General features: G+C 43.1%; 1 protein-coding gene across 1 annotated transcript; it reads right to left on the minus strand.

Moving 5' to 3' along the window:
* Positions 1–28,948: 28,948 nt before the first annotated feature.
* Positions 28,949–56,960, minus strand: LOC138793868 (tetraspanin-18-like). Its single transcript, XM_069972585.1, has 7 exons — positions 56,885–56,960; positions 44,251–44,445; positions 37,229–37,303; positions 35,039–35,137; positions 32,047–32,226; positions 31,720–31,803; positions 28,949–30,469 (listed from the first exon to the last, which is right to left on the minus strand). The coding sequence occupies exons 1-7, from the start codon at positions 56,939–56,941 to the stop codon at positions 30,422–30,424; spliced, it is 738 nt and encodes a 245-aa protein (XP_069828686.1). The 5' UTR covers positions 56,942–56,960; the 3' UTR covers positions 28,949–30,421.
* Between the last annotated feature and the right edge of the window lie 9,510 nt (positions 56,961–66,470).

Below are 66,470 nucleotides of genomic sequence, written 5' to 3' on the forward strand. Positions count from 1 at the left end.
TACTTATTTTTGTAATGCCGCAGTTTCCTTTTTCTTGTGGTCACAAATATATCTGAAGAAGGTTTTATTTCCCTCCCCTGGCTTCCCCCCTTCCCTTCCAGTTTTGTTTTATCTTGGTCAGATCTACATTTTAAGGCAATTTTTGAACTATATATTAAAAATGTAACTAAGGAAAAGAGAGAACTGAAAAATATAAAAGTAAATGAAGTCAGATTTCATACTTTTTTTCATTTTTCAAATATAGATTTATTCTATTTTAGATTTTCAAAAAAAAATTATTAATTTTAAGAATAACATTATCTACACTTACCAATACATCTATATATATCAATGGGCCAAATCCTTTTGTTTTTTAACCCAAAAACAAAACTGGTTGGGCATTCCTGAAACCAAACAGCATAACATATGAATACTGTCCTTTGTGTCACAAAAATTCTGCATACTAATTAGGCTGGGTTCACACTATGTATATTTGAGGCTGTATTTGTGAGGCTGTATAGCAACCAAAACCAGGAGTGGATTGAAAACACAGAAAGGCTATGTTCACATAATGTTGTAATTGAGTGGATGGCCGTCATTTAATGGCAAATTTTTGCTGTTATTTTAAAACAACGGCTGTTATATTGAAATAATGGCAGTTATTTACCGTTATATGACGGCCATCCACTCAATTTCAACATTGTGTGAACAGAGCCTTTCTGTGTTTTCAATCCACTCCTGGTTTTGGTTGCTATGAGGACCTGACTTGAGGACCAAATACTGCCTGAAGTATACAGTGTGTGAACCCAGAACAGTGTAGCTTAACACTTTAAGGCTATGTTCACACGTTCTAAGAGACTGGCCGTTCCGGATGGATGATCTTTTCAGCCGCAGGGTTCTGATCCGTGTGCGCCCACATCAGAACTTTCCACAGCACACTATGAAGTGAGCGGCCGGAGCCACTCGCTCCATAGTGTACACTTACATGGTTTTCTACGACCGCTATTCACTGAATAGCGGCCGCAGAAAACTGACATGTCAGTTGTTTGCGGCGCCGCTATGGATCCTGGCCAGAGTGTATACCTGTATACGCTCCGGCCGGGATCCCATAGACGGAGAGTTAACGTATATTTTTGTAATAATCTCGGTTGTGATTTTACGAAAATATATGTTGTGTGAACATAGCCTAAAGGCTGAAGATAACCTCCTCAAATCGTCGAGATGAGATGTTCCAAATGGAGCTAAATAAAAGAAGAAACACCAAAAGAATAACAATAAGGAAGAAAAACAAGAAATCAGATTAATAAGGAAGAAAGAAAGAAGAAAAAAATAGGGGGGGGGGGGGGGGGCAGAAAACTTTCTAGCAACTCCTCCTGCGGCTGCCACTCCTAACCACTTATGGAGTAGGGGCTAGATATCTACTCCAGGATTGCCAAACCTTCTGAAACCTCTCCTCCTTATCATTTAATATACAATGAACGCTATCGGTAATCATAATCCAATTTAACTAGGTTTTCGCCAAATCTAAAGAAATTTTTGCTTTCTTCCACGAATATGCGATAGCTATTTTAGCAGCTAAAAATAAAAAAAGAGGCGAACTGTTTGGTTTGTATCAGTACCCTTGGAATTGTAACATTTAAAAGAGCATGTGATGGGGTCAGATGAACATTGCGTTGAGTGAGTGAAAACGACCTACAGTATTAAATTAACATGTCCAAAATCTTTTCAACTTTAACCAAGTCCACCATATATGATACATCATTCCACAATGACAAAAACAAAATGGGGAATAATCAGGAACCATTTTTTCTCATCTGTACCATCTCATCAGTACTAGGGATGGTCCGAATGCTCGGCATCAGATTCCCGCTGTCTGCTGGATCCAGCGGGAGGACCGCCTGGAAAACTGGGATATGGCTGCATCCTAGTTTTCCAGGTGGTCCTCCCGCTGGATCCGCCCGTTGCACGGAGCAGACAGCAGGGAATCATTACCGAGAGTTCGGGTTCGTACGAACCCGAACCGAACTCGGTTCGGACCATCCCTAATCAGTACCAAAGCCATATTTATTAATATTTTAGCTGTATTTGTAGCAACATCTTGCCATTCTCAGGTCAACAATGTGACTTCAAAGGTTTCCTGTGATATTTAAGTTGTGATATTTTTCACGTCTTACTTTGAGGATATACAGTAATTTTAATACTAATTGTTGAATATATGTAGAATTATCAAAACAAGGATGATGAAGACAAACTTGAAACGTGATGATGTACCAGGGTAGGCTGGGTTCACACTACGTTTTTTCAATCTGTTTTTTTCATACAATGTTTGGGAGGGGAAAAAACTGATTTAAAAACAGATGCATTTGTGTGCATCTGTTTTGATCTGTTTTTCCATTGACTTCCATAAAAATAAAAAATAAAAAATGGATCAAAATGCATCCTTTTTTTTAACATACACAAAAATGTGGTTGGCTTATGTTTTTGTGTACGTAAAAAAATGGATGCATTTTGATCCTTTGATTATAATAAAGGTCAATGGGAAAATGGATCAAAATGGATGCACACAAATGCATCTGTTTTTTCATCTGTTTTTTGCAAAAATGTACAGGAAAAAAAAAACGGTTCGCAAAAACGTAGTGTGAACCCAGCCTTACCAGAAAGAAAATAAGTTTTTCAATGGTCTAATGAAAGTGGACTATTAGAGGACCCCTTAATACCCACCTGATGGAGTGGAGTTGGGGGCTAATGTTTTTTTTATTGATACCTTTTATATCTTATGCATTTAAAGTAAGAAATGTGTAGATAGGGCAACATTGTGACATGTAAAACAAAACATATATCGTAACAGAATGTAATGACATGATACAATGTCCGACTGATGAATGTACATAGTGCGGTGATGGCGCTGCTGGTGTTGCTATTAGTCATATTATTGCTGCTGTCCCTTTATTATTCTGTTGTTACAATGCAATCCATCTCATCAAAGTTGGTGACAAAGGTAGGAGGAAATGCGGTGCTGAAGTTCAGTCTCTCGCTGATAGCAGAGCAGGGATCATATCTAGCTGCAGTGCCATTTCTATTTATTAGGTTTGGAAGGAAAAGAGAATAATTGAAAACTGCTTGGAATCTGGACGATTTGTCAGAAAGTTCATACTGCCACCTATTGGTTTTCACCGGCTTTTTCTCTACAAACTGAAGAAGGTAGAAGATTTTCTGCTTCTATATCACCTAATATAACACAAAAACTCTGCACTATAATAAATGAACCTTAAAGGAGACTTGTCACCCCCAGTGGTGGGGTGACAGGCTCCCAACCCCCCGTTACAGCACAGTGCACACTACTTATGAGCTTACGACCGGATCGTATACGGCGCCGTGAAAAATGAACAAGACCATTGTTTGAGGACGGAAATGTTCCAACTCACGGCCGTGGATTTCCATGCGGTCCCGTACGGAGTACTTATTTCAGCCAAATTGAACTTGATTTTTCAATCCAAAAGGTTCTGTGAGTTTTATTGGGCTGTGCGAAGATTTCCAAGTAAATGACCTGTTTCAGATCGCTTTGAAACAAGCTAAGGAAGCATAACTGTACTACGGGCGTATGTTCGCGGTCGTACGCATCCGTCCGCATGTCGATTTTTCCTACGCCCGTAGTTTCAGCCGCACATGTACGGCGGCGTACGAAATGCGGCCGCACTCATAAGCAGTGTGAACATAGCCTTATAGCTCTTTTATATTTTGGTCTATGGGGACTGTGTGAGGCATTATTTATTTCGCCATCTTTTCTTTCTATCAGTAGTTTCTATTAGTAGCTTGCTTGCGTGTATTTTTTTTTTTCTTTTTTTTTCTTTTTGGGCTTACAATTTTTACCGTGTGAGATCAGAAATGGGATTATTTAATAGTCTGGGCAATTCTGCGTGTGCCGATAGGAAATATGTTTATTTTTTGATAATTTTTTTTCTATTATTTAAAAATGGGATTATTTTAACTTTTATTATGGAACAGGACTTTTTATTTATAAGAAAAACCTTTTTTTTTTTCTACATTGTAATTTGTTGTCCCTCTAGGGATTATGTACTGCATTATCTCTGCAATCGATTACTAAGAGCTACTGAAGCCCACAGTAATGTCATAGCGTTGCTGAGACCCGGCAAGTATGACGGATCACCTCTTTGCAACCACATTGTGGGAGTGGGCAATCCTGCCACTGGACCACCAGAGATCATGTTTTAACAGCATTTAAATGACGCGGCCCCCAGCTGTAATAGCAGGCTTGAGTGGCACAACACAGATCAGGATCACGTTGGGACCGTCTTAGGAACCCATTGGCACATGAGTACTTCATAGGTAGAGATTCGCAAATTATGGGTCAAATTTTAAAATATTCACAAATAGAATACAAATGAATCTCATTAAAACAGACAAACTATAGTAAATACAATAGTGGGACTATTACAGAGTAGCGTATTTTCAACAGATGTTCTTGTTACAGTGTGAAAAACTGGAAAATGACAATTTAAAGAAAAAAAATCAATCAGCCAGTCAATCATTCAATTTTCACCATGGACAGAAGTGGACCTTGGTAGATCATCGTTGTAATATCAATTTTCTCCCGGGACAGCAGTGGACATTGGAAAATGAGCAGAGTAAAATGACACTTTCTCTGAGGACAGCAGTGGATATTGGTAATTAAGCTGTAAATCTGTTATTAAGGCGGATGCTGTCTTCACTGATCCCAGTGAATTGGTATAACACACTATGGGGGGATTTATCAAGATGCGGGTCTTAAAGTAGGCCCTGTCCCCTTTTTCATGGCCAGATTCACTAAGAAATGCATACCTATTAGTGAGTCCAACCGTCCGGGTGCCTGAACCTGCGCCCGGTGTACCAAATCTACACCTGCTTTCAGCAAGTGTAAATTTGGATCATGATTTACGCCAATGAGCAGGCATAAATCATGATAAATGAGGTGCTGGAGGAGGCCAAGCCTCCTCCCCACCTTGCTGCGCTACCCCTGCCCGCCCATTGTGCGTACGCCAGGAATAAGGGGTAAATCTGCTCCTTCCCCCTGGCATACGCCTCGGGCTGGACTTTCATAAATGTCCCCCTATGAGTTTACAGAGCCCAATAAGTTATTAATTTGGACCCTGTCTTCACTTATCCCAGTGAATTGTTATAACACACTATGGGGGACATTTATGACGTGTATGCAAGGGAAAAGGTGCAGATTCGCCCCTTCTCCCTGGCCTATGCCTGATGTATGCCCCGCTCGCCCAATGGGCGGACTGGGGAAGCTTGGGGGGGGGGATGACAAGGCAGGGAGGAGGCGTGGCCTTATCCCGTGCCTCATTTATCATGATCCAAATCTACACCTGCTGGAAGCAGGTGCAGATTTAGTGCGCCGGGCACAGGTTCGGCCGCCTGGCCGGCCGGATTCACAAAGAGGCGTGCACCTCTTAGTGAATCCTGCCGGGAAAAAGGGGCTAATATAAGACTGGTGTACTTGTATGCCGGTCTTCATAAATCCCCCCCTGTGAGTTTACAGCGCCCAGTGAGTTAATTACATGGACTTTGTCTTCACTGCTCTTTTGCAAACAGCAGGCGTTTTTTATTAGTTGTTCACACACGTTTTTGTTTTTTTTTGTCACTGTTCTTTTTCTGTTTTTACTATTAAATTCAATGGACTTTTCAATTAAGCTGCATCCAAAGGCCAATTAGTAACCCAAACTAGAATAATGTACCATCAGCCGACATTGCACTAAAGGGAGGCCAGACACATAAATGACGTCCATTATTTTAGACTCAAAATGACGGACGTCATTTTTAGAGATGAGCGGACTTTTCGGATTTCTGGTTCGTTAGAACCAGAACGATCGGCGTCGGATTCCCGCTGTCTGCTCGCTCCGTGCAGCGGGTGGATACCTTCTAAGGAACGCCGAAAAGTCCGCTCATCTCTAGTCATTTTAAACGGACCTGAAAAAACATCTTGGCTCAGATTTAACATTCTTTCTGAAGGTAAAAACTGTCTGATTTGCCCATAACAACCAATCACAGCTCAGCATTAATTTTTCAAACTGCTCTGGTAAAATTAAACCTGCACTCTGGTTGGTGGCATCGTGTCACATTATATTTGCACCAAATTCTCAAGGATTTGTATGTTGATTTTTTTTGCACATCTGTGAAATTTTGTGCCATGCATGCAGATACAAGTATATTTTTATGTGTATTCTTGTATGTTAAATTATTTAGCATCTCTTTAAAATGTAAAAACATATATAAAGATATATGCCAGAGTGACTATCAATCACCCGGGGATTTTCATGGGATTTTCATAATTATACGACAAAATGTGTTCGGAAATCTCACTCATTGCTGAATAGAAACGCACAGGTCAGATCCTGAACACTTTCAGCCGGGTAATTTGTAAAGGTCAAACAGGGTAGGCCCAGTGGAGGTGTGGATTTCCGCAATGGAAGCAGAACAATACCATGGCAACCACAAAAGCTTTCAAAGTGGATTATACAACACAATGAGCATTTCATTTCTATCATTTGAATGTTGGAATTAATTTCCCTTTATTGGCAAACAGTATTTGATGTTTCCTTTTACATATACATTGTGCACTTCATCAAAGCCGGCTACTCACATGCTATTCTGAACAGGAGTTTTTTAACATAATAATCTCAGAATTGACATTGCTATATGTAAAACCATAAATAAACTGCTCATGAGTGTCCAGAAATATAGGAAACACATATCCTGCTTGTGCCGTCTGTACAGAACTACATGTAATATGCTGCTGGTGCTGGTGCCATGGCTTTACACTGATTGACATGCATAATCTGGGATTTGTCTACAGTTACCATCCTTATAACGCTTAATTTTTTTAGTCTATGGAGCTGTCTGAGACATTATTTTTTGTCCCAGATCGGTACTCACCATTAGTAGCTTGCTTGCGTATATGCATCATTTTTTATATTTTTTTCTTCCAAATTTGATGTGATGCTTACGCTGTTCCCCATGCACGATCAGGAATGTGATTTTTTAATAGTTTGATAATTTGGGTGATTCCGCACACGGCAATAGAAAATATGTTTACTTTTCTACTATTCTTTTTTTTTTTTTAAATATAGGAAACCCATATCCCGTTTGTGCCGTCTGTACTGAAATACATGTAATATACTGCAGGTGCTGGTGGCATGGCTGTACACTGATTGACATGCATAATCTGGGATTGGTCTAAAGTTAAACAGTTATAAGGCATGTGAGATCAAGAATGTGAGTGTTTAATAGTTTGGCCGATTCCACGTGCGGCAATAGGAAATATGTTTATTTTTCTATAATTTTTTCGCAAATATAGAAAAACACGTATCCCTTTTGTGCCGTCTGTACTGAACTACATGTAATATGCTGCCAGTGCTGGTGCTGTGGCTTTACGCTAATTGACATGCACAATCTGTGATTTGTCTCCAGTAGTTCTTGTAACTAGTAACGGCGCTGGTTGTTGTACCATGGCTTTATTTCTCATCATTCCTGCTTCCAACTGTGCAGTGACTTAGAGGCAGGAATTCAATTATTTAGATAAATAGGTAAATATGCTCTTTTAATGTCTTTCTCTGTTAATAATAAATGAATTTTATTTGAAAGGAAATAATTATCAGAAAATATCATATTGTTTAAGGGTGCCTTCACATGTACCGGATCCGCAGCGGATTTCACGCTGCAGATATGCGACCCGGCCCCTTTAACCCCCGGCCGCCCGCAGCGCCAGCCCAAAGCATACATTACCTGCTCGACGCTGCGGTTGTGTGAAGCTCCCAGCTCCCCTCGCTTCTCATCAGCCAATCAGTGCTGCCATACGCTGATTGGCTGATGAGGAGAGACAGGTGTGGGGAGCTTCACACAGCCGCGGGCGAGGAGCAGGTAATGTATGCTCTGAGCCAGGGTCAGCCCTGGAGCATACATCACCTGCTCCAGGCTCCTGCTTGCCTCCCGGGAGGCCCCAAAGCAAGCAGGAGCCTGGAGCGGGTAATGTATGCTCCAGGCCGGTGCTGCGGGGGTAAAGGGGCCGGGTTACATATCCGCAGTGAAATGAAAATTCCGCTGTGGATATGTAACCCCATAGACCTTGACGTGTGAAGGTACCCTAAATCTAATTTTTCTCTTAAACATATTTTACTTTTTTTTTTTTTTTTTTTTTACTTTTTATGTCAAGATGTATATTAAGAAACATCCATGAAAAGTTACTATATTCACAGTGGCCAGAGAGCCAGGGTTAATTTCTAATTTGGCCAAAAGGGTGAATCTCAAAAGGTTCCCAGTAGATGATTTCCCCCATTAGGAGGATTCTTCCTGTAGCTATTCTTCCCCATTAGGTAGAGTCTAGATCCCTCCAACATCTAGTCTCCCCCACTAGGAAAATTCCTCCAGCAGCTTATATTCCCCATTAGGTAGGTTCCTCCAGCAGCTTATATTCCCCATTAGGTAGGTTCCTCCAGCAGCTAGTCTTCTGATTAAGTAGGTTCTTCCAGCAGCTAGTATCCCGATAAAGTAGGTTCCTCCAGCAGCTAGTCTTTCCCATTTGGTAGATTCTAGATTCCTCCAGTAGCTAGTCTTCTCCATTAAGTTGGTGCCTCCAGCAGCTAGTCTCTCCTATTGGGTAGGTTCCTCCAGCAGCTAGTCTTCCCAATTCGGTTGGTTCCTCCAGCAGCTATTCTCCACATTTAGGTAGATTCCTTTAGCACATATTCTCTCCAATTAGGTAGATTCCTCCAGCAGTTAGTCTTCCCCATTAGGTACAGTATATTCCTCCAGCAGTTAGTCTTCCCCATTAGGTACAGTAGATTCCTCCAGCACCTACTCCTCCCAATTAGGTAGATTCTTCCAGCAGCTATTCTCCCCATTAGGTATATTCCTCCAACAGCTAGCCTTCCCAATTACGTAGATTCCTCCAGCAGCTAGTTTTTTCCATTAGGTAGGCTCCTCCAGCAGCTAGTCTTTTCAATTAGGGAGATTGCTCCAGCAGCTAGTCTTCTCCATTAGATAGGTCCCTCCAGCAGCTAGTCTTCTCCATTAGGTAGATTCCTCCAGTAGCTAATCTTCTCCATGAGGTAGGTGCCACCAGCAGCTAGTCTTCTCCATTAGGTAGGATCATCCAGCAGCTAATCTTCCCCATTAGGTAGGTGCCTCCAGCAGATAGTCTTCCCCTTTTGGTGGGAATGCTCATTTGTGATGTTACATCAGGACAATCTGCGTGCAGGATGTTTCTAAGCTTCCCCCATTAGCTGCTATGGGCAGGTTACATAGCTGTGTGACCATGTAAAGCAAGGATGGGGAACCTTCAGCCATCCAACTGCTGCAAAACTACAATTCTCATGTCGCTTTGCTTTTGCTGTCCAGGCATGGTGGGAATTGTAGTTTTGCAACAGCTGGAGGGCCGAAGGATCCCCATCCCTGGTGTAAAGGGATGTAAAGAGGGTAGTAAATAGCATAGGCATTTACAGAAGCAATTGCTACTTGGATTAAGTGTAATGCTTAGTCATAGTTAGAAAGCTACACTAGAGCCATAGTTAGGCAGCTATACTAGAGCCATATATTAGAACCATAGTTAGGCAGCAATGATGCACCCTGCCAAGAATGTTTTCCCTGCAGCCAGTAAGGATCGTCCTTGATCAAAACAACAATCCTTCAACTAACAGGAAGTTTAGTAACCGATAGTTTGACAAAAGGCTGACAGTCCGATTTTAATGCATCTCTGACATGGGCTAGCCACTTTTATTTTAATTAGTTGTCCTGATCTAAAACTGTGGGGAAGGGGGGCTAGAAAAGTATTACATATAGCATCATGAAAACCAAAGTATTATACAGAACATCATAAAAACCAAAGTATTACATAGAGCATCATGGAAACAAAAGTATTCCATAGAACATCATAAAAACAAAAGTATTCTTTTCCTCCCCTTCGATGTTTTATGACTCCAGCACCCACATTTACCAACACATAAAAAACCTTTCTATCTAGAACAATTGACAGCAGTCATCGCAAACAAATTCTCGTTTTTGTTCCTCTAGATGGAAAATAAAGCCACATGGTCCTAAGCTGAATTGGCAAACATTGCCTGGAGGTGTCTGTCACCTAATTATAGAAAACAAAAGACGCATGCCCCCCCCCCCTTGCATTTTTGATGAATATTGTCTTCCCCCAATAGCTCATTATATAATTAAGTCTGATTGTTGTTAGCATGTTCAATAACTGCTTGTTAGAAGGGGGGGGGGGAGGTGTCCACTGAACCGCTCCTGCCTGCAGCTAGAAGTAAAGAGGGTGTTCATAATTAAGCTTGCAATTAATTTTAGCAAGTCATGTGTACAGATGTCTATATTATAAGTTCACTTTCAAGGTCAAAGGGCACCGAATGGGCTAAAGCCATGTGACCTTGAAGCCCACATAGTTATTGGTTAAATTGGTGAGAATTCCTTAGTTTGTTTGTGCAAATGTAATTTCTTGAAGGTAATAGATACAATGTGTCCTCCGTTACATAGGAAGAATCAAAGTCCAACGATATTTATTTCTGATCTGCTACAGAACAATACAGAACAATTTATTTACATACAAGAAAACAATGACAGGTAAAAATAGAGGAGCGAAAGATTAGAATGCATTTTGTCATTGAAGACTTTTCAGGAACAGAGAGACTAGATCCAGCCCATTGAAAAGATGCCCTAAAGTTAATTACTTCCAGGAAATTCTGGGAATGCAAAGATGGAAATTACATTCATTTCTCACATGCATTTAAAAAAAAAAAAAAACACTTTTTATAAATAACACATTAAAGCGCTACATAATACTGCGCTCGCATCCGTTCTCCCCGGATATGCAGCCGTGTCGAGATTGTTATGTAAAATGGTGACATTAGGAACACAGTATTCTGTAAGTAGAAGGAGAAATCATTTCACACTACTCACTGTGATTGTTGGTTTGCAGCCACAATGTTTTGCTGTCCAGACTATTTTTCATTGAGGAGGAACAGCAGTAAAACCTTCTGCTCTGCTTGCAATTTTTTTTTCCTCTGCATCCTGACAGCAGTGATGGAACTGTCATGGTTTACTGGCCACAGTCTCTTAATCAGACGCATGTTCTCTCTACAGTCTAATCTCGGCCTTTTCATATTGAGATTCTATACAGAGATACCCCGAGTATAACAAATATAATGTCATTAAATGTAATTGATTTTTACCAAACTTGACTCACCTTGTATTTTACACAGTTTGGGGGTATACTGTATTCCAGGCAAATGCTGTACATTTAGCAAGTCTTAAAAATTTTATAATATAGTCTAAGATATGTACTTTTTATATTTTATATATATGTCAGGAATTGTCCAGAGCAGGAGAGATTTTCTATGGGGATTTGCTGCTGCTCTGGACAGTTCCTGACATGGACAGAGGTGGCAGCAGAGAGCACTGTGTCAGACTGGAAAGAATACACCACTTCCTGCAGGTGATGAGTACTGGAAGACTGGAGATTTTTAAATAGAAGTAAATTACAAATCTGTATAACTTTTTGAAGCCAGTTGATTTGAATTTTTATTTTTTGTTAAAGGATCCCTTTAAATAGGGTGTTGATTGAAGGTGCAACTAAGTGAATAATGCAACAGGGAGCTGATTGCTCACTGCTCTAATATTGTATTCAACTGTATCCTGGGGACTCATATATAAATAAATGCAACTCCTGCCTGTTTTTAACAGTATTTAGTGACCTCCTTTACATAAAGACTCCTGGTCAAAGACAAGAACAGGCATAATCTGTCCCCATAAGGTGAATGTTAAACATTACTGAGCGCGCTCTGTGACCTTTATAGAGGCCATTCCACAGGGAGCTGCTATTGTCTCATCTATCTCCCGGTGTCACATGTCACTGCAATGCTGTACAAATCACTTCACAGCAGCCTCCTCTTATCACCACAGACACAACAGGAAGCCTCAGCATAAGTTTAACCCCTGTGGTGAGAATGAAAACTGCAAGATTTTAGGATTATCTTATAATATAGATAGAAAAATGGAAAATTAGGGGGGGGAAAATGCAGTCTCGCAGTCTTACTTAAGTCAGAAAACCCCTTTAACAAAAAATCTGTGTAAATCAACATTAAGTATCACACATAGAAACAATGTTATGTATGTTTCTTAGGCTTTAAACCCATGTAACACACAAGAAGATCTAGTGAAATGTAAAATCTACCCCACACGTTAATGTCTGGGAAGGTTCTGTGGTTAAGATTTGCCTAGCACATTACTGCTACTATAAGCACCGCCTAGAAATTACAGGCAGAAATTCTGCTATACAAATACATTACCAATGCTCTGAGGAAGTTCACATGGTCAAAAAAACACATGTTTTATGACACTGAAATCATGCCAACTTCTGCCTTAAAAAAAAAAAAAACACTGATTCACCTACAAAAAAAACTAAAATCTTCTATTGATTTCAATAGGCAGCAGCATTTGAACTTTGAAGCTCCTTCAAGCGACAAGTTTTTGGCTGTGCACACAGGTCCATTGGTACATATGTTTTCAATGCCATGGCTAATTTAACAAATGCAACTTTTTTTTTTAAATGGTGCAAAAAGGCACAAAAAGTACTCCAGTCCAGACCACACTTACAAATGGTGCAAATTACTCCTTAAAACCCCACTTCTTAATGGGTGAAATGGTTTAGCCACTTGTGGGCTCCAAATTTATGACAGTGCCATTTTGATAAATTGGGTATAAGAAAAAAGTACTTTAAAGAAAAAAGATGCAATGTGGACCACTTTCCATTGGAAGCAGAAACATTTAATTTCCCAAAGAGTTTTTGCAAATTGCAAGATTCTAAGAAGTGAAAGACTTCTTTATACATTGCGTGATACATACAACAAATGCAGAAAACGCTTGATGTAGTATTTGTGTGGAACAGTATATTTTGTTATCATAGCCATGTCACAATTTTTTAAACCCCTAAAAAATATTGTTGTTTATAAAGTTTTCTGACAGTTTTTATAGTCTGAAACAAACAAAAGTCTTTAGGTACTCTATAATGCTCCTTCATTTGCGTTAGCTGTCATACATATATAAACCCTACACATGATGGTATTCAAGGTCAGATGCAATAATGGGAAAGACAATCGAGCTTCCACAAAAGCTGATTATTTTATCACACCTATAGGGTGTTTAAAATTCTAAAAGGCACCATTGGAAACATGAATAGTTGCAATTCTGGACATGGGGGAAAGTACAAAATTTCATCAATAGCCCTGAGCAATTTAGTCAGGACAACTAGAAACCTCTCCCCCCCCCCCCCCCCCCTTCAAGATGCAGTTCACTCTTGTCCACATGGAACACCAAACTTTGACTAGAATATATCAGGAGGAATTTGGATAAGACCCCAGGGTGTTAGGAAACAGTTCTATGGACTGATGAAACCAAACTGGGACCATGTGGACATATGGACCAGCAGTATGTGTTGCGTGCAAAAGGCCTGACTTATAAGCAGAATACCATCCCCACAGTTAAGCATGGAGGTGGGTCATTTTATGTGGCAGGAACGGGCAATGTTGATTGTGCACTTGCTATCATGGATTCCCAGAAATGTCCGGATAGTTTAAACAGGAACTTTTGGATAGTCCCTTTGTTGACAAATTAAATCTTGTTGATCAATGGACTTTCCAGCAAGATAAAGATCTCAAGGACACCTCCAAGTCAACCAAACCCTGGCTGATGTGTAGGAAGCTTGACAGCAATTACCGAAAACCTTTGTAAGAAGTTATAAAAGCTTAAGGATTTTCCACTGAAGTTAGGGGGGTTAATGGTGACGTGTTAAAAGATTTATGTTTTTCATTTGTGAGACAGAAAAGCTAAACACCTGATTGGAAGCTGCACCATTCTGTCAGTGTGAACAGAAGTCAAGCCAAATAACACACTTACACTTTGTGAGTGGTGATTTCTTACCACTTCCTTTCATATACCGCATGGAATAATCAATTACAGAACACACTTCCTTTGACTTAACTGTTAAGGACATGATGATCTAATTCACCTTCTCACATTGAATACACACATGTAGATATTTCTATATGAATAACAATAGGTAAGATCAAATAACATTGCTGATCAACGATAGATGACCTATCCTGAGGACATGCCTTCAAATATTTTTACCTGGAGAAATCCTTTTACAGTAATTACTAGAGATGAGCGAAGCAGATTGCTTTTGCGTTGTACGAGGCAAAACTGATCTGCGACTGTATACTTCAGGCTGCCGAGTATAAGATCTGCAGAGGGAGGATACCGCCCAGGGAATGCCTGGAAAACATAGTTACAACCATAGCTATAGCTATGTTTTCCAGGCAGTCCTCGTATTTTCCAGGCAGTCCTCGCATCCCTCAGGCTGCCTGCATGGAAAACATGGCAGTCCCTGGGTGGTATCCTCCCTCTGCACAGAGTCGGCAGCCTGAGAGATCAGTCTTGCTTCGTACAATGCAAAACCAATCTGCTTCGCTCATCTCTAGTAATAACCCAATCATTTTTTTCCTGATTAAACATATACTATCCATCATTAACAAAATATTGTACTGGTGTGGATCGTAAAAGGGAAAGAAAGTGTGTATATATATATATATATATATATATATATAGCGCTCTGGAATTAAGGGTGCTTTATGAATAAATTAAATAATAATAATAATAATAATAATAATAATAATAATAATAATATATGCTCCTCCACTAGTTTAAGCTTCATAACTGTATTGCAAAAGCAATGGGCATGCGGGAATTTTAAACATGAAGAGGAACTATTCCTCTTTCATTGCTGAATCAGAAAGCAGAACAGTTGTTGGAGTTGGTGTAAACAGATATTTGCATCTATTACATCTTGTAATGTGTCACACTAGACTCTCATGATCAGCTGCAGAAATGAACAGGATATGTTCTTCAACTTTGTGCCAATGAAGAGAATTTACTCAGGCCATATGGCATACTCCTTTCTGAGCTGATTTAGAGATGTTTTGGTCTTGTAGTGTATGTTACAGTCTGTTGGTCTGTGAGAGCATACATGCTGACTGGGGGGCTGATGACATGAAGCTCAGGAATAAATGTGTGTGTAAACGCTTGATGTGTGGTTTGTGTTTTAGTGTGTGGACCCTAGAGGTAGTGGGCATGTTTGTAAATCCTTAAAGGGTTACTCCGGGCTGGGGGGCTTTTTTGTCTATGGCCGGAGAGGAGGTGGATGAGGGCAATGATGTCCCCTTACCTCCCCGGTTCCAGCACCGTGTCCTGGATCGCGCCGCTCTGATCCATGCTGCTCTTTCCTGGTCTCTGACGCGGGCTTGAGACATGACATTTCAAGTCCGCTCAGCCAGTGGACAGCGCAGACCGGAGCGGCGCGATCCGGGACACGGCGCTGGAACCTGGAAGGTAAGGGGACATCATTGCCCTCATCCACCTCCTCCCCAGCCATAGGCAAAAAAGCCCCCCAGCTCGGAGTACCCCTTTAAAGGGAACCTTTCACCCTGGCCCCCAATGACAGAACCCACCTTATGCCTGGATAAAGAATCATATACTTACCCTCTCCTGCCAGTCCCGCCGCAGCAAAATCGCCACCTGCTCCTCTGCGTGCTCAATATGCAAATGGTCAGAGATGAGTCCGATGTCCATAGGAAATGACTGCTCCACTGCACCTTTGAGGTCCGTAAAGGGGACATTCACGGGGTGCTGGCATCACTCTGCAGAGGCCCCAGGTGTGGGGAATGATGCGGGCATCTAAGCTGAGGTCCAGGGATGACTGCAGCAATATCCCTGAGCAGGCATTTCTGAGCTGGAAGATGTGGTACAGGGAAGAGTAAGTAGCGCTTCTTTGTTATGTTCTCCCCACCGCCTGCCCACCTGAGTATTTCCCCGGAGTTTCACTTTAATCAGAGCAGGTGAACAGGAACAAGTGCTTGGACAGCGCAGTTCCTGACACAAATATTGGTGGCAGTAGAGAGGCCTGCTGGTAGCATCTGGAGATTAAACCTTCTTTGTATCCAGGTAGAGGGAATGCCCCCATGTCTTTTGTTTTTAACTTGGGTTTTACCTGGGACATTTGTCACCATATTTTTTGTATGTTACATTTATATAGAGGTTTTCTCCCATTTTTTTTAGCTCAGCCCAGCCACAATGTGCTCTCTCTTAAATAAGTTGATCATGCCCCCCCTTTAAGGGGTTGGCCACTTTATAGTAAAATTGTTTAGTGTACAGTATTAGTAGGTGTACTCACAGCCCTTCCTGACAGCAGCTCCCTATGTACCTCATAAACCTAAAACCAGACTCCCATCCTCTAGGCTGTGCTGCCCTGCTCTGTGATCTGTCCATAAGATGGCGGACATGGAGGAGCATGTGACCATGCCCCGCCCTCCAGTGTCCACTACTGAACCTTTATATGTCTATGGAGGACACTGGGGGCACGGCATGGTCACATGCTCCTCCATGTCCGCCATCTTATGGACAAAAACACCACAGAGCAGGGCAGCACAGCCTTTAGGAGAGGAATCTGATTTTAGCTCTATGAGGTACACAGGGAGCTGTTCTACACTGTACACTAAATAATTTTACTATAAAGTGGCCAACCACTTTAAACACCTCAAGCTCCAACAAATGTTATTTACCATCCTCATAACTGTGACCCTCCATGATCCTTATTAGTTTAGTTGCACAACTTTATAATTTTTCTACATCCAGGAGAAAGTATTTTTAACCTTAGGATGGGCACAAAATGATCCCAAATTTAGATTTCTTATAGTTTATTATGTATAAAAAAAGCATGTGTGTAAATTCAAAGACAAACGCAAATATCAAGTGCAATTATTAAGTACTGCCACCCAATGGTCTCTGCTTGAGCTGATGGCACTTTAACCAGGGTAAAAGGTCAGGTGATTGATGATCTGACAATCTGTATCCCCTTGAAACAATTCAATAAGGTCTAAACTAGTAGTGTGCACAGTTACATTATATGCAGCAGCTGTTCATTAAATTTTCCACAAAAGCTTGTAAAAAGTCTGATTTCTGACATTGGTTGTAATTCTGATCCAGACTCATTGTCAAAGCAATAAAACCTCCTACAAATTTACTGTGGAAGCCAATGTATTGCACATTGTACGTGTTGTCTGGCCATAAGCGAATAAAGTTATTTCTGGTATGTTTTATAATCCTGTGTGTCACCCATGGTACAAACGTCTGCACAATATATAGCTACAACGCTATATACTCTTGTCTTTTTTTGTTTTTGTTTTTTATAACTATAAAGTCTCAGCATTTAAATATTTCAATACCATGAATTTTACTTTTGTTTAGTCTGCTTCCCTCAAGAATAGCATGGTCCGTAGACCTACATCCCTTGAGAGCCCTATACAGATTTGTCTATGCAACAAAGCTGAGGATATCCTTATATTATCTCTTACATCAATCCAAATCCACCCCTCTCCCCAGAAAACAACCAAATATGACCGAACTGAACTTCACGAACCAAGATTGATTATTAATTTAATTACCAAACCAAATTTTTTGCCGAGTTTGAAACCAGTTCGTAAAGATGATGTCCACAAAATTTAATACATATAAAAAAACAGCATGTTTTCATTCCAGTGTTGCTGTTGGAAATGAAAAACAGCAACATTGGAACAAACACATGATAAATATTTTTTTACTGGCTTTGTAATATGTTATAACATAAGGGTAGCGACAAAAAGTACAGCTTGTGCCACAAAAAAACAAGCCATACAGCTTTATCAGTGGAAAAATAAAAATGTGGTAAAAAAAAGGGGTCTGAAAAGGTAAAGAGGTCGAAAACGTAAGCGTAAAATTAAAATTGGAGTCAGGAAGGGGTTAATAAAATGTCTATAACTTTAATGGCCATTAACATAATGTGCATGATCATTATCTGCAGGTGCCAATAGGAAATAATGGCTGAAATAACAAAAAAAAAAGTAAATATACACAATACAAGCTGGCAGTGTAGAAAGCAATAGAGCAATAGCGATCCCCATCTATACCGAATGCTTTCTATCCCACCAGCTTGTTTTGTGTATATTTATCACAGCACATTTTAAGAAAAGTTTTAAGAAAAGTTCAGGATTGACCAAAGCAAACACAAAATTAGCTTCAAAGTTTGGATAATCTGCCAAACCCAAATTTTTACATTTTTTTTTTCATGTCTACAATTCACTATTATTTTAACCCCTTCAGAACCTGAGAAATTTAAATCTTTTCTTTCCCCCCCCCCCACATTCTAAGAGCCATAACTAATGTATGTTTCCATCTTTCCATCTACAGAGCCATATTGCGGCACAATCTGTACTTTGTAATGTCGCTCTACATCTTCCTATAAAGTATGCTGCAAAGACAGGGTTCAATGCCATTCACTGTGTAGTAAATAACAGCATGTATTCAGTATTTCTCAAGTCATCATGATTACTGTGATACAGTATTTGTAGCTTCAGTTATTTTTTACTACATTTTTTTTAAATCAGATAATTTTTATTAAAGATTTTCTTTGGAAAACCGAGGTTTCCCCTCTTTTTTTTGTGTTTACATACATCAAAACTTCCCCCCCCCCCCCAAAAAAAAATACAAAAAGTACAGTGGTGACATTGGCATATATAAATAGCATATCTTCATAGTCACTTCCGAACATAGAATACATAATATAAATGTCCATATCCATCTGTTTAGAAATATTTTGTTCTCAGAAGAATCACAAATGTGCAAATGTCCCAGTCCTCTAGACATCACATATAAGTATATCCCAAAAAACTACAATTAGCAGCTTGAAAACTACAAGAAACAAAACTAAAGGAAATAAACATAACAAGAACAAGGAAAAGGGAGGTAGGTCCTCACGCCACAGGGAAAGACTTTGAGTACACTCGGTCATTAAAAAGATTTGTCTCTATATGTAACCTTTTGTCAGGGGGAGAGGGGGGGGGAGAGATCAGATAGTCACAATATTCCCTACTTGGGATGGTGCAATCCCTTCTGGGAGGGATTAATGAGTCGGGAAAGACCTACTATCACATCCGGCCATTTGGTTGAGAAAAATTTGTCTGCCGTTTCTACAACATTCCCAAAGTATTCTGCTCGGTAATCCCGGAGTATCCACCCATCTACCCCAGATGCGTTCAAACTTAGCTGTACATTTTCTCTTGAGATACACACTCCTTTCCAACCTGATTAAATGGTTCATTTTGTTTATGAATTCTAATACCGTTGGAGGTTCAGGTTGGATCCACCGAGAGGCAATTACCTTGCGAGCCTGATAGAGGATTCGTTGCACCGCCAGGATATCCATCTCCTCCATATTGGGGAGTTGGAGCACCCCCAAAATACACGCCAAAGGGGTCTGAGGTATAGTAATAGCGTATATTCTTTTTACAATTCCCGCTATTCATTTTTTACTACATTTAGAAAAAAATTTAAACATTTATAAAGGGAACTCGTCACTATGAAAATGCTTCCTAAGCTATCAGCATAATTTTATAGAGCAGACGGAACTTTATGGGAAAAGATTCAGTATGCCTTGGAAATTGATTGATTGATTGAAATCTCTGATGTTTTTATGCTAAAGAGTCCAGTCCATTGAGTGACACCGCCCACTGGACTTGTTAACATTTCAATTTACCTGTTACAAGTTATACTGAATCTTTTCCCACAAAGATATATATCATTCTTCTCACCTCTTCCTGCTCTATAACATAATGACAATAGATTAGATAGCATTATCTTGGTCACAGGTTCCCTTTAAATTACCATATTTCGAACCTTTAACTTTTTTATTTTATGTCTACAGAGCTATTTGGGTGCTGTTTGTTTGAGCCACCATCTGTAGTTTTTATCTTTACCATGTGGTTTTTTTTTATTTAACATTTTCCTCAACTTTTTCTTTTAATCTTTTCTTGTTCACTTTTTAGGTTCCCCTAAGGAACATTCATAAGCAATCATTAGATTGCTAATACTGACCCATGCAATGCTATGCAGGATCAGTTAGATCGGTGATCTGGAAGGGCCATACTCTATTAGTGCGGCACCTGTCATTACAATATTTAAATACTGCAATCGCTTTTAAATGGTTAAATCACTGTCATCAGAGGGATCATTGATGTCAGTCATTAGCAGCAGACACCCTCTGTATATGGAGGAGACTCCCTACACCCCTTCCCTTGCATAGCCTATTAATTAAGGTGAGCCAGTCAGGAACGGGCTATCTCATGAGAATAATGCCTATTTGGTTATATGAACATCATGTAGATCAGAGCGGCTTCTACTCTAAAGGACTCTACTGTCTTTGTATTACATGGTTGGTCAGTCATTTGAGAGGGGTCAGTCCAGCAGACTGGATTGGCCATTTATATAATGGAGAGAGACAGGTACGTGTGTCAGATCCTTACATTTATGACATTTTTCCTGGCTCAAGGACATCACCTTACTGCTTAATATATCCCACCCTTCGACACAATATATTAACCTGTCAATGGTTTTAATGTTATGGCTGATTGGTATACATGCATGCTGTGTGATAAAAAGAACCAATAATTAAAGAGTGTAATAAACAGCTGAAGTCAATAGAAAGAATATCAGAGATCCCTGTATTTTACGCAATGTATAGGGTGAAGTATATCTGTGTTGTTATGCTCAAAATAATTATTTCAAGATAAACAACTTTTATTGTTATAACTACATTGTATTGAATGGAAAAAGTATAATTAGCGGCCTCTTTGGCTTTTTGTGACTAATATGCAGTGTTTGGGATTCATCAAATAGCAATTTCATGCAATTCACTGGGATTGTACAATGCTAGCAACTGTACTAAATGCAAGGGATAGCCGGCTGATGAATTTGCTTCATCTCATTTTCAAAATGATGAATACGAGCAGAATTTTTTTTTCAAATTGCACCAGGCATCCAGATTACTGTATCAACATCGCCATCTAGGGGGCCTGTTAGAGAACAGCAACAAATTAGGAAATACTCAGTGTAGCCAAACATGTCCCAAAGAGATCATTGGTTTTATTATCTTCTAATGAATTTATGTGCAAATGTCAAGAATGTATAAATTTCTTCTGGTACATTTACTAGATAGATAAATGAGAGATAGATAGGAGATAGATAGATAGATAGATAGATAGATAGATAGATAGATTCAGGATGTGAGTGGCACAATTCCCAGCAGAATGGGTGCCAGCAGATGTTCCTCCGACCACAAACCTCTGTAGTTAAGTAAAGCGATTATCCATGGCACATCAGGTAAGTGAAAGGCTATGTTCACACAACGTTTTTTTTAAATTACGTCCATTATTTTGAGTTTAATGTAACGGATGTTATTTAGCTGTCCTGCCTTCTCTTAGTGCAATGACTGGTGTTGGTACATTATTCTAGTTTGGTGACTAATTGGCCTTTGGATGCGGCTTAATTGAAAAGTCCATTGAATTTAATAGTAAAAACGGAGAAAGAACGGTGGCAAAAGAAAAACTGTGTGTGAACTACTTATAAAAAGACGTCCGCTGTTTGCAAAAGATGTTCGAAAATAATTATCATGATCATTATTTTGACGTCCGCGGCAAAAACGTCCGTTATTTAATACATTGGGGGACATGTATGAAAAGGCATAAATGCCTTTTTTAGGTGCAGATGGGGCAAACTGGCGTAAAAATATTCGCACACTGTATTTTTGCGAATATTTTTTCCGCATCTGCCCCATCTGCGCCACCTTCGCCAGTGGAGATGGAGAGGGGGCATTACGGGGGGTGCGGCTGTACGCAGAGGGGGCGTGGCCTCTATGTGCGCCGCATTTATCATTTTTTCCATGAAAATTTTTTACTGAAACCTACGCCAGCTCTGAGCTGGCATAGGTTTCAAAATTTTGGGACCAGGATTTATGTAGAGGCAATGCGCCTCTACATAAATCCCCTGAGCTGCGGAGCTGCGGGGACTTTTGTAAGCCCGGCGTAAAAAAACGCCGGACTTCATAAATGTCCCCCATCGTGTGCATTGGACTTCAGTCTTCTCATTGACTTCAATGCGTTGCCATTGCAGTCAGTTAAATCACGGCAAAAAACAGACGTTTTTTAAAATATGCATTACAGGGTGCAACACAGCAAAGCACAATGTTTCAGTGGTGCAACCACCATTTTCAAGTGCAATTCAGTGAACTTATTTAAATATCCCTACATTGTTGCAAATACGTGTCACTCATAATATGGGACCAATCGGTCCAAAATAGTGTATGTAAGGCTAGGTTCACATCAAGTTTTTTCTATCCATTTAATGTATCCACTCCTTGGAAAAAAAACGGATGGTAAAAACGGATGCTGTTTTATGCCATCCGTTTTGATCCGTTTTCCATTCCATTCCATTCCATTCCATTACTTACATTATAAAAAAAACGGATCTGTTTTTTTTTAATATGGTTCACCACATTTTTCTGTACATTTTGCAAAACGGATACAGTGAGACGGATTGCAAAATCGTGATGTGAACTTAGTCTTAAGGCCCTATTCCACGGAACGATTATCGTTCGTATTCGGACGATGTCGGCTGCTACGGACGATAATCGTCCCGTGGAATAGAGTGCAACGATCAGCCGACATCGTTTATGTCGGCTGATCGTTGCAGTCGCTTGTTTTCCAACATGTTGAAAATCAAGCGACTGATATAGCAGCGATCTGCTGCCGTCGCTCTATTGAATAGGAGCGTCGGCAGCAGACGCTGCTATATCCTATGGGCTGCCCGGACGATCAGCGATCACCCGGGCAGCCCCCCCGCAGCTCCCCGCCGCCCCCTCCTGCAATGAGAGACGCCAGTACTCTGAAGTCCGCACACATGTGTACAATAATGTAAAATCAAAGCCACATTGCTGAAAGGCTATGCGGAAGTAAATGTCATTAATTAATAAAAGTTATTAATACAAAAGTAACGTATCAAACCTTAATGCAAACAACCAGACCACCCAGTAGTTGAACGCTCACTGGATTGTACTTGATAATGGCAGTTGCACGGCCGAAACGTTGTGCTTTGCTGTGTTGCACCCTGTAATGTGTTAATTTTTAAACCACTATGCTTTTTCACTTACCTGGATTGCCATGGATCATCCCTTTGCCTAGATAGGGAGATGATAGATAGATAGATAGATAGATAGATAGATAGATAGATAGATAGATAGATAGGAGAGAGATAGAAGATAGATAGATAGATAGATAGATAGATAGATAGATAATTGATTGGTTGATATATAGATAGATAGATATATAGATAGATACAGTGGCGTAGCTATAGGGGTCGCAGCGGTCGCCATGGCGACCGGGCCCCTACGCTAGGGGGCCCCACAAGGCCCCCCTTGCCACTTGTCTCTGAGCATCCCGGGAAGCTGCGGCCGCGCAGCTTCTCGGGATGCACTGATTGCTTTGATGATGGAACATTAAAGCGATCAGAATACAGGAGCAGGACCTGTCAGCGTCCTACTCCTGTATTCCCTCCCATAGGCTGCCAGCACTTCATACCAGCAGCCTATGGGAGGCCGGGACGTGACCTCTCCGGCAGGAGTGATGATATGACGTCATCACGCCTGCCGGAAGTCCCGTCCCTGCGGCTCGCAAGATGGAGCCCGAAGAGGAGGAAGAGCTGCTGCCTGCAGCCACACAGCGCGGATTAGGTGAGTAGAATGTTTGTTTTTTTAGGGGCACCTCTGGGGGCATTATTAGTTCATGGGGGCACCTCTGGGGGCATTATTAGTTCATGGGGGCACCTCTGGGGGCCTTAGCTCATGGGGGAACCTCTGGGGGCATTATTAGTTCATGGGGGCACCTCTGAGGGCATTATTAGTTCATGGGGGCACCTCTGGGGGCATTATTAGTTCATGGGGCACCTCTGGGGGCATTATTAGTATATGGGGGCACCTCTGGGGGCATTATTAGTTCATGGGGGCACCTCTGGGGGCATTATTAGTTCATGGGGGCACCTCTGGGGGCATTATTAGTTCATGGGACACCTCTGAGGGCATTATTAGTTCATGGGGGCACCTCTGGGGGCATTATTAGTATATGGGGGCCACCTCTGGGGGCATTATTAGTATATGGGGGCACCTCTGGGGGCATTATTAGTATATGGGGGCACCTCTGGGGGCATTATTAGTTCATGGGGGCACTATTAGTTCATAGGGGGCACCACTGGGGGCATTATTAGTATATGGAGGCACCTCTGGGGGCATTATTAGTTCATTAGGGCACCTCTGGGGGCATTATTAGTATATGGGGGCACCTCTGGGGGCATTATTAGTTCATGGGGGCACCTCTGGGGGCATTATTAGTATATGGGGGCACTTCTGGGGGCATTATTAGTATATGGGGGCACCTCTGGGGGCATTATTAGTTCATGGGGGCATCTCTGGGGGCATTATTAGTTCATGGGGGCATCTCTGGGGGCATTATTAGCTCATGGGGGCACCTCTGGGGGTATTATTAGCTCATGGGGGCACAGCAGGGGATCCTACATACAGGGGGCACAGCAGGGGATCCTACATACAGGGGGCACAGCAGGGGATCCTACATACAGGGGGCACAGCAGGGGATCCTACATACAGGGGGCATCCCACACAGTGCAGTTACTATGGGAGCCTACAGGAGGGAGAAAGGAAAGGAAGTTGCTAGAAATGTGCGGAGCCTAAATTGTTTGTCTTGCAGGTTCTGAAAAGATGAAATATATCTGGAAGGAATCATCATGGAGGTCTGGGCCGGATGGAGAGGAAAAGGGAAAGTGACGCCTCAGATCAAAAAAGACATCACCTGTGAGTCCCTGTTTGACACTTTTCTTATTTTGTAGAACATCATTTAGTAGGGGTGCCCCGAGGTGACAGCTACTACATTATCTGTACTCAGAGATATCACTGTGTTATCTGTGGTGTTACATAGGACTGCAGGTGACATCTACATTATCTGTACTCAGAGGGATATCACTGTGTTATCTGTGCTGTTACATAGGACTGCAGGTGAAATCTATTACATTATCTGTACTCAGAGATACCACTGTGTTATGTGGTGTTACATAGGACTGCATGTGACTACTACATTATCTGTACTCAGAGGGATATCACTGTTATCTGCGGTGTTACATAGGACTGCAGGTGATATCAGGTGACTTCTCCAGGTTGCAGAAGTTCAAACTTCATTGTGCCCTGCTGACAGTTTATTATTGGAGTTGTAGTTTTGCAGCATGTGGCTCTTCAGGTTGCAGCACTACAACCCCCATCGTTTCCAACTGGCAGTTTATGATGAGAGTTGTAGTTTTTCAGCTGGAGAGTCAAAGATTGGAATACAATGATTAGACAATGACACAGTACAGTCCATTAATTTTAGGGGGCAGTAGTGCAGTACATGAGGTGGAGGCAGTGGCAGTGCATTAGAACATGGTGGCACATTAGAGTAATTGGATATAACGTTAGATATGACTTTGCCTGATCGGGTGAGATAGGGGGGCTCCAAGCTAACATTTTGCACCAGGGCCCATCAGCCTTTAGCTATGCCCCTGGATAGATAGATAGATAGATAGATAGATAGATAGATAGATAGATAGACAGATAGATAATAGATAGATGCTTCTTTTGCTTTTTTGTCCTTTCTGTAATGTTGGTGTAAAGGCTATAGGGAATCACAGAAATGTATGAAGCACTTCAATTAATTCTATATGCATTATTGTGTGTAGCCAGCAGATGGAGCCAGAGCACTATGTAATCTAATATTTCTCTCTGCATACTGACATATAATTATTGTGGCCTGGCTTTTTTTTTTTACCAGCTCCCCGTGTAATCCCCTGGTTGTTGTTTCTTTGTCCGTATATAATCAGTGATTTTATAAAAAAAAAAAAAATTTTACATTTGTGCCATAAGGTTGAATTGTTTCTCTACTTGATTGAGGTGTTTATCAATATATATATATATATATATATATATATATATATATATCTTTGAGATTCTGAGATTGTTTTTTCGTAACATACTGTATGGTACTTTATGTTAGTGGCAAAATTTGGTCACTGTCGTGTGTTTTTTTGTGAAAAACATCAAAATATCATGAAAAATTTGAAAAGTTTGCACTTTACGAACTTTGAAATTCTTTGCTTCTAAAAAAAGAAAGTTACATGACAAAAATTAGTTAGTAAGTTACATTATCAATATGTCCTCTTTATTCTGATTTCATTTCGTAAACATATTTCATTTTTTTAGGGTGTTACGGGGCTTAGAAATGTATCAGCAAATTATCAAATTTTCATGAAATTTCCAAAACGGATTTTTTTTTTAGGGACCAGTTCTTTTTTTAAGTTGATTCAGGAGGCTTGTATACTGGAAACCCCCATTTTGGAAACTAGCCACCTTAAAGAATTAATCTAGGGGGATAATGAGCATTTTAACCCTACAGGGGCTGGAGGAAAGTATTCACCATTAGGCCGGAAAAAAATGGAAAATAGAAATTTTCCAATAATATATTTGTTAAGATTAAAGTATCTAATTTTCATAATAAACATTAAAAGAAAATGCACCACAAATTTTGTAACGCAGGTTCTCCTGAGTAGAACGGTACCCCATATGTGGGCGTAAACCACTGTATGGGCTCAGAAGGAAAGGAGCGCCTATTAGCATTTCCAGTTCAGATTTTGCTGAAGTTTCTGAGCACCAGGTGCATTTGCAGTGCTCCTGTAATGTCAACAAAATAGAACCCCCCAAAAGTCAGCCAATTTAGGAAAGTGCACCCCTCAAAGAATTCATCTTGGGGTGTGGTGGAAAACAGGTATTGGAGGAAAGTATTCAAAACTAGACCGTAAAAATGAAAAAACTTGAATTTTTCCAATAACATGTTTGTTTAGTTTGAAATTTCTCAATTTCACTAGGAACAGGGGAGAAAAAGCACCCAACATTTATAACTGAGGTTCTCCTAAGTACAATGGTACCCCATATGTGGGCATAAACCACTGTATGGGCACACAGCCAGGCTCAGAAGAGAAGGAGTATCATTTTAGTTACAGGCAATATATGGGTGTTTACTGGTTATCTGGGGTGGTAATGGACAATCTCGGCTGTTTACTGGCTATCTGAGGTGGCGACAGGCAATCTGATGTGGTTATGGGCAATCTGGGGTGGTTACGAGCAGTCTGTGCCAATCTGGGGTGGTTACGGTCAATCTGGGGTGGTTACGGGCTGTCTGGGATGGTTACGGGCTGTCTGGGGTGTTAACAGGCTATCTGGGGTGGTTACGGGCTATCTGGGGTGGTTACAGGCAATCTGGGGTGGTTACGGGCAATCTGGGGTAGATACGGGCAATCTGGGGAGATTACGGGCAATCTGGAGAGATTACGGGCAATCTGGGGAGATTAAGGGCAATCTAGGGTGGTTAAAGGCAATCTGTGATGGTGACGGGTAAACTGGGGTGGTTACAGGTAATCTGGGGTGGTTATGAGTAATCTGGGGTGGTTACAGGTAATGGTTACGTGGTTATACGTAAAAATCCGTATCGGCGGTCACTAATAACATAATACATGTACTCTCTGGGTCACTACGGTTACGGCGATACCACATTTGTATAGGTTTTTTTAACTATTACCACTTTGGCGCAATAGAAACTATCTTCCTAGCAAAAACCCACAAAAACTGTCGCCGCATTGCAAGATCCATAGTGTTCTTATCTTTTGCGCGACAGAGATGGTTTTGGGCTTATTTTTTGCCTGAAGATCTGTAGTTTCTATTGATTCTAAGTTTTATATGTATGTGACTTTTTGATCTCTTTTATGACGTATTTTCTAAAGTGGATTGATAAAATACAGCTATTCTGGTACTGTTTTTTTATTTATTTTTTACAGCGTGTGTCGTGTTTTATTGATCACTGACACAATACACTGCATTACTGCTATAATGCAGTGTATTGTATATGTGTGAGCTACATGCCGACAGGCATCTGCTTGGCCATACCTCTGTATGGCCGAGCAGAGGCATATCTATGGTGAGCCCGGGGGCCTTCATTAGGACCCCGGGATCACCATGGAGACCGTCAGGGGGACGGACTTCACCACGGGACCTCCGATCAATTGAGTATACCCGCGGTGCCGCCTGGGACCCGTTAGATAACAGGTTAAACTGCCCGGAGCAGTTTCAGGGGGGGTCAGCTGTCACACTGACCGCTGATCCCCCGCTCTGCTGCCGCTGGGCGGCAATTTATACCCATGCGTCTGCCGTTAAAAGGCGTATGCATCGGAATAAAGCCCATTAGTGACCGCCGTGAAAAGGCAGCATCGTGGTCACTAAGGGGTTAAAGGGAATCTGTCACTAAGTTTATTCTGTCTTCAATGATCCAGCATAAACTAGAGCCAGAAATGCTGAACAGATCAGTGTATTACTTACATAATTTTATTCAGCCGTTCTCCTAATATGCAGGAGAATGGGATTCTTGTCAAACCCCTCCCCCGCCCTCCAGTTGCTAATTGACAGTACAATACATCATTCTGTTCAGCTTCTCTGTCACTAGTTTAGGCTACCCTTAGATAGGAAAACATAAACCTAATGACAGAGTCTCTTTAAATTAACAAATATCTAAAAAAAATTTAAAAATAATAAAAATCTATTTTTTTTTAGTCAAAAGATACTGTAATGCTTATATTACCCAACATGTGGAAATTCCATTTGTTGGAAATTGGGAATAACAGTTTGGAATCATTTCTATCGCCGCCCAATGAATGTCTATACTAAACTGAAATCATAGATTCCTTAGTGAAGGGGTGAAGCGTGGTCCAACGTTAGGGGCAAACATATGTATGACTTCTACTATTTTTTAACTGCAAGTTTATTATGAAAAGATCATGTTAAATTAACGCTAAATGCTATAATGTACAAAGTAGTCTTATCAAAATTTTAACATTACATATTAGGCACACAGACATTTTATCATTTTTATTTTTTTGGAATTGTAGCCATAAAATGAAACCTGAGATAGAACAGCTTCTGTCTACAGTCTAACAGTATTATCAAATAATTTTTTGTAGAATTTTGGTGTTGAAATTATTCAGAAGGAAGTATTCCGCTTATTTTAAGTATTTAATATGTTGCTGCCCTGGTGGAGAACATAAACATGCAATTCTTACCTCTTCGTGCTCCCACTGTGTCCTCCTACAGCATGTTTGGGCCCCTGGCTGAATCCCCCCTCCAGTTCCTAGACTCGTCTCAGCAGGGACAGCCAGCTCAGCTCACGGCACTGTCCCATCTTAGTTAGTGATTGGCTGAGTGGGCTGTCACTGATGAGACGAGTCTCAGAAGTGGAGGCAGGATTGTTTAGCCAGGGACCCCAAACATGCTGTGGAAGGAAACAGTGGGAGTACAGAGTGGCATGAATAGTATGTTTGTTATGTTCATTTAAAATTAGCAGAATACCCCTTTTATCCTTTTTTCCCCCCCCCCCATAATAGTGTCCATATAATGCACCTCCACGATCTAAGGAGGAATTGTCACCTATTCTAATATGTCTGTTTTATTAAATGTATTCCCACATTAAATAACAATTCTGGAACAGATTTTTTTAAAATAAAAATAAAATAAAAAAAACACAATAGCTTCTGCCGTTCCTCTGTTACATCTCCCGGAAAAAAATACTGTCCAATCAGCTCTAACATTGTCATATTGTATACGGACACAATGTATTAACAAAAGAAACAATTGAGCCCCAAATCTGAAGCTTCTTGAGGCTGAAATCAAACACAGCAGTTTTTGGGAAAACCATCATTGCCGCTTCTGTGCCAAAACCAGAGGTGGATCCAACAGAAAAGAAGAGTACGAGACCTCCCTTTCTATTTTTCATCCCGTTTAAATGCACTTCTGGCTTTTGCCCAAAAACTCCTTTGGCGGTTTTCCCCAAAAAAAACTGCCATGTGTGATGCCAGAGATGTCACACATAGTTGTGAAGAAAATACACAATTTATCTTGAAGCACCGTCTCCTTTACGTTTTTTTGGGTTGAATACGAAACTGGATGTAGTTATTCTCCAGAATAATTGTAACACCCAGTTGCCAATTTAAACATTTCCTGGAGTACAAAGAGAGGTACACAACGCATATACAAATATTTATTAGGCTGCAGTTTTTTGGAGCCCGGTCACTGCAGTTTTTGAACCAAAGTTGATCCAGCAAAAAACAGAATTATAAGTACTTTTTCTGGTCATTTTGGCTCAAAAACTGCAGTGGCAGCTTTAAAAAAACTGCTGTTATGTGATAGCAGTCCGAAAGGCAGACTTGTCAGAAGAGCCATTAGGTCCCCCCCTTAACATTACTATAAATGCAGCTCCCATGAGAAACGAATACTATAAAAAGATATCTCGTGGATCTTGCCGCTTGATTGTCATCTCCATCCATGGTTCTAGTCAAAGTTGTAATACAGACAAAGAGAAAAAAACATGGCGAACATCTGTTGGTAAAAAATAGTACATAAGAGTTAAATATAATATAAATGCAGTCTTATTATTGGATTATACAGTATATAAAGTTACATTGACTTTTCAGTCTTTTATTTTTTATCCTGACTTCAGGGTGGAATTCCACTATAGGAGAAACTAACAGCAAGTTCTAAGATTATAACCTGCTGTTGTGTTTCCATAGCACACAGGTCCCTTTCTTACCTTTATTCTCAGCATTGTAGTCACTAAATCTTGACTTTAACCAATTTGTAAATAAGGCATTTTGATCGACAAGCAGGACAACTGCTCTCTATGTGTAATGACTAGAGTCGCGAATCCACTGTACCACCGCTAGCGATGGCGTAATCCGCACCAAGAAGCAGAGTCTAAGGGGCCGCTGGTCTTCACCAGTGCCCGCTGCTGGACGGGTTGGACTTGCTGCGGCATACGACCCCCAGGATGCTACCCCTGGCTTGGCTTGCTAAAAACAGCAGGTGAGGTACAGCTGGATACACGTAGGCAGGCTGGAACACAGCAGGACTCACGGCTTAAACTGCAGGCAGCAGGAACACAGCAAGGCTGCGGGCAGGAACAACGGAGAGCTAGGACCACACGCTAAGGGAAGCATGCGCAGGCTCCAACATTAGCGACAGGGCAGGAATTTATAGGGAGGCGTTTGTGTAAACTACCAACTAGGAACGCTCTGACCCTTTAAACCTTAGAGAAGCGGCACGCGCGTGCCCCAGGGGGCAGGGTCGCGAGCCGACAGTAATGATGCTGGAGAAAGCAAGCAGGAGCGTGGACACTTGAGGCACCCTGTGGGGCTGAAGAAACAACACGTGGAAGACTCAGAACGGGGGGGAGCAGCGGTAGCCCGGGGCACGGACCATCACTGCAGCTGTGACACAATGCACTGATTTACTTCGCCGGCCTATCACTCCTCATTAATATAGAGGCAGCAATTTGACGTGGCGCCATTAGAATCAATAGAGGGAAGTGGGGTTTTCTTCTGAGGGTGGGCTGGTCCCCCTCCTCTGCTTCACACCCAGCCTGGTCCCCGGGAACAGAAAGGGACCACACACGGGAACTGGGCAGAGGTTCAAAAAAAGGACCATGGCACCAACTTCCCTGTGCTGAAACCGTTCTATGCCCACCGCTCTTCTGCGCCTGGGCTTGGTACATTATTACACATGAATCATTATTTTTATTGAGGTTTAATGATGATGATGATAACATAAATACAGATACTATTGTATCTTACCTCAACTCCAAGTACACCTAGACCCACGGCTCCTGACACGGAAATATATTTTTTCAAACTTCTAGCAATGGTAATAAAGCAGCCCTGGTGAAAACAGCAAAAATCAGGACATAAAACGTAAAAGAACAACATTTATTTATGGACATTCATAACCTTTATAAAAGGTTTGTCTTGATCCATCAAGGTTAACTCAAAATCTAATGTTTAAATCTTCTATTCATAACCAAATTATTTCTCTCCATCTTTGTTACATAAACCAAGTATGTAAGCAGAGGAGCGGTCTTTCGGGAGAGCCCAGAGAATTTGTGTTTCGGATTGTCTTTATACCTGATTATTAGTGTAGTCTGGAGTGTTCTCCATGCACTTCAGTTTGTCCTTTATGATTCCAGATACAACTGGGTGGTCTCGCTTGCAGCACGCTTCTGGCCATGGTGCAAAGGGATACAGGTGGTGGAAATGGGATCTGTTATCAAAGTCATTCAATCCAGATATACCACAACAGGACAGCTAAACCGGGTAAAAAAAACAACATTGTAGTGCTTACACCAACAGACACAATATATCAGATGTGCCTAATCTTAAAGTGTTTTATGGAGTATATACAAGAGGAGTATCAGAATGGGTATTTAAGGGCCCTATTACACAGGACGATCATCGTGTGGAAAATCGTTAAATTGTTCGAATTTAAACAATAACCGCCTATTGTAATTGCAGTCAACGATCAAAAAATCGTTAATGTGTGGTTGATTGTTATTTAAATCTGACCCTAAAATCATTGTTAATCATTTGCTAATCGTTCAGTGTAATTCCACATTTGTTCACTAATTGTTCAGTTTAATTCCACATCGTTCCTTCTTTTGCTGGGATCAGATGGAGTAAACGATCATAGTAATGATCGCTGTAAGAATCGTAAGTAACGACTATCGTTCTGTGTAATATGGTGAATGATTTCAGGTAAACGATAAACAATCTCGTTTGCGATCGTTTATCGTTAATCGTAAAAAATCCATTCGTCTAATAGGAACCTAAAGGAGAGGTCCCACCAACTCCTGGGTCCTCTCCTAGCTGCAACATCACGACCCTGGCTGAGTGATTGCCTGCCCAGCCAATCAGTGACTGGGACGGGACACAACCCCAGTCACTGACTGGCTAAGTGGGCAATTGCTCAGCCAGGCTGTGACATTGCTGCTGCAGGAGCAAGGTACGTGACGTACCCAGTTTTCTGCAGAAGATGACAGCTAACGGCAATGAACGGGACCCCGGAGTGGCACAACGGAGGCACGGGGACGGGTAGGTTCACTTGTTTGTTTTTTTTCTCACTCACCCCATCTGCCTGCCATTTTTGTACTGTTGGTGGGACTTCCTCTTTATTTTCCAAAGTTTTCATACAGTTGTGGCTGGAAATTACTATTAGGCTATGTTCCCACTACCTACTGATAAGCACTAACAACATCAATTTTATGCTACTGATCATTGCAAAATTGTTGAAGGTGATCGTGAGTGTAAACTACATGGTACAATGCTCATAGGATCCAAATCTAAACACCTAGGCTATGTTTTGGTGGCAAAATAACGGCCATGCACAATAACGTCCGTGAAGCGTCCAGAAAAGAATGCTGTGTAAACACGTGTATTATATAATGTAGTATTATAGGTTTTATAGGTCACTATAAAAAAAATCACTTAAAGGATCCAGAGCCCTAATGACCCTGTAGCATTTTCTACTTATCCAAAATGTTTCTTTTTATAAAAGTATCAAGGGCCGATCTCCCCCTACCATGGGGGGGAGGGTTTACTAATTCTTAAGTCCCAAAAATCTAAGCACCTTGGTGTAACCCTTGGTGTAACCCTTAGGGAGTACGGAATCAAGTGTTTGGTCTCTTTAGGATGTGAACTCTGGTAGTGGAGGATGGAGTTAGTGGCCTGAGGTTTCCTGAACAGGGAGGTAACCAATTCCCCATTATGGATTTCCACTACACGTCCAGAAACTCCAACCTCTCACCAACGGAGATACTAGTAAAAAATCATATTGACTCCATTTTCCCTATTCTAAAACGACAAACGATGAAAAATCACTTTAACCACCCTTCCAAACAATGAAAATGTCATCGACATAGTGGAAATAGTTTTTTTATGTGTTGCAAATAGGAGCACCCATCGTGGTTCAGATATCCTCACGTGCCACGTTCCATCAAAAGTAAAACAGTTATTACGGAGGATAAATAACAACGCTTCTCTGATAAAATGTCTAAACGTAGCGGACTTGCGGCATTGACAGCCTCCATCATGTGGAATGCGTGTAGATGCTCTTGACATCCATGGACACTCTTTATCAGACAGTATTCCCCTTCTCCTTATACCCCTCAGAGCCTAGTGCACGTACAGTTTGTATGGGCACTACGCCCTGAACAGTATCTGGAGGTGGTGGTGGGGAATGTATGGGCACTAGGTCCTGAACATATCTAGAGGTGGGGGAGCAAATCCAAGGTTGGAACAGCGGAACCTCCCAGGGATGCACAGTCTCCGTCAGGTAAGCCCACACCTGATACTCAATAGCAAGAAAAAAGTGGTGTAGAGACAGCATCCATCCGGTGAAAAAATATTTTTACTTTATTTTAAGCCATTGCATATAAAAATACCAACGTTTCGGCTCTAACACTCCTGAGCCTTTCTCAAGTACTTTTTATGTAGATTTTTATGTTTTGTAAATAAAAATGGTCACCGAGAGGTGTTTTTATTGGAGTATTTTTTTTCCCTCTGGTTTATGGGGGGTTTTTCCTTAATTTACAGGCTTAGTAGAGGCAGCTGCCTAATAGATGGTGTCCATTAGCAAGCTACGGCCCAGTGTTAGCCTGCAAAATAGCTAGCACTAACTCCTGCATTATTGCCCCAGTACCCACAGCCACAGATGTACTGAGAAGAGTCCGGTCATCAGCAGTCCAGGAGCGGCAAAAAATTGTGCTTCTGTTGTAGATGGTGGCAGGCTGGTATTTTTAGGCCAAGATAAATGGCTTCTCACCCTGGTATTACTAGGCTGCTGCTGCTGCTGATGTAGCTAAATTTATAAATGCAATTTTTCCCTGTTTGGATGTTTTGTATAAATCTTCTTTGTATATTACACATATCATGATATGCATTTTCCGGGGTGGTGGTTGGTAACCTAGACAACAAGCTATCAGCATTGGTGAAGGGGGACAGGCAAATCAGGAGGAGGAGACAATTTTGTTAAATTAATGTATTTTCAAAAGAATTTTATGTGACGAGTTTATATTAATTGAGAAGGAAATACCCCTTAAAATCAGCCCTCAGCAAATATTACCGCAATCATAATGCTGTTCCAAGACTGGCTGAAAACTTCTGAAGAGTTGTCTCCTTTGTAATATTTCTGTAACTCAAGCAGGAAATGTTCTTCTTTAATCTGAAAAGGAGGTGACCAGCATTAGAGGTCAGTATTAGAGATGAGCGAATCACCTGTCTAAACAAAGCAAAGGAGAACTTTCCCAGGACTGAATCCAGCTTTTCCCTGCACCCAGGCGGCTGATGAGCCACTTGCCGATCAAATAAAGTACTTCACTTAATTTAGACGGGTGATTCGCTCATCTGTAGTCAGTTTATAAATAACTTGAAGTATTAAAGGGGAACTCCAGGTAGAGGTTAAAAAATGAAACTTCTGCAGAAGCATATAGCATTACTTTACCTACAGTATCTATCCCAGTTTTGAAACTACCAAAATCCATTTGTTTTGGGATTTTTTGGTTTGTATTGTGTTTCTGTACTTCCTGGTTGAGCAGTTTCCAGAATGCAGTACTGGTTCCAGAATGCAATGCTTTTCCTCAGCTTTTGATCACAGTCCTCCACCTTGCCCATTCCCCTCCCAAATCTGTTGCAGAACATCTAGGCTGTGTTCACACATTGCAATTTCATTGTGTTACTTAATTATTTGCAGTACTTTATCATTTCATTGTGGTCCCACCCACACAGCACGCTGTTTTCTCTACCTGTAACACCACACAGCACACTGTATTCTCTACCTGTAACACCACACAGCACGCTGTATTCTCTACCTGTAACACCACACAGCACACTGTATTCTCTACCTGTAACACCACACAGCACGCTGTATTCTCTACCTGTAACACCACACAGCACACTGTATTCTCTACCTGTAACACCACACAGCACACTGTATTCTCTACCTGTAACACCACACAACACGCTGTATTCTCTACCTGTAACACCACACAGCACGCTGTATTCTCTACCTGTAACACCACACAGCACGCTGTATTCTCTACCTGTAACACCACACAGCACCCTGTATTCTCTACCTGTAACACCACACAGCACACTGTATTCTCTACCTGTAACACCACACAGCACGCTGTATTCTCTACCTGTAACACCACACACCGCACTGTATTCTCTACCTGTAACACCACACAGCACACTGTATTCTCTACCTGTAACACCACACAGCACGCTGTATTCTCTACCTGTAACACCACACAGCACGCTGTATTCTCTACCTGTAACACCACACTGTATTCTCTACCTGTAACACCACACAGCACGCTGTATTCTCTACCTGTAACACCACACAGCACGCTGTATTCTCTACCTGTAACACCACAGAGCACGCTGTATTCTCTACCTGTAACACCACACAGCACGCTGTATTCTCTACCTGTAACACCACACAGCACGCTGTATTCTCTACCTATAACATCACATAGCACACTGTATTCTCTATCTGTAACGCTGATATAAAGAACTTTTTGAACTAATTTTTTTTTCTTTTCATCTCCACTCACATATTATGATCAAGCATCTTTTATCTTTGACATTGAGCCCCACAATAAGGACTTTATGCCATATTATCTTATCTTACACTGTTTATGCCTTGTATTTTGTCCAGGTGGGACTGGCAGTGCCAGCTCTGCTTTTCTCTGCTATTTAGCATCATTTACTTGTGTTACTACATCATTTTTGTTAATACGCTGCAGTACTGCAATGAAACTCCAACATGTGTGAACACAGCCCTAATTTCACTGCAGACTTCAGTGAAATCAATGCAGCAGCTGCTTCTGGGCGGTCAGAGATGGTGAATCACTCAGGGGATTGGGGGATCCAGCCAAGCCTCCTGTGACATCACGTCCTGCCGCCTGTCTGCATCATCAGCCTGTGCTCAGCAAACACACACAATATGAGACAGAAGCATGGAATATTTGTCTCCTAAGGTGGGAGAGCAGTGGGAGCAGGAGACAATGTGTATCAGCACAGAGGCCATTTTCTTCACCTCTTGGATTTAAATTAGCTCCCAGTTGGGCAGAACCGTACAGCTATGGTAATACATTATATAGACACATCTATATTACTTTAATGTACTTTTAATAGAAAACAAGTTTTCACTATGTGGAGTTCCTCTTTAACTCCATCTTACAAAAGTGAAATAAAATTACATTGTTTACAAAATTCTGCGAACCTTCTACCAGTTTATTTGGCTACTTACCATTTTCTGATAGGTCAAGGTGAGAATAACACCAACAAGTTCCACAGTGAAGAAGAGCAAAATAAGTATGAAGAACTGCAATAAATAAAAGTATAAAGTATAATCAGTAATTGCAGTTAGAAAGAATTCACATTTAAAAAAGTATTTCAACTACAATGATTGGAATGACACTGCCCCACACCCCCACCCAGCCCCCAATTATTAGATGAGGCTGTGACTAGCGGTTAGACTTGATATGTTAGACTTGACCACTCCAGTCCAGTCATCTCCTGTAGTCTAGGAACCAATACAGCTTTAAGTCTCCCATTAGTGAACAGAGAACCATTCGCAGGAATCAGGGCTTCTGTTTCTACAGAAGTGCTGATCATTTTCTCTTGTACTGTCCCAAAAAAAATACAAAGTTATTAGTAAAAGCATTAAAAAAAATTCCTGTGTTGCCTTTGTCTGTGTTTACATTTTTTTTAAATGCCTGATTGTGCTGCATCTTGCCAGCGTAGTGTTGCAAGGGCCCTGGGAATAAAATGCCCCGCCTCCTTGACACTATTCCTATCCCGAATAAAGGCATTTTTGTTAATGAAAACACAGAAACAGGAAACATGGGTATTTTTTTTAAATCCTTTTAGCAGTGCCACCCAGGGGCGTAGCTAAAAAACCCATCCCACCCGATTAAGCATAGTCAGAGGCTGTCCCACTGATTCAATGGGATCTTTTTTGCACCTTCGTTGTCCGCTCAAAGAATTCTTTGAGAGGAGAATAGAAGCGCATGAGAAATCCCATTTGATCAGTGGGACAGGCAGAATTTCAAGCGAAATCCTGGGCGCAGGCGCAGCTTGAAATGCCGCCTCTTCTGCTCTCTGTGAACGGGCCCTTAAAGCATAAAACCCACTATATAAAGGCCAATAATACTATACAAGGGACAAACCCAATCACAGAATTCTGACCACATATTACCACCATCTACTGTAAGTATACCACCATAGCATAAAAATCACACACATGCATGGCTGCTATGCTTGCCTTTTTTGGCATTTTTTTGCCATCTGACAATTTGCCCTATGTATGAAAAGCTGACCATACACAGTGTCATATATATAAAGACACACATATACACACATACACATTCAGGCTCATGCAGTATATATGCGTGTGTGAGTGTGTGTGTGTGTGTGTATATCAGGGCCGTTTCTAGCACCGGGCGGGCCGGGCCACCGCACGGGGCGCCGAGAGCTAGGGGGCGCCCGGCGGCGCCCGACCCCCCGCACTCACCAAATTCACAGCGCCTCCTGCACCGCATCAGAGTGCCCCCCGCCAGGCCCCCTCCTCCCAATCCACCCCCCTTCCCTGAGGTCGGATCCCACGGACCTCCGTGTTGATGATTGCATCAGCCAGCGCGACGTACCGCACGCTGGGCACGTCAGCCGGGACGTCATTCCTTCATTGATTGGACGCCAAGGGCGCCACGCTCCTGCGGCGCCTCTCTCCTGCCTCACTTCACACGGCGGTTGTTCAGTGCCCCGGCGATAGCGGCACCAAGCTTGGATCACGGGCAAGTATTACAACTGGGGTGATGGCGGGGATGGCGACCGGCAGGTAGTGTATGTGTGGGGATCGCAGCGGGGGCATTGGTCTGTTGTTATGGCGGCCAGGTGCTGTTGTGTGTGTGTGTGTGTGTGTATGTATGTAGAGGGAGATATAGTGTGTGTGTAGGGGGGGGGGGGGGGCAGGAGAGAGATATAGTGTGTGTGTAAGTGGGGGGCAGGAGAGAGATATAGTGTGTGTGTAAGTGGGGGGCAGGAGAGAGATATAGTGTGTGTGTAAGTGGGGGGCAGGAGAGAGATATAGTGTGTGTGTAAGTGGGGGGCAGGAGAGAGATATAGTGTGTGTGTAAGTGGGGGCAGGAGAGAGATATAGTGTGTGTGTACGTGGGGGGCAGGAGAGAGATATAGTGTGTGTGTACGTGGGGGGCAGGAGAGAGATATAGTGTGTGTGTAAGTGGGGGGCAGGAGAGAGATATAGTGTGTGTGTAAGTGGGGGGCAGGAGAGAGATATAGTGTGTGTGTAAGGGGGCAGGAGAGAGATATAGAGTGTGTGTGTGTGTAAGGGGGGCAGGAGAGAGATATAGTGTGTGTGTATGTGTGTGTAAGGGGGGCAGAAGAGAGATATATAGTGTGTGTAAGGGGGGGGCAGGAGAGAGATATAGTGTATGTGTGTGTAAGGGGGGGCAGGAGAGAGATATATAGTGTGAGTGTGTGTAAGGTTGGTGGTGGCAGGAGAGAGATATAGAGTGTGTGTGTGAAAGGGGGGCAGAAGAGAGATATAGAGTGTGTGTGTGTGTGTGTGTGTGTGTAAGGGGGGGCAGGAGAGAGACATAGAGTGTGTGTAAGGGGGGGCAGGAGAGAGATATAGAGTGTGTGTGTGTAAGGGGGGCAGGAGACAGATATAGAGTGTGTGTAAGGGGGGGGGCAGGAGAGAAATATAGTGTGTGTGTGTGTGTGTGTGTGTGTGTGTGTGTGTGTAAGGGGGGGGCAGGAGAGAGATATATAGTGTGTGTAAGGGGGGGGGCAGGAGAGAGATATAGAGTGTGTGGGGCAGGTTTATTGCAGGCAGAGGGGGAAACTTTATTACTATGGTGGCTACAGCAGGTGCATTATTAGAGACACACACATACCTGCTGTACACATAGGCACATACATACATACATGTACACATACAGTCATATATATATATCTATATAATAAAAATCAAAGTCTGTCTGTCTGTCTGTCCCAAATAGACTTCCAAACGCCTGAACCGTTTGACCCCAAATTTGGCACACAGATACATTGGGTGCCCGGGAAGGTTTTAGCGAAGGTCCCGTCCCCGCCAGATGTACAGGAGGGGAGGGGGAGGGGGAAGAGCGGCGCCCCATAGAGATGAATGGGAAAATCTCCTCACTGCAAACACAGGTGATATAATTAGCTGCAGCAGACACGGCAGTTGGAGCCTTAGCAACCAATAGGATTACTCCTTTCATTTTCACAGGGAGAAATGGTTGCTAGGGAAGCTGCCTCACAACATCCACAGTAATAACTGGTAGACCCCCTACTCCATCTATACAGTACATGTATACAGGACCCAGTACTCCATCTATACAGTACATGTATACAGGACCCCCTACTCCATCTATACAGTACATGTATACAGGACCCCCTACTCCATCTATACAGTACATATATACAGGACCCCCTACTCCTTCTATACAGTACATGTATATACAGGACCTCCTACTCCATCTATACAGTACATGTATACAGGACCCCCTACTCTATCTATACAGTACATGTATATACAGGACCCCCTACTCCATCTATACAGTACATGTATATACAGGACCCCCAACTCCATCTATACAATACATGTATATACAGGGCCCCCTACTCCATCTATACAGTACATGTATATACAGGACCTCCTACTCCATCTATACAGTACATGTATATACAGGACCCCCTACTCCATCTATACAGTACATGTATATACAGGGCACTACAGGTATAGCAAACCGTGACTGGATAACACTGCCACACCAATACCACCATACTGTGCAGGATAACACTGTCATACCAGACCTGACCAATACCGCCATACTATGACTGGATAACACTGTCATACCAGACCTGACCAATACCACCATACTGTGACTGGATAACACTGCCACACCAGACCTGACCAATACCGCCATACTGTGACTGGATAACACCGCTATACCAGACCTGACCAATACCACCATATTGTGACGGGATAACACTGTCATAACACACCTGACCAATACCACCATACTATGACTGGAAAAAACTGCTATACCAGACCTGACCAATACCGCCATACTGTAACTGGATAAGACTGTCATACCACACCTGACCAATACCACCATACTGTGACTGAATAACACTGCCATACCAGACCTGACCAATACCGCCATACTGTGACTGGATAACACTGCCATACCACACCTGACCAATACCGCCATGCTGTGACTGGATAACACCACTATACCAGACCTGACCAATACCACCACACTGTGACTGGAGAACACCGCCACACCAGACCTGACCAATACCGCCATACTGTGACTGGATAACACTGCCATACCAGACATGACCAATACCGACACACTGTGACTGAATAAAACTGCCATACCAGACCTGACCAATACCGCCATACTGTGACTGGATAACACCGCCATACCAGACATGACCAATACCGACACACTGTGACTGAATAACACTGCCATACCAGACCTGACCAATACCGCCATACTGTGACTGGATAACACCGCTATACAAGACCTGACCAAAGTTTTTCTGGCAAGTCTGAACGGGAGGGTACTGCCCCTCTGCAAGGTGCTACCCTACGCACCAGACCATGGGTGCCTAATGGTAAATACGACCCTGCAGGTATACAGGACACTACAGGTATACAGGACCCCAAAACTATACACTACAAGTGCACGGGACCTCCACCAACTATATACTACAGGTATACAGGACCCCAAACTTTACACTACAGGTATACAGGACCCCAAAACTATACACTACAGGTATACAGGACCTCCACCAACTATATACTTCAGGTATACAGGACCTCCACCAACTATATACTACAGGTATACAGGACCCCAAACTATACACTACAGGTATACAAGACCCCAAAACTATACACTACAGGTATACAGGAACTCCACCAACTATATACTACAGGTATATAGGACCCCAAAATATACACTACAGGTATACAGGACCTCAAAACTATACACTACAGGTATACAGGACCTACACCAACTCTATATTACAGGTATACAGCACCTTCACCAACTCTTTACTACAGGTATACAGGACCCCTAAGCTATATACTACAGGTATACAGGAACTCCACCAACTATATACTACAGGTATACAGGACCCCAAACTATACACTACAGGTATACAGGACCCCAAAGCTATATACTACAGGTATACAGGACCCCAAACTATACACTACAGGTATACAGGACCTCCACCAACTCTATACTACAGTTATACAGGACCCTCAAACTATGCACTACAGGTATACAGGACCCCTGAACTATATACTACAGGTATACAAGACCTCCACCAATTATACACTACAGGTATCCATGACCCTTAAACTATAAACTACAGGTATACAAGACCTCCACCAACTATACATTACAGGTATACAGCACCAACTATATACTACAGGTATACAGGACCCCCGAACTATACAGTACAGGTATACAGGACCTCCCTCAACTATAAACTACAGATATACAGCCCCCCCCCCCAACTACACACTACAGGTATACAGGACCCCCCCAACTATACACTATAGGTATACAGCCCCCCCAACTATGCACTACAGATATGCGAGACCCCTAAAAACTATACATTGTAGGTATACAGAACCCCTCCAACTATGCACTACAGGTATACACTAATTCCACTGATTAACTTAGATAAAACAATACCTTTAGCTTGGCCTCCTGGGCACCTTAGAACAAATCTAATAAACACACTGACACTTTATACCCGGGCAGCGCCGGGTACATTTTCTAGTATATATATATATATATATATATACACCCATACAGGGACACATATATACATACAAATCCTGCTGTAAACTGAGGTACTTACATAGTCCTCCCCTCCTGTATGTTGCCGGGCAGTGTGTGGGCAGAGCTACCTCCTGCAGGGGACCGGACTGCCCAGTAACCCCCTGTATACTGTCTCCTCGTCTCCCCACTGATCCTCCTGGGACTGGCAGCCACAGTAAGGCCATTTGCAGCAGACCTCCTACAGCACGTTCCTCCTCCTCCTCCAGCATGTAATAGGGTCGGGCCGACAGCAGTCGCTGCTGCAGAGTCAGTGCATTGTTTTGCCATCTGACACAACAGCGGCTTTCAGTCAGGCTGAGGCCCCCAGCATCTGCTTAAGAAGCATGGGGGCCTGGGAGGGAGGGTGTCCGCTGCCTTGCCTGAAAAAAGTAGTAGTAGTGGTGGTGGGATGGAGGGGTCCCCATGGCGACCGATGCGACCCCTATAGCTACGCCACTGGTGCCTCAAGTTCAGCAGGCAGTCAGGGGGTGACAGATTCACTTTATGGCTAAGTTCACACAATATATAAATTCATTAAACAATGGCCGTAGTTGCAGGTTTGCAACCACGCCATTATTGAATGAATTTGGCGATAGCTTCAATTGCTATGGAATCCCGGCCGGAGTGCATACACACTGTATACACTCGAGCCGGGATTCCATGCAGCCGCAAAAAACTGACAGTGCAGACAATGTAAAGTGCGGCTCCAGCTGGACTTTACATTGTCAGCTATAAGTAATTGGAATACGGGCACAACTGAATGCAAAAAAAGAAATTAAGTTCATCAGGCCAGTACTGCAGTACCAGCCAGGATGAACTTCAAAGACAGCGGCTGTTCTGTGACAGCGTGTAAAACCAGCCTAAGGGTGGGTTCATACTGAGGAATTCTCGCCGATAATGTCCGCGGAATTCCGCTGTCTCTCTCCGCGTGCCTTTCCGCCGGCTCCATAGACACCATTTTGTGGGCCGGCGTATTCCGCTATCCGCCGAAAGGAGTGACTTCTTTAGCCTAAAAAAGTAACTGAGACCACTTGTTTGATGATGCCAGACCACAATACTGTTAAACACACTATACATAAATAAATATATATAAATAAACTCTAATGGTAGCTTCACACACACCAGATCGCAGCTGATTTTCTGCTGCGGATCCGCAGCAGATTTTACAGAGCGAGTTTAATGCTGGTTTCACTCATTTAGTCAGGTCTGCTGCGGATCAGCAGCAGAAAATCAGCTGCGATACGGTACGTGTGAAGCTGCCCTAATAGGGGGAATCTTATCCATGATGCACAATATAATAATTATAAAATCTACTTTATCTTCAGGGAATAACTAAATCAATCTAACAAACTTTTGCTTATAAAATCTTCCTATAAATTAGACTCACCACTAAGAGGAGAGGTTTATTCTCCCGAATTGCTCCAAAACATCCCAGGAATCCGATCAGAGCAAGCGCCAGCCCAACAATGAGCAGGATGTAGCCACTCGCACTTAATAAAGGGTTAGAAGTGAAAAGAGTCTGGAATCCGTCAGGATCAGCAACAATCCATACACCTATTCCTAAGAGGCAAACGCCTCCCATCTGCAAGAAAGTGCAAGAACGGTAAAAACAAGTAGTAACATTTCATATCAAAATGATCAAATAAACCCTTCAAAACTTTTCCCGTAAGGGTTTGATACAATGGAACTAAGGCTCGGTTCACACCAGTGTTTTACCCTCCACCACAATCCAGTTTTTCTTTTCCATTTTGATAACAGAAAAACTGAAACCTAGCGGATTCATCAGTGGATTAAAAACACAGAAAGGATCTGTTCACACAATGTTGAAATTGAGTGGATGGCCGCCATGTAACAGTAAATAACTGCCATTATTTCAATATAACAGCCGATGTTTTAAAATAACAGCAAATATTTGCCATTAAATGGCGGCCATCCACTCAATTTCAACATTTTGTGAACAGATCCTTTCTGTGTTTTTAATCCACTCCTGGTTTTGGTTGCAACATGAGGACCACAATACTGACTGAAATATACGTAGTGTGAACACAGCCTCATTGTGGAACATTACTACATTTTTTAAAAATATGACCAAGTTTTTTTTTTTTAAAGAATTTATTTAAACTTTTTCGCACAGAAAGGACAGAACCATACAATAGAAAGGTCAGGTACAATCCGCCCACCACAAGGTGAACAAAGGCACATCCATGAGGGTTAAATGTTATAAGTCTGATCAAAGTACATTAGCAAGGCAGTAAAAGATATTGGTTATATGGCATCACATAAAATCAGAGCTGCCACAGAGCAGGGGTACCCGACCCCCCAGGGACAAGACAATTCAGACAACACATACAACCAAGCACACACACCAAGACAGCGCCACACCTCCCCCCCCCAACCAGAGAGTCAACAAAAAGGCCTACACATCTGCCGTGTCATCCAGCATAAGCCAGTGAATCCAGATTTTTTAAAATTTTTGGGGGCATTTACGATGTTCATAGAGGGCTTCGTATAGCGGGACATATTTATTAACCAATTGTTTCCAGCGGGCCAAGGAGGGGGTATCTGTACACTTCCACTCCATAGCTATAATCTTTTTGGCACAGAACAAAAGAAATTCCCCGTACATAGTAAGAAGATGAAGAGCCACCGCATCGGCATTATTTTTATACCAATCCATAACTAAGCCGTCCAAACCCGGTGTCTTCCCCAAGGGCATAGATTTAATAGCCTCCACTATCTCCTCAACCGTAAGGGGTGCATCAAGGGCTTTAGATTGTGAGGGGGTAAGAGAAGATAATGGAATCTGGTCCAAGAAGGTCGCATACATTAAGGAATCAGGAGGGCAGTGGGGGGAGTAGAGGTCTTGGTAGAAGGCCCGAAAGACCGAGTTGATCTGAATAGCATCGGTCACCGTATCCCCTTGATCGTTTAGGACACCAGGGATGGAGACTGTGGGGCGTTCAGTCCTAGCCAGGTAAGCCAGCAGATTACTATTTTTATCACCAAACTCAAAAAGAGCCGCTTCAGTAGCAAAAAGCTTTTTCCTCGTGCGCTCTTTTTGTAAGATCAGGAGATCTCTCTGGGCCCTGGACCATTTCCTCTTAACCTCCTCCTCCCCTGTGCGTGCCACCTCCACCTCTAAAGAGTCAGCAAGGGCTGACAGAGAAGCCTCCTCTTGCCTGTATATGGTCTTTTGGGTAGTAACTCCCGTGACATATGCCCCTCTAATGGTTGCCTTATAAGCATCCCACTTGATTAGTGGATCCGGGAAGTCAGAGTTGTGTTCCCAATAGGAGGAGTGAGCAGTCGACAGAGCCTCCTGCACCACCTCGGAAGTTAACCATCCGGGTTACATACGCCACAACTTAGAAGAGGGGGGACAGGATAGTTGGAGGGAGACTAGCAAGGCAGAATGATCTGAAATCCCTCCACTGGTGTAGGAGATCTCCCCAATACGGGGCAGTAAATCAAGAGATGCAAGGGCCAGGTCGATCCTTGAAAAGGTACCATGTACCTCCGAGAAGTATGAGTACTTCACCATTTGCGGAAACCTCCAGCGCCAAACATCCTGTAAATGGAGAGCAGCACACCAGGCGTTGAGCCGGGCGGAGGCCGGGTCTACACCACTTGTCCTGTCCAGGGGAGGGAGCGGGCACCGTATTAAAGTCGCCAACCACCAGAACGGGGTCTGCAGGGAAAGAGGATAATTGAACAGATATGACATCCAGGAGAGACTCAGAAAAGGGAGGGGGGACGTATAGTGAGACCAGGGAAAAAGACAGTGACTGACACACACAATGAAGGATCCCAAATCGGCCAAACTGGTCACACGCCACCTGAGAGACCGTTATAGGTAAAGCTTTAGAGATGAGTACAGAAACACCTCTAGAGGACGTGGAGTAGGTGGCATGATACCCCTTGGCTATCCAGGCCCTCTTCAGGGCCAGGGTTTTCTGTCCAACCACATGGGTCTCCTGCAAACAGATGATATGAGGAGAATGGCGTTTCACAAAGTCCAGCACGAGAGCCCTCTTAAACTTGGAATTGAGGCCCCTCACATTCCAGCTGAGTACCTTAAGGGACACCATTGCATGGGCTATAAGAATAAATAGGACCCAACCTAGCCACCGGCCAAGGGGGAGAAAGGCGCAGCAACACACACCACCAACCACTCCACCTAACACACAAGACAGACGAGAGACAAACACATAACATAAAACACATGAAAAACAGAAACATCCTAGTCAACCTGACTGGGTACCCAACTCCCTGTCTAACACTACAAAAGAATAAGTGCAGACCTTAACCCCTTAAGGTCAAAGCCAATTTTCGTTTTTTGCGCTTTTGCTTTTTCCATTTTATGTTTAAAAGTCCATAGCGCTTGCATTTTTTCACCTAGAGACTTATAGGAGTGCTTATTTTTTGTGAAACCAATTGTACTTTGCAATTATAGGCATAATTTTTCCATAAAATATGTTGTGAAACCGGGAAAAAATCATTTGCGCTGTCAAATTGAAAAAAAAAACGAATTTGTTTTGATTTCGGGGAGTTTTGCATTTACGCCGTTCGCCCTATGGTAAAACTGACTTGTTATGCATGTTCCTCAAGTCGTTACGATTACTATGATATATAACATGTATAACTTATATTGTATCTGATGGCCTGTAAAAAATTCAAACCATTGTTAACAAATATATGTCATTTAAAATCGCTCCATTCCCAGGCTTATAGCGCTTTTATCCTTTGGTCTATGGGGCTGTATGAGGTGTCAGTTTTTGCGCCATGATGTGTTCTTTCTATCGGTACCTTGATTGCGCATATACGACTTTTTGATCGCTTTTTATTACATTTTTTCTGGATTTGATGCGACCAAAAATGCGCAATTTTGCACTTTGGGATTTTTTTGCGCTTACGCCGTTTACCTTGCGAGATCAGGAATGTGATTAATTAATAGTTCGGGCGATTACGTGTGCGGTGATACTAAATATGTTTATTTTATCTATTTATTAATTTATATTTATAAAATGGGAAAAGGGGGGTGATTTGGACTTTTATTAGGGGAGGGGATTTTTTATTAATAAAAACACTTTTTTTACTTTTTTTTTTACATACACTAGAAGCCCCCCTGGGGGGCTTGTATATACATAGCACTGATCTCTCATAGAGATCAATGCTGTGTATATACACAGCAAAGATCCATTAGATCGGTCATAGATTGCTATGGCCTGCTGCAGGCCACAGCAATCTATTGCCGAGCCGGGATCAGCGTCATTCCGATCGCATCGCGGGGGGGAGATCCGTGCCACTAGACACCAGGGATGCACGGAGGAAAGCACTTCAATGCAGCTGTCAGGTTTGACAGCTGCATTGAAGGCCTTAATTAGCTGGCGCGGGTCCCGGCACTGCCCGGCTGCAGATTGCAGCCGGGATCGGTGCCGTTCAGAGCGGGGTCCCGGCGGGACCCCGCTCTGAACACCCCCTGCGGCACCATGACGTATCAGATACGTCATGGGTCGCTAAGGGGTTAAACCCTAACTGAACACTATGCTATGAGGCCAGTTGCTGCCGAGGCAGAGGACTCCAACTACAACTAAAAACTCACACTAAAACTACCCCCTACCCCCCCTAACCGAGTAACTAAGAACCCCCCCCCCCCCCATTAAGGCATATGAAACAAGGAGCAGTTATTCAACGGAGACCCATAGAATATCTAATGTAGACAGGCAGCCTCAGATATGATGACAGTCGGAACATCAGGAACGGGCAACAGTCCCAACAGGATGCTCCTCAATCAGCTGGCAAAACCCGCGGAGCCGCCTCCACCCAGTCCAGGGCAGCCGAGGGCAGGGCCGCTTTAACCAGAGGGCACATGGTGCACGTGCACCGGGCCCACTGGTTAAAGGGGCCCCCCCCGAGCAGGCCGGCCGTTGCTATGTGCGACCAATGCGGTCGCACAGGGCTCCGGCCACCAGCCTGTCATGGGGGAGCGCCATGGATGGGTAATCTACTTACCCCTCCATGGCGCCCCCTGCAGGGCCCCCCCGTCCGCCGCTGCCCCCGTCCGCTGCTGCTGCGGCGCTTCAGCGCTGCAGCAGCAGCGACACTGACAGAGAGAGAGCCATTGGCTCCCTCCCTGTCAGTCCCTCTTGTGGCCGCACTTCCTGCGGTCACAAGAGGCCGCACTCTCCCTCTAGCGCCCGACGTCACTGGAGCGTCGGCGCGAGGGTAAGGGGAGTGCAGCCTCTTGTGACTGCAGGAAGTGCGGCCACAAGAGGGAAGAGAAGAGGAACGCGTGGACCCAGGTGAGTAAAAGTGTTTGTTTTTTTCAATGTTATATAGCAGGGGGAGCTATATACTATGGGGGGGCACAGGGGGCTATATACTATGGGGGAGAACAGGGGGCTATATACTATGGGGGAGAACGGGGGCTATATACTATTGGGGAGCACAGGGGGGCTATATACTATGGGGGAGCACAGGGGAGCTATATACTATGGGGGAGAACAGGGGGCTATATACTATGGGGGAGAACGGGGGCTATATACTATTGGGGAGCACAGGGGGGCTATATACTATGGGGGAGCACAGGGGGCTATATACTATGGGGGAGCACAGGGGAGCTATATACTAAGGGGGAGCACAGGGGGCTATACACTATGGGGGAGCACAGGGGAGCTATATACTATTGGGGAGCACAGGGGGGCTATATACTATGGGGGAGCACAGGGGGGCTATATACTATTGGGGAGCACAGGGGAGCTATATACTATGGGGGAGCACAGGGGAGCTATATACTATTGGGGAGCACAGGGGAGCTATATACTATGGGGGAGCACAGGGGAGCTATATACTTTGGGGGAGCACAGGGGGCTATATACTATGGGGGAGCACAGGGGGCTATATACTATGGGGGAGCACAGGGGGCTAAATACGATTGGGGAGCACAGGGGAGCTATATACTATGGGGGAGCACAGGGGGCTATACACTATGGGGGAGAACGGGGGCTATATACTATTGGGGAGCACAGGGGGCTATATACTATGGGGGAGCACAGGGGAGCTATATACTATGGGGGAGCACAGGGGGCTATACACTATGGGGGAGCACAGGGGAGCTATATACTATTGGGGAGCACAGGGGAGCTATATACTATTGGGAAGCACAGGGGGCTATATACTATTGGGGAGCACAGGGGAGCTATATACTATGGGGGAGCACAGGGGAGCTATATACTTTGGGGGAGCACAGGGGGCTATATACTATGGGGGAGCACAGGGGAGCTATATACTATGGGGGAGCACAGGGGAGCTATATACTATGGGGAGCACAGGGGGCTATATACTACTGGGGAGCACAGGGGGCTATATACTATGGGGGAGCACAGGGGGCTATATACTATGGGGGAGCACAGGGGGTTATATACTATTGGGGAGCACAGGTTAGCTATATACTATTGGGGAGCACAGGGGCTATATACTATTGGGGAGCACAGGGGAGCTATATACTATTGGGGAGCACAGGGGTCTATATACTATGGGGGAGAGCACAGGGGGCTATATATTATGGAGAGCACAGGGGGACTATATACTATTGAGGGGGAGCACAGGGGGGCTATATACTATTGGGGGAGAGCACAGGGGGGCTATATACTATTGTGGGAGAGCACAGGGGGGCTATATACTATTGGGGGAGAGCACAGGGGGCTATATACTATTGTGGGAGAGCACAGGGGGGCTATATACTATTGTGGGAGAGCACAGGGGGGCTATATACTATTGTGGGAGAGCATAGGGGGGCTATATACTATTGGGGGAGAGCACAGGGGGGCTATATACTATTGTGGGTGAGCACAGGGGGCTATATACTACTGGGGAGAGTGCACAGGGGGGCTATATACTAATGGGGGAGCGCACAGGAGGGCTGTATATAACTGGAGGAGCATATGAGGGTCTATATACTACAGGGACACCTTAAAACTATGGAGGCACAGAGGGGTGTAACTATGTAGGAGTACAGAGGGGTGTAACTACTGTATAGGGGTACAAGGGACCTAACTACTGTATGTGTTGGAGCCTAAAATATTTGTCTGGCAGATTCTGGAGAGAAGATTCACAGCCAGGAGAAGACTTCAAGGTGGCCCAGGCTGGATGGAGAGAAAAAGAAAAGGTGACAGACTCTGATCGGAGAAGACGCCTCCGGTGAGTCACTGGATGTAACTTCACTCTGTTATAGGCTTGTACTGATAGGGGTCATGGTGTGGCGGTATTATGTAATGGTATCAATGGTGATATCTTTCTGTTTTGTTTAGTGCAGTTTTTATGTAATATGTAATCACTGAATGGTGGAAATAGTGTTATAAGGTAACTACTGTATGTACTGGGGCTCTTGATACAGTGTGGGGGCAAATTCAGTACATTATACAATGTGCAGAAAGGTAAGGGGGGGCCCACTCTTGAGGGCTGTGCACTGGGCCCACCAATGTATTAAAACGGCCCTGGCCGAGGGTGACGTGAAGAATTTGGTGGTATTACCATCCACCACTCTCAGACGGGCAGGATACAGCATGGAGTATTTGTAGCCTTTGGCACGGAGTTTGTTGCGGACTTCCGTAAATGGAGTACGCTGTTTCCGTATTTTCACGGAGAAGTCAGGGTAGAAGGACACTCCGTTGTTGTCAACCAGGACTTCCCCCTTAATCCGGACCGCTCTCAGGATGGCGTCACGGAAATGTAGCAGCCTAATCAGGGAAGGCCTGGGGGGGGGTCCCCGGTGGTAAAGGTTTAGCAGGGACACTATGCGCTCGCTCAATCGTGAAGAAATCCGAAAAAGTCTCAGCTGGCAGGGTTTGGCGCAGCCAGCGCTCAGTGAATTCCACAGGGTCATCACCTTACGTTTTTTCAGGCAGCCCCACAATACGGACATTATTCCTCCGCAGTCTATTTTCAAAGTCGTCTGCTCGGGCCATAACAACTTTCATCTGCCGCTGCAAGTCCCCAATCTGTGCAGGAATAGGTCGGACAATATCTTCCACCTCTGAAACCCTCCTTTCCACTTCAGTGGTGCGCTCACGGATCTTTTGGGTTTCATGCCCCAGTATGACAAAGTCTTGGTGCAACTCGTCCACCTTAGTAACAAGCATCGATTGGCAGGTATTTATAGCCGCCAGGATTTCCGAGAACTTCCCATCAATAGCAGAAGCTGAATATTGGGACCGCTCAAGAGAATGAGGTCTAGGTGGGCTTGGAGAGCCCTCAAAACAGGAAACACGACCATCCCGAGAGGTGTCCCTGCGGCGCTCCCAGGACCTGGAGAAACGCTCCAGCTGCTTAGCGGCTTGGGTCTGCACCTTCTCAGAGATGGGACTATGTCCTCCGGAGGGCTCCTCCACATCCTCAGATCCAAAGTCCATGTCCGAAGGGGGACGAGAGGGAGCAGCAGGAGTCCCCTTACCCTTCTTATTCTTATTGGGGTTATTTCCCCCTCTGGAACCTCCCATGGTGTTTGGGGGATAGGCAGCCCAGGTATCACCGCTGCCAGTAAGGATGTTAACAGAATACAGTCAGGGAGAGGCAGGCAGGTGTACAGGTAGTAGTGACAAGCAACAGCAGTCAGCCTCACAGGGAGATCCCAGCTACAGGAGACACAGTAGCAGTCACAGCAGTTTATGCCCTACACAATATCAGTAAGATAGGAGAGTACACCAGCTGCTGCACTCAGGGCAGATGGATTGAGGAGAAAGGAGCACAACCAAAAGCAGTGGTGGAAGGGGAGGACTTTAATCTACTAGAGTTCAGTACCAGCAGGGCAGTAGAGGAAGGAATGCCATGTGGCCAAGATGGCGGCCGCGGCCGTCTGGAAATGGCGGAACGGTCCAGTATGCGGGGTGCCACCCCAGTATCAGCGCCGCCAGCCGCACGCTTCACCCCACTGTTCCCACTGAGTAACGAGTGGAGGGGCACAGGGGACAGGCACGAGCAGCACCCAGTCCAGAGAGGAGAGAGGAGGGGGAGGCCCGGATGTAAACGGCTGACGCTGGGGGAGGGAGGAGCGGAGCCGAGCACCTTCACCGCCCGCAACACCACCGGCACTAACCGAGGGGCCGCAACGGCCTGTACTGATCCCGGGAGACCGCAGGAGGCACCGGAGAAGTGAGTAGCTGCTGTCCGGCTGCCGGCGATGACGTCACTGTGAGGCGTGCACGTCTCCCGTCTCGCTGCCGCGCCACTAGTTCCTCTAGGCCGCACTTTTCAGGGGTCCCGCACGGGTCACTACCAACCTCCGGATCTGCCAGAAGGGGTGCGGGGGTCACCAGGAGCCACAGGGGTGAGTTGGAGTCGAGGGGGGGGGAGCCCAATCAGGATAAAATCAGGGTGTTAGGTCAGGAGGTGCAGGAGCTCCAGTGAGGCACGTCTGCCTCAGTCAGCCATCAGACCACGCCCCCGACCAAGTTTTATACCAAATTTAAAGACGTATTTTGCTTTGCCTTAGGTTTTGTTCAAACACCATCAAAATGTTGTTATAAAATAAAGGCCATTATTTGTCATTAGATAATGGCCGTCTAATAAAAATAGCTGTCATTTTGACGGTGTGAGGACATATCCTTAAAATTAACTATTCTATTATAGAATACATATCCTATTAAATAAACTATTGCTTACATTTTAATATGTATATTTTTTAGGTACTCCGGAGAAAAAAAATCAAATTGACTGGTATCGGACAAGAAGGTTAAACAGATCTACTTATTTCTACTTAAAAGAAAAACTTGTCTTCCAGTACTTATCAGGTGATGTATGTCCGCTGCTGTCACCTCTGCCCATGTCAGGAACTTTTCCTGCTCTGGACAGTTCCTGACATGGACAGAGGTGGCAGCAAAGAACACTATGGCAGACTGAAAAGAATGCACCCCTGCCTGAAGGACATACAGCTGCGGATAAGTACTGGAAGACTGGAAAGGTTTTCTATGGAGATTTGCTACTGCTCTGAACAGTTCCTGACATGGACAGAGGTAACGGCAGAGAGCACTGTGTCAGACTGGGAGAACCACCTTTAAGGATTTTTGGTGATATCTTTTCAGTAATTTTTCATTTTACTATCTATTCTATTTCAAAATAATCCTAAAATCTTTCAGTTTTTCAGTTTGGCATACTAATAATCAGCTAATCAGATCACTTAATGTTCTGTAGAGAAAACTTTTAAGCAGTCCCCTCACTATAATCACAGGCAATATTAATGTGTAAGGTGACATTAGTATATAGATAAGACTGGATGAGGCCATTCACAATACAGTATGTGATAGTCAGAGCTCACCTCTCCTCCTGCACAATGACCTACAGGTAACAGAGAATGTCTAGAAAACTCTCCCATTGAAATCAATAGGGTCAGCTACAGTCTATTTTGTCATATGACATCTCTAAATACTGTAAAGTAGGCTAATGCAATATGGATGCCCCACAATAAAGTTAAAAAAAACCTTCAGTGAGTTAAAAAAAATCTAGGAAACACATTCCATTTACACAGAACATGTTCTCAAACTGGAGATGAAAAAAAAACTAGCAAACTGTTAAGTCAGTACAATTCTAAGTGTTTAGGGTTACAGCATTTGTACTGTACAAAATGCTCCAAGGTGGAAATTGCTCCCACCTAGCCAGAATCCCGCTCCACACTGATAAGGGGCAACACCCCGAAACGGCTGTTTGTAGATGGATTCCTAGTCTTAATTTTTTCCTTGCCATTACATTAACTTATAGGGCCAATTAATATATATGGTGATTATGGTGGTTTCCCTACAGGAGCCATCCCACGGCTGGGCCCTTCTCGGAGGGATATCTGGCTAGTCTTGTGTTTTTGCCAAGGTGGAAATAACAGTTACAGATGTCGTCAAACATCTGTCAAAAACTCAACATTAAATTAAAGAGGTTGTCCAGGAAAAATTCACTTTTCCCCTATCCACAGGGTAGGGGAAAAGAAGAAGGTTGCAGGGAGTCTGATCTTTGGACCCCTCGCCAATCTGTTTTGAATAAAGCACATGACCCATAGCTCTATTTATTCTTATGAGGCGAGGGAAAGAGCCAAGTTCAAGACCCTTCCAGCGTACTCAACTCTTTCTGGAATGAATAAAGCCATGGGTCGTGTGCCATACCTGCAGCTCTATTCATCAGCGGGCAGTACAAAGGTCGGACCCCTGCAACCTCCTACTTTTCAAGACCTGACTGATTTAGTGTCTAAAGGCCTTATTACACGGAGAGATAATCAGCTGAATCAGAGACAACGATCATCGGCTGATCATGTCTTTTGTTCCTGACATAAAATCATTGCCCTTTACTTCACTTACCAGAGCTCCCGCTGTAACTTTAAAGCGGGTCTCTGAACTCACAGGCCGCTCAGCCAATTACTAGCTGCGGTCCAGGCGGCCAGCGATTGGCTGAGCTGCCTGTCATTTTAGAGACCCGCTCTGAAGTTACAGCGGGAGCTCTGGGAAATGAGCAGAGGCCAAAAGAACACCGGGAAAGAGGAGAGGTAATGTATACAGTTTAAATTTTTAAACACTTAGGTATTTCAAATTTAAGTGAACTGGAGGCAAAATTTTAAAATGTCATATTTGCAGATATCTGTTTTATGGTCAATATCCTAATTCAGATTTTTTTTCTTTTTTTTTAATATCACGTGTGTATTTAGAGTGTTATATGACTCAGAGGCCTCTGGCATGAAGGTACCTGGGGAGACAAAAAAATTTTGAGGCACCAGCTTTTATTGGCCCCATTCTGGGGTAAATTTGACACTTTGATCACTCTTATCAGGTGGTGTCAATCAATTGTACTGCGGAGATTATATAATATACAGTATATTATATATCAATATATATATATAAATAATAATAAAAAATAAATAAATAAATATATATATATTTATTTATTTATTTTTTATTATTATTTTTTTTTTTAGTTCTCCATATGGGATGAATAGCATGGTTAAATTATTCATGCAACAGGAGAACAAAGAAAGCCCCCTCTATCTACCACCTAAATGCCGTGGTTGCCATTGACCACAAAATTAAAGGGGTATATGACCCAGATAGGAACAAACTCCATCCGCAGCTATAAGCACCATAGGAGGCACTATTTACTGTATACCTGAGAGCCTGGCCCACTCCTAGGCAATATATATTCACATACACACATTTTATATGACATATAATAATGATAATAACTAGAGATGAGCGAACCGGGTTCGGGTTCGAGATGATCTGAACCCGAACGTTCGGTATTTGATTAGTGGGCACTGCTGAACTTGGATAAAGCTCTAAGGTTGCCTGGAAAACATGGATACAGCCAATGACTATATCCATGTTTTCCACATAGCCTTAGGGCTTTATCCAACTTCAGCAGCCACCGCTAATCAAATGCCGAAAGTTCAGGTTCGGATCGACTCGAGCCTGCTCGAGGTTCTCTCATCTCTAATAATAACCATATACAATGTCATCTAATCTTGCAGGTAAGCAGATTATTGGGCAGGTGCAGAGATTTCTATTTATTTCTATTTATTTATTTATCTGTGTATTGAACCTTTATGTGCATTTATTTAATGTTCCATGTATTAATCCTCATTTTTGATAACTATAGGAATGCGTATATATGTTTTTATCTTCTGTTGATGAATATTTATATCATGCGCTATTTATGATTATATTAAATTAATTTATTACTGTCCAAATCTTGGCCAGATTAGTATATGTTTACGACCTGTACAGGTAACCATTTCAACTGGTAAGATAGGACTGTTGTGGTTTAGAGGACTAAAAAAACTTTATGTACTTCCGATTTCCTCACTCGCTCCTTTCTAGGTAAGGGCATTTTTTAGTTTAACCTCGACCTATACAGCGATAATTGTGAGCTGCACCAATATATTATATTATTCTTTCAGGTGCAGATATTGCTATTACTATTATTTGTAGTTTTGCACACATTTTCTATCCTATACATATATCCTACTTCATATCATTCAGAAAGCGAATACTTACAAATATGAGCACATTAAAGAGAAACATCATATACTTCATGAAGAGTAAGATGCCCATTTTCTATTTCTGGGTTGATCTACAAAAAAAAAAAAAGATTTCATATAGATTTCCTTTAATTGAATTCACTTAATTTCATAAAATTAAAACATAAAATCATTCTTTGTAAATGTTCGTGTATACCTCAGGGTGGATGAGGGAATAATTGTACTGTATATATTAAATGTCATCATGTTACAGCGGGTTTCACAGAGAGATAATGAAGTGTAACTTCATCCAAAGTTGTATGTTTGCCATGTGCCATCTTCCTAGCCAGTTACATTTTGATGAGGTTTTCATTAGCTTTACACATGTAAGGTATACAGTAATAATTCATGTGACCGAGAAGCAGCCATTACTCAAGGGGGGTGATTTATCAAACATGGTGTACGGTGAAACTGGCTCAGTTGCCCCTATCAACCAACCTTTCATTTTCCACAGAGTCTGTCAGGAACCGGACAGCAGGGACAAGACAAGACAGTGAGCCCTGATGCTGAAACCACCAACTGTCCCTACCTACTTGCCTCAAACGGCCCAAGGCAGCCGCGGACAACCACGAAGACGTTCCCTATACTAGTATAGGTGCACACAGAACAAGACAGACAAACACAATAAAGAATAGTAAACAGTCAGGGTCACAACAATCGGGCAGCAAAAGTACAAAATCTGAATCCAAAAGGCGTAGTCAAAGTACAAGCAATATGGTCAGGGGCAAAGATCAGGAGAAGCAAAGAAGCAGAAGACACAAGCAGGCAGAGACAAAGCCAATAACCAGCAATGAGAGCACAGACTGGGGTTAGTTATATTGGAGGCCAGGGATCTGATCCAGAATGTAGTTGGACCATCCCCCTGGTCTCCAAGCACAGACACAAAACAGATCCACTGGCAGAAAGACCTGTCAGTCACAGCAGAACCAAAACACAGATTAACCCAGACATGGCCAGACAGAACTCAGCATCTGAAGTCGGGTGTGTCTATAAAATCAAGTGAGCAGATAAACCAATGTTCAGACACTGCAAAACAAAACACAGAAACAGAATACAAGGACCCCATTGTGTTTTGTATCTTTTTAAACATTAAATAAAGAATATTCATGTTTTCCCTATAAAACGCTTCCCTTTGTTTATGGATATTGGATCGTGCGGATTTTTTCACTGCATTAGGGTTTTTTATTTATTTATTTTTTTGTTAGGAAATATTGATGATTTTCTAAGCCCTCCTCAAAGATTTCCTGATCAGTATTTCCTGACTGTACTAACTGACACAGATGTGTGCATGCAGCCTTAATCTTCCCTGGAGATCTAGGAAAGGTCTGCTAGCTGATCACCAAAACAAATGGCAATGGTGCAAGTAGTTACCGCATTATGTTTATTCAGGTTAGGGCGGATTCATATAAGGCTATGTTCATACACAGTAAAATAAAAACTTGGCTGGATCTTGTCTCTGAGATAGTGTGGTTACTATTTATGACCAGCCAGACAGGTGTAATTACTGTGTGATTACCTTGCACTGAATAATGCAGCAGGTGCTGCAACCTCACTTACATTACAGTGACACGTTAAGGCTATGTGCCCACTCCAGGAACGTCCTGTCAGTTTGTGGGGAAAGGTGGCTGTCATGATCAATATTTCCGACCAATCAATAGACAGCTACCTTTCCCCACTAAATATTGGCACATTCCCGTAGTGGGAACATAGCCTTAGGCTGTGTTCACACACTGTCAAATTTGCGGCTGTTTTTATTGGATGATGGTCATTTAAAGGCAAATGATGGCTGTTATTTTAAACCAATGGCCGTTATTATACCATTATATATTTTAAGGGTGTGTGAATATAGCCTAATGTTTCTCTAATCTGTTCTGTAGTCAAGAGCTGCATTCAGAGTTAATTGAGTTCACTAAACTGGTTGTTCTTAGGAACTAGTTTGTTTTGAAACACGTCACCACCATCTGACTTGAGCTTCTACACTGCAATGCAACAGTAAGGCGATATTCACACAGTTAATAAAACCAAATTCCTTAACCGCCTGTAGGCCATGTTCACACAACGATTTTCAATCGCCATTAATATTCAACATACTTTGGTGGCTGTCATTGCAGTAAAGATGACCTTTGGTACATTATTTACATTTCAGTTGAACGATGGCCGCTTTCAACACATTTTTGGGTCTGGCTATTTTTAAAGATCCATTGCATTTTGTTAAAAGATGTTGAAAGGCCAAAAAAATTAAAATAACGGCCGTTATTAAGTGTCCTAAACATTAATTTGGCAGCCGCTGAAAATGGACATTATACTGTGCTTTGTGTAAACTAACGGCCGTTGTTTCCATAGACATTAATAGAATCATTGCAGACTGAATGTAAAGACCGTTCACAGCTTGTGAACATAGCTTTAAAAACATTCTCTTAAAACAACCTGAAAATCAGAGTGATTTTCACATGTGGTTTTTAGAGCATGACTATGTTCACACTACGCCTTTTTTACGTGACAACCATGCGTCTATTGACCTCATTAATGTTTATGATCATTAATGGCATACGTCTTGTACGGTGTTTTTCATGTAAAAAAAAAAGATGTTGTGGGAACATAGCCGACAGATATTTTTAAAGCTGCAAAAAGGTCCACGCAGCCTCAGTTACAAGTCTCAGAAACGAGACTAGCCAGAAATCCATCAAAGCTTGAACCTAGTAAAGGGATGATTCCTGTATGGAGACCGCCAAAGCTACCATAATAAGTGGCCCCTTCAGTCAATATCCAACCCAATTATGACCATGATATGACCATGGAAATACCAAAGCCGTGTATCCATCCGCAGACAGCTGTTTCGGGGTGTTGTCCATCATCAGCGTGGAGCAGGATCGTGCTAGGTGGGAGCAATGCCTAGTAGACCAATACGGCAAACAGATCACTTATCTCAGGGAGACCATCCAAAGAAGACACTGTCAGCTGCCGGTTAAAGCGCTCAATACAGTGAAATCCTAGGTGCATTGCCCCCTTGGAAACATCAATATGCAAAAAGGTCTGCGGAGCCTCAGTTACGAGTCTCAAAACACAGGACTAGCCAGATATTCCTCCAGGAAGGACCCAGGGGGCAATGCACCTAGGATTTCCTTGTATTGAGCGCTTTATAACCAGAAGCCGACAGTGTCTTCTTTGGCTGGTCTCCCTGAGATCAGTGATCTGTTTCCCGTATTTTTTTTAAAGCTCTCATTGATATTATTGTGAGCTTTCAATCAGAACCACTCAGAAAAAGTAATATCTCACTTCTTTCTCCTCATTGAAGTCGATGGGAGCTGAAAACCGCACAGTGTTTAGATGTTTTGAAGTCATTTTGGAGACATTTTCTAAGAGTGTTTGGGCCTTTTTCGTCCATGTGAACATAGCCTTAGACCTCATTTAGACCTACATGAGAGTACTCTACAATACATGTGAATGGGGTCATCAAAGCCGAAATCAAATGTAACAGACAAAAACTTGTATGTATTTAACAGCGGGCTGCACATTTTCAAATGTAATGCAAACAGTTCTAGCTGCAGTAAATCCTCAGCAAACATAGATTATCATCTAGATTAATTCTTAATGTAAATGTTGTTCAAAAATGACTCTCTCTATGTTTGCCATATGTAAATGTGACAAGACTCTATGCGGCTGGGTTCACACTGCGCTTTTTACTGTTCAGCCCTTATTTTAAAGAGTTTCTGTCATTATCTTATTTTTTTTAAAGAAAACAACAGATCCTGGGCTTACTGACAATCTTGTGATATACTTTAATTAAATATTTTTCCCATAATGTGTTTTATAGCTAGCCTATACTTTAACACCAGGGGGCGCTGTTTGTATTATTTCTTATTCACTGTTGTACTGGCCGAAATCTTGACTCTTTCTTCTTTAGAAAAAAAAGAGTCGAGACACAGGAAGTCCCGGCCCCATGTACGCACCCGAGCAAGGCAGTCATTTAATTGACAGCCCTACCCAGCTGCATCTGTCTCCCAGTCTGTGAACCACAGGTGCTAGAGCAGAAGCCCTTTACAGACCAGAAGAAACAGGTTGGGGTAGGGTGGGATGGGGGGCTATGGCAGGAACGCGGGATTTTACAGCAGGTGGCGATTTTGGGTTTGCAGGGCTTACCAGAGGCAGCCCTCGTCCCCCCACCCCACGTGACGTCTCAAGGCAGTTAAGCCATTCAGCAGTCATTGCAGGACGGGAGAATGGGGCGGGACAGGAGAACGGGCTGGCGTGATCCAGGACCCGGCACTCAAACCAGGGAGGTAAGTGGACCCCGGCATCTATATCCAACTCCTCTCCGGTCATACAGTAAAAAGCACCCCAGCCCGGAGTACCCCTTTAAATTTAATAGACTTTCAATTAAAGACACACCCATAGGCCAAGCAGATCACCTAAACCAGAATAATGCACCAACAGCCGTTATTGCAGTCACAGGCGGCCATGGAACGAAATAACAGATGTCATTTTGAAAATTATAAACAGAAAAACCTAGTGGGAACATAGCGGTGATTTGTTTTTTCATAAAATAAAGTCTCTAAGATTACCAAATTTATGTGGCAAATGCACTTGAAAAAAGGCGGCCTTAGTAGAGAGAGACTAAAGTGGAATGATTTGTGCCCTAAGTGGCCTCACCCTAATATTTCAGAGCTCTGCCGTCATCATTGTTTCATAAATCACCCCAACTTGTCTCCATATAAACCTGAAAAACAATCAGAAAACACAAAGCTTGGCTCGTATCACAAGCTAAAGATATCAGAAACTTTTCTGGTGTCCTGCTGCATACCAGCTTTAGGCTATGTTCCCACATTGTCTTTTTAGGTAAAATAGCGGCCTTTGTTTTTAAAAATACTGGTCGTTATTTTATAATGGCAGCTGTAAATGGTGATCATGAACATTATTACACAACGACCATTTTTTCACCTTAAAAAGAGATGGTGGAAATTTAGGAATATCGGGCAAAAGTGACCGTCTCATTATATAGATGGACACTAGTAAAGATCATGATCAATATTAGCGGCCATCTATACAACAAGACAGCCACCTTTGCCTGATATGTTGGGAACATAGCCTAAGAACTATGTGAACTACTGCCTTATTTAGGCTATGTTCACACATGTTATTGGTCAGTATTTTGGTCAGCACTTTTAGCCAAAGGCCACAACCACACGTCTTTTTTTTTGGCTATTTGACAGACTTTTTTGGGGAAGACGGCCATCATTTCGCATCCAAATAACGTAAATTATTTTAAAATAACTGCCATTATTTGGGCGTGAAATGACGGCCGTCCAATAAAACGTCCAGAAAAAGTCTTTGGGAGGTTGTGGCCTTTCTGTGTTTTTAACCCACTCCCGGTTTTGGGTAAACATAGTATTTAATCAGTATTTTGGTCATTATTTTTTCAACATGTTCACACTACATGTAAATACGGCCGTTGTTGCCATCAGCCTATTGATGTATGGGATCCCGGCCAGAGCGTATACACATCGTTTTGAATTAGCAAAACCCTGTCAGTTCACACAATAAAGCGAGCGGCTCCGGACGTTTGCTTCATTGTGTGCTGTGGGAGGTTCTGATGCGGGCGCACGCTGATGCGCCCGCATCAGAACTCTGCAGCCAGAAAGATCATCCGGGATGATCCGGGCAGAGACCGGCCATGGAACGGCCGGTCGTTCACGTAATGTGAACATAGCCTAAGGGCCCTATTCCACAGTAACGATAATCGGCCGGATCGGCCCCATTTGGCCCGATGCGGCCGATTATGGTTTGGTGAAATAGAGAGACCGATCAGCCGATGATCGTGTCATCGGCTGATCGTTCATTTAGGGCCAGACCTAAAATCATCGTTCCCCCACCTCGCATTGCTACGGTTGAATAGCGGTGCGCGGCGGGCGACCGACGATTTGACAGGCTGTAGCATCATACATTACCTGTCAGGTCTTCTCCGCCCTGTCTTCATCCCCGGGTCCTGCGCGCTCTATCTTCAGAATGGCCGGTCAGCTGACGGAGCGCTCAGCCAATCACAGGCCGGGACCGCCGCGGCCTGTGATTGGCTGAGTTTGGCCGGTCAGCTGACCGGCCATTCTGAAGATAGAGCGCGGGGGACCCGGGGAGGAAGACAGCGCAGAGAAGAAGCCTGGACAGGTAATGTATGATGCTGCAAGGGCTGCAAGGACATCGGTAACGGCCATGGAATAGGCCCAGTAAACGAGCAGCGATCTAGAAGATCGCCGCTCGTTTACATCGTTGATCGGGCCCTCCTCGGCCCGTGGAATAGGACCCTAAAGCAGGAGTGGGTTGAAAACACAGAGGCTGTGCAAAGCTTTCCATTATAGTTTTGCCTGTTAGTTCCACTCCTGGTTTTGGTTGAAAAAATACAGACATTCCTATAGAGAGGCTTTTATTAAGATCGGTGTCTCAGATATCAGTGTAGTGTCCCAGTACAGGTGTTCCACAAAGTTTCTATTCCACCTGTAAAAAAGTTGTCTCTGTTAGGTGTCACACTCAGATGATAGGTGTCGTTATGCCTTTTTGTTTAAAGCTCTCATTGATTTCAGTGTGAGCTTTCAAGCAGAACCACTCTGAAAAAGTAGCATGTCGCTTCTCTCTCCCCATTGAAGTCAATGGGAGCTGGAAACACCATTTGGTTTCTCAATCTCCCCTACCCTAACTGTACAGCTGAAGGTATGAAGGGTTAACTGACATGTCTTACTGTGTTATGCTGTTGTCTAATAAATGGTTTGGGTGCCTTACACTTCACCTATCTTCACACTTCACCTATTACACTCTCACACTTCACCCTTTCTAGCACATTTGCCACCAATAGGACATTAGTCCTGGTCACCCCTATTTGGAATACTTAGTTCCTGGTTGGAGGGTCCTTGGTGGGAAGTCTTTGGTTACTGTATGGGGAAAGAGAGAAAGCAAACACCCTGAGGGCTCTTTTGGCAAAAGGCGGTCTTCTTCTTCTGTCTTCTTAGTATTTACTGTATGAGCTTCTTCTACACCAGTCACGCTACAAGTTATCTCGGCAGAGTTCTGCACTTATTAGGCAAAGCCCCAAGACAGTACCTTTACCTGCTCTACTCAAGCTACACTTCTTGACCTACACTACAAGCACCCAAGCCAATCCTTCTGTGTTTTCCAGTTGTCTGTCCATCAGGAGAAAGGACATTGTTCTTTGTGATTATCTTTTGTGCACGTTCACCTTTTCCAAGTCTTAACTTGTATTGCACCAAAGATTCCTAAGTGCACACTATGGAAATCGCGCAGATACCTTCCAGCGGATTCCGTGTACACTCCCACTTAAAGTTTTGCCGGTCCCATAGGCTCCATTCTATGCAGATTACGCCGTGCGCATGGAATGGAACCTATGGAACCGGCAGAATGTCAAGCAGGAGTGACGGAATACGCTGGAAGTTATGTGCTCGACTTCCAGAGTGCGCACAAACCCTAAAGTGTCATTTTAAGTGACAGACTCATGACTCTACTTTGCACCTGCAGGCGCACACCTGGTTCAACCTCTACAAATCCCAGGGCTTGTATACCCAGAGGTGGGCATCACGACTTGTGGCCACTATGACAAGGGCCTAGTGGGTACCACTACACCTAGCCTTAGTTACAGCACCAGTCTTATCATTATTAACAGCCCCAAAGGCTCCCATAACCTTTTTTTAGGGAAAACAATATGTTTTTTACAATGATGGCCGTTAATAATGATAATAACCTTTCATATATCTGTCTGTGCGTCTAAAATATAGAAAATGCTTTTATTATCCTGTACAAAATATAATGAGAATGAGACTTAGTTGTTTGTTTTTTTGTGGTGTTTTTTTCATGCTTTTGTGTTTTTTTCTGGTGTTTTTGCATTTATGTGTAAATAATCGTTTTTGTGGTTTAGGCGTTTTTGTGTGCACCAAGTTGGCTGAACTTCTGTTTCCTCTGCCATCACGTAACACAGCTGCTGAGCCAAAAAGGTACAGGATGCCAGGGGGAAAAAAAGCTATACACACACAGCAGTGGCGTTTTTGAGATGACCAAAACAATCCCATTGAAGTCTATAGGAGAAAAGCACTACAGAGAGGAGCACAAAACCCCCAAAACGCCACACCTAAAAAACGACATGTGTGTAAGGCAGATCATAAACTTCCATCGACTTCCAGCTAACATCTGCCCGCTGGTGTTTTTGCAACAAAAAGAAAAAAAAAACGCCATGGCGTTTTTATTGGTGTTTTTCATAGATTTTAAGGCAGTGTGAGGCCAGCTTTAGGATCAAAGACATTTTTCTACATTCTGGAATAACAGACAGATATATGAACAGTTTCCCAGTCAGCAGTCTGGAACAGTCTGGAGCTGACAGATTCTCCTTCAGTATAAGAACGCTGGTTTACGCCGTTATTTGCACTTATTGTGGAAACATAGCCTTAAGATGTGCCAGATCTATTAAGAGTTACAAGCTGCAAAAAAAGTTGGCTTATTTCACGCACAGTCGGTGCATCAGTTGGAAATCTAGAGCAGATTATTTGAGCTGGTCGTGCCAATACAGGTTAGAGTCAGCCAAAATTAAAACTAACTAATTATTGTGAAATTAACATTGTTTGTTTGTTTTTTTGTTTTCTTTAATTTTTAATTTTTATTTATCAAAAAAGAACCACACAAGACAAAATATTGTACATGCATCGATTTGTATTGCACCCATTATTTTAACATACGTTTGGCGTGGCAACATCCACAAAAGTGCCATTAAAGGGGTAGTGCAGCGCTAAACAATTATTCATTGAATAACACACATTACAAAGTTATACAACTTTGTAATGTATGTTATTGTTAGTGAATCGCCCCCTTTCCCGTGTTTCCCGTGTAGTGCTCTATACATACCTGCTTCTTGACGACCCCCGTCTGCCATCTTGTGCCAATGATGTCATCTTCGGACGGACGGACGAACCGCTCTGACCGTCCCTAGTGCCGGACGCCCTTTGCCGCGTCATCAGCTACTCAGCCTAACTGTGCTCAGCCAATCGCGGCTGAGCACCTGATGACGCAGCAGAGGGCAGCCGGCACTAGGGACACTTGGAGCGGTTTGGCCGTCCGTCCGAAGATGACATCATTGGCACAAGATGGCAGACGGGGGTCGGCAAGAAGCAGGTATGTATAGAGCACTACACTTCCGGGTGGGGGGAAACACAGGGAAGGGGGCGATTCACTAACATAACATACATTACAAAGTTGTATGACTTTGGAATGTGTGTTATTTACTGAATAATTGTTTAGCGCCGCACTACTCCTTTAAGAGAGTAGTAAGATGATGCTGCATTTTCCAAACAATTCTCTTCTTTTCCTATGATTTAAAGCAACTCTGTACCCACAATCTGACCCCCCCCCCCCCCCCCTCCCCAAACCGCTTGTACCTTCGGATAGCTGCTTTTAACCCAAGATCTGTCCTGGGGTCCATTCAGCAGGTGATGCAGTTATTGTCCTAAAAAACAACTTTTAAACTGGCAGCCCCATGCCAAACGGCCGGGGCTTAGATTGTGTATGTATTAGGCTGG

Source organism: Dendropsophus ebraccatus, chromosome 5 (genome assembly GCF_027789765.1).
Source record: "Dendropsophus ebraccatus isolate aDenEbr1 chromosome 5, aDenEbr1.pat, whole genome shotgun sequence".
Taxonomy (NCBI): Eukaryota; Metazoa; Chordata; class Amphibia; order Anura; family Hylidae; genus Dendropsophus; species Dendropsophus ebraccatus.

What these genes read in the sequence shown, in the direction of transcription:
- LOC138793868 (XM_069972585.1), bottom strand. Translation starts at nt 56,941, where the DNA reads ATGGGCATCTTACTCTTCATGAAGTATATGATGTTTCTCTTTAATGTG. An exon ending in CCTTGACCTATCAGAAAATG is followed by an intron (nt 35,138 to 37,228) that starts GTAAGTAGCCAA and finishes CCTCCTTTTCAG; the next exon opens with ATTAAAGAAGAACATTTCCT. An exon ending in CAGACTACACTAATAATCAG is followed by an intron (nt 31,804 to 32,046) that starts GTATAAAGACAA and finishes TGTTTTCACCAG; the next exon opens with GGCTGCTTTATTACCATTGC.